This window comes from Canis lupus, chromosome 8 (genome assembly GCF_003254725.2).
Source record: "Canis lupus dingo isolate Sandy chromosome 8, ASM325472v2, whole genome shotgun sequence".
NCBI classification, from domain to species: Eukaryota; Metazoa; Chordata; class Mammalia; order Carnivora; family Canidae; genus Canis; species Canis lupus.
Window position 1 is genome coordinate 13325528 of NC_064250.1, and position 72089 is coordinate 13397616.

Below are 72089 nucleotides of genomic sequence, written 5' to 3' on the forward strand. Positions count from 1 at the left end.
AAAGAGAGGGAGGGAGGGAGGGAGGAAAGAAGGAAGAAAGAAAATCAATTGATCTTGTGGAATACAGAGGGGCAAATCAAGTAGGCCTAATGGAAACGTTAAGGGCTTAGGACATGGTCTCAGATGCAGTAGAAAGCCTTAGTGGGTTTTAGGTAAAAATACTATAATTTAACCTGTTCTTTCATAGATCAGTCTGGGTGCTTTGTGAAGAATGGAAATGTCATGACATAAGAAATACATGTTTGTCTTCATCCTAGGTTCCTGGCACAGAGCTCCTAAAACCCTTATAACTTCCTGAGTGATAGAAGTATTTCTTGTTATTCATAGTAAGTCCCTTTTAGTCATAACTGGGTTTAAGTTAATGAGGGACTCTTAGGGTGCCTGGCTGGCTCAGTCCGAAGAGCATGTGACTCTTGTTCTTAGGGTTAGGAGTTTGAGCCCTGTGAGTGGTGTGGAATTTACTTAAATTTTTTAAAAAGGATGGACCTTAAATAGCCTTAGGATGGGGGCTGGAAGAATCAACCTTATAATTAGTGTTGGAGGGGATCCCTGGGTGGCGCAGCGGTTTGGCGCCTGCCTTTGGTCCAGGGCGTGATCCTGGAGACCCGGGATCGAATCCCACGTCGGGTTCCCGGTGCATGGAGCCTGCTTCTCCCTCTGCCTATGTCTCTGCCTCTCTCTCTGTGTGTGTGTGACTATCATAAATAAATAAAAATTTAAAAAATAATAATAATTAGTGTTGGAACTTTCAGGCCCACCCCACTTCCTCACCTCCAGGGAGAAGCACTAGACACTGAGTTTAATCACCAATGACCAATGACTTATCCAATCATGCTTATATATTGGAATCTCCATAAAAACCTTAAACAACAACAACAACAACAACAAAAACCCTAAACAGGGGATCCCTGGGTGGCTCAGAGGTTTAGCGCCTGCCTTCAGCCCAGGGCGTGATCCTGGAGTCCCAGGATCAAGTCCCACATCAGGATCCCTGCATGGAGCCTGCTTCTCCCTCTGCCTATGTCTCTGCCTCTCTCTCTCTCTCTCTCTCTCTCTCTCTCTCTCTGTCTCTCATGAATAAATAAAATCTTTAAAAAAAAAAAAAAACCTAAACAATGGGATTGGGATTGGGAGAGCTTCTGGGTTGGTGAACACATTGAGGGTGATACATCTAGTGAGGCCATGAAACTCCATGCCTCTTCCCACATACTTTGTCCTACACATCTCCATTTGGCTGTTTCTGACTATTCTTTAAAATAATAAACCAACAGTAGTAAGTAAAGTTTTTTTCCTGTGTCCTGGAAAATTATTGAACCTGAGGAGTGAGTCATGGGAACCCCCGATTTATAGCCAGTAGGTCAGAGTATAGAAGCTCTGGACTTTTCACTGGCAGTCTTGTGGGACTGGGTGCATAACCTATGGCATCTGATGCTAACTCCAGATAGAGAGTGTCAGAATATAAATGAATTATAGGACACCCAGGTGGCATTGGAGAATTGGTTTTGGTGTTGGAGAAATTACTCACATATTTGGTACCGGAAGTGTTGTGAGTACAGGATAAGAGTTCTTTTAAGAATGGATTCAGGGAAGGTAGGAATGGATGGAGCAAGGGCAGTGTATTTAGAAAAATAAAGTGAAGGGTTCAGATCGATTACATAGGAGGTGGAATTAACGAAACGCAATTGATCAGAAATGACAAAGGAGAAAAGGGAAGCAATCAGATAAATCCTAAACTTCTGACTTGGGTAACTGAACTTTAGGTACCATATATTGAGATGGGAGACACTGAAGCAGGATCCGGTCTTAGAAGCCAAGAAGAGGAAATTAGAGTGTCCAGTACATAGCAGGAAATACAAGACAGGCACTCAGAAGCAAGGTCTGGGCTGCATTATCAATTCAGGAGTGGTGGGCCCAGAGATGTACAATCAGCATGGCCCCAGACCCCATATCCTGTAACTCCAAAGTGAGGCTACATCTCCTTGAACACCTAAATTGCTCCATCCCTTCCCAGGGCTCTCTTCCAGAAACACCCAGATACTCTTAGGGCTGCTCATGCTAGCCCAGCTCCCTCAACCTCCATGTGTCTCTTGCTGCCATCACAGGACTCAAGATGTGTCCCCCAAGGCAGGTCTCCACCACCGCTGGCCTCTCTGAGGCCAGACCTACAGGCTGCTGCCAGTAGCTGCTCTCTGGATGCCAGACTCAGAGGCCAGTGTTACCATCAAAGGAAGAATTGCTCCCACTCCCAATTTCCTGGAGGAAAGATTTTTCTTCACTACACTCCTGGCTTCTCTCCACCTGCAGAGGTGAAATGACTTAACCTGCTTGGAAATTTGGGAAGAACTGGGAATGCAAGACTTGTATTCACCTAGCTTCTTGGGAATGAGCTGCCCACAGGGAGCACCAATTTGGATGCTCCTCCAGAGGCTGACTTCCCCTCCACGGCCTGGTCCAGCAGTGCTTGTGACTGAGAGGGTAAGTCTGTCTTATTCTGGCTTTGAGGTAAGCAAGTCCACCTGAATAGCAGACACGAAATACATCGTGTCCTTCATCAGCAAAAAGAAAAAGATGGTTATATAACACTTACCACTTGCCATCTCTCTGTAACAAAAACTAGCTGTGTACCTCATTTTTAAGGCTTAACAGTTCTCCATATAGAGACAACATTACTTAACTATTACTATGGTTAAATGTAGAAACCATTACTATGAACAGCCATTCCTCTTGTTACTTTTCTATTTTATATCTTACCTCAATCAATATGCTTGAACATACAATTTTATACAACTGTCTATAGCCGAAGAGTAGAACTACTTGGTCAAAAGAACAATATATAGTTTGCTTGTTGTGTTTGCTTTTTAAATATTGATACATCTTATTTGAGACAATATGCACTTCTACCACTATGAATGTATTAGTTTTCCATTGCTGTATAATACACTGCCGCAAACCCAGAACATAAAAGTTTCTGTGGTTCAGGAGTGCAAGTACACCCTCGGTGTCCTCCACTCAGGGTTTCACAAGGTTGCAACCAAGGTGTCAAGTGAGCTGTGCTCTCATCTAGACATTCAACTACAGTAGAGTTCTCTTCCTTGGAGCTGTACGGATGAAGCTCTGGCTTTCTATTTGCTCTCAGCTAGAGGCTGGCCACAGCTCTTGGAGGCCACCCATACTTCCCCACCATATGGCTCTCTCCATAAGTTCAAAGCATGGCTCTTTGCTTCTGGGCCAGCAAAAGTATCTGTCTATCCAGTCTTACAAAATGTAGCATAATCATGGAAGTGACATCTCATCCCCATTGTCACAGAAGCAAATCTCATCTCCTATCCCCTCTCATAAGGAGGGAACTCTAGAGAACACAACACCAGGAGCAGAGATGATGAGGCCATCTTAGTATAATGAGGGTGCCCAGCTACCCATGCCAATCCTAGTTTATCAACCTCTGCCAATCTGACGGAAAACAAAAAAAAAAAAAATCTGCCAATGGATGGGTCACAAAAGATACCTTGTTTTTACTACCATTCTTTACTAGTTAAATTAAAAAACTTTTTATGTTTACTAGATATTTCCTATTTCTTATTTTGTGACATGTTTCTCTCTCTCTGCCCAATGTTTTATTGATATGTTAGTACAAATCAATAATCTCTTATCTACAATCCAAAAAAATGTTTTTAAGTTCTGTAAATCTTAAATTGTTTACAATCCATTTCGTGACATAATCTGGATTGATCTGTATTTATTATCAGCAAAACCTTTTCTGGACTAATGCAAGAGATTATTATAGATTTGCTTAAGTCATGTAGTATGATTATTCATATATTTCAATACAGAACTAAAACGTATTTGATTAACCACATACTAACATGGGCATACTAAATAATATATACCATTTACCTTTCTAAAGACCCCCAAAATGAAATATTTATAGTCCCAGGGGTTTTGATAAGGGGTTACAGAACTCTATACCTTACTGATTTCCAAAATATTCTTGTAGATTAGGAAAGTAAACCCTTTTCATAGATTCTATCAGTTTTCCCCTTTTTTGTCATGTTCCAATCTAGCTTACAGTGCCATAGATTTTTTTAATTACTAATTAATTCATGTCCATTTAAAAAAAGTAAATATAGATTATATAACAATGGGGCTTAATCCTTTCAAGTCAATGAAGACTTTGAAAATCTGATTGAAGTAATGGGAAAGCTCCTCAGAAAATTTACATATAATTTTGCATATAATTTCAGGAGCTTTAATAGGCTTACGTACCAGATTATGAACCTCTGCTTTCTATGCTCTTCCTAGGAACTTACCTCCTTTCCTTTTTTTTTTTTTTTAATTATTTTTTTATTGGAGTTCAATTTGCCAACATATAGCACATCACCCAGTGCTCATCCCATCAAGTGCCCCCCTCAATGCCCGTCACCCATTCACCCCTACCCCCCGCCCTCCTCCCCTTCCACTATCCCTTGTTCATTTCCCAGAGTTAGGAGTCTCTCATGTTCTGTCTCCCTCACTGATATTTCCCACTCATTTTCTCTCCTTTCCCCTATAATCCCTTTCACTATTTTTTATATTCCCCAAATGAATGAGACCATATAATGTTTGTCCTCCAATTAACTTGCTTCACTCAGCATAATACCCTCCAGTTCCATCCACGTCGAAGCAAATGGTGGGTATTTGTTGTTTCTAATGGCTCAGTAATATTCCATTGTATACATAGACCACATCTTCTTTATCCATTCATCTTTCAATGGACACCGAGGCTCCTTCCACAGTTTGGTAATTGTGGACATTGCTGCTAGAAACATTGGGGTGCAGGTGTCCAGGCGTTTCACTGCATCTGTATCATTGGGGTAAATCCCCAGCAGTGCAATTGCCGGGTCATAGGGCAGTTCTATTTTTAACTCTTTGAGGAACCTCCACAGTTTTCCAGAGTGGCTGCACCAGTTCACATTCCCACCAACAGTGCAACAGGGTTCCCCTTTCTCCACATCCTCTCCAACATTTATGGTTTCCTGCCTTGTTAATTTTCTCCATTCTCACTGGTATGAGATGGTATCTCATTGTGGTTTTGATTTGTATTTCCCTGATGGCCAGTGATGCGAAGCATTTTCTCATGTGTTTGTTGGCCACGTCTATGTCTTCCTCTGTGAGATTTCTGTTCATATCTTTTGCCCATTTCATGATTGGATTGTTTGTTTCCTTGCTGTTGAGTTGAATAAGTTCTTTATAGATCTTGGAAACTAGCCCTTTATCTGACAGGTCATTTGCAAATATCTTCCCCCATTCTATAGGTTGTCTTTTAGTTTTGTTCACTGTTTCTTTTGCTGTGCAGAAGCTTTTTATTGATGAAGTCCCAATAATTCATTTTTGCTTTTGTTTCCCTTGCCTTCATAGATGTATCTTGCAAGAAGTTGCTGTGGCCAAGTTCAAAAAGGGTGTTGCCTGTGTTCTCCTCTAGGATTTTGGTGGATTCTTGTCCCACATTTAGATCTTTCATCCATTTTGAGTTTATCTTTGTGTATGGTGCAAGAGAGTGGTCTAGTTTCATTCTTCTGCACGTGGCTGTCCAATTTTCCCAGCACCATTTATTGAAGAGACCATCTTTTTTCCAGTGGATAGTCTTTCCTCCTTTATCGAATATTAGTTGGCCATAAAGTTCAGGGTCCACTTCTGGGTTCTCTATTCTGTTCCATTGATCTATGTGTCTGTTTTTGTGCCAGTACCACACTGTCTTGATGATCACAGCTTTGTAGTAAAACCTGAAATCCGGCATTGTGATGCCCCCAGCTCTGGTTTTCTTTTTCAATATTCCCCTGGCTATTCAGGATCTTTTCTGATTCCACACAAATCTTAAGATGATTTGTTCCAACTCTCTGAAGAAAGTCCATGGTATTTTGATAGGGATTGCATTAAATGTGTAAATTGCCCTGGGTAGCATTGACATTTTCTTTTTTTTTTTTTTTTTTTTTTTGCATTGACATTTTCACAATAGTAATTATTCCAATCCATGAGCATGGAATATTTTTCCTTCTCTTTGTGTCTTCCTCAATTTCTTTCAGAAGTGTTTTTAGGGTATAGATCCTTTACCTCTTTGGTTAGCTTTATTCCTAGGTATCTTATGCTTTTGGGTGCAATTGTAAATGGGATTGATCCCTTAATTTCTCTTTCTTCAGTCTCATTGTTAGTGTATAGAAATGTCACTGATTTCTGGGCATTGATTTTTATCCTGCCACACTGCCAAATTGTTGTTTGAGTTCTAGCAATCTTTGGGTGGAGTCTTTTGGGTTTTCTTTTTTTTTTTTTAAGATTTTTATTTATTCATGAGAGACACACAGAGAGAGGCAGAGACACAGGCAGAGGGAGAAGCAGGCTCCATGCAGGGAGCCAGACGCGGGACTTGATCCCAGGGCTCCAGGATCACACCCTGGGCCGAAGGTGGCTCTAAACCACTGAGCCACTGGGGCTGCCCTCTTTTGGGTTTCCTATGTATAGTATCATGTCATCTGCAAAGAGGGAGAGTTTGACTTCTTCTTTGCCAATTTGAATGCCTTTTATTTCTTTTTGTTGCCTGATTCCTGAGGCTAGGGCTTCTAGTACTATGTTGAATAGCAGTGGCGAGAGTGGGCATCCCTGTTGTGTTCCTGATCTTAGGGGAAAGGCTCCTAGTGTTTCCCCAGTGAGAATGATATTTGCTGTGGGCTTTTCATAGATGGCTTTCAAGATGTTGAGGAATGTTCCCTCTATCCCTACACTCTGAAGAGTTTTGATCAGGAATGGATGCTGTATTTTGTCAAATGCTTTCTCTGCATCTATTGAGAGGATCATATGGTTCTTGTTTTTTCCTCTTGATATGATCTATCACATTGATTTCTTTACAAGTGTTGAACCAGCCTTGCATCCCAGGGATAGATCCCACTTGGTCATGGTGAATAATCTTCTTAATGTACTCTGAGATCCTATTGGCCAGTATCTTGTTGAGAAATTTTGCATCTGTGTTCATCAGGGATATTGGTCAATAATTCTTCTTTTTGGTCGGGTCTTTGTCTGGTTTTGGAATTAAGGTGATGCTGGCCTCATAGAACGAGTCTGGAAGTATTCCATCTCTATCTTTCCGAACAGCTTTAGTAGAATAAATATGGTTTCTTCTTTAAACGTTTGATAGAATTCCCCAGTGAAGCCATCTGGCCCTGGACTTTTGTGTCTTGGGAGGTTTTTGATGAGTGCTTCAATTTCCTCCCTGGTTATCGGCCTGTTCAGGTTTTCTATTTCTTCCTGTTCCAGTTTTGGTAGTTTGTGGTTTTCCAGAAATGTGTCCATTTCTTCTAGATTGCCTAATTTATTGGCGTATAGCTGCTTATAATGTTTTTAAAATCATTTGTATTTCCTTGGAATTGGTGGTGATCTCTCCTTTTACATTTGTGATTTTATTAATTTGAGTCTTTTCTCTTTTGTTTTTAATAAGGCTGGCTAATGGTTTATCTATCTTATTAATTCTTTCAAAGAACCAACTCCTGTTTTTTTTTAATCTGTTCCGCAGTTCTTCTGGTCTCTATTTCATTGGGTTCTGCTCAAATATTTATTAACTCTCTTTTTCTGCTGGGTGTAGGTTTTATTTGCTGTTCTTTCTCCAGTCCCTTTAGGTGCAAGGTTAGCTTTTGTATTTGAGTTTTTCTGGTTTTTTGAGGGATGCTTTTATCATGATGTATTTCCCCCTCAGAACTGCCTTTGCTGTATCCCAAAGATTTTGAATGGTTGTATCTTCATTCTCATTAGTTTCCATGAATCTTTTTAATTCTTCTCTAATTTCCTGGTTGACCCATTCATCTTTTAGCAGGATGCTCTTTAACCTCCACATGTTTGAATCTCTTCCAAAATTTCTTCTTGTGATTTAGTTCTAGTTTCAAAGCATTATGGTCTGAAAATATGCAAGGGACAATCCCAATCTTTTGGTATCAGTTAAGACCTGATTTGTGATCCAGTATGTGGTCTATTCTGGAGAAAATTCCATGTGCACTTAAGAAGAATGTGTACTCAGTTGCATTTGGATGTAGAGTTCTGTAAATACCTTTGAAATCCATCTGGTCCAGTGTATCATTTAAAGCTCTTGTTTCTTTGGAGATGTGCTTAGAAGATCTGTCATTTGCAGAAAACACCGTGTTGAAGTCTCCCAGTATAAGTGTATTATTATCTAAGTATGTCTCTTTTTTTTTTAAGATTTTATTTATTTATTCATGAGAGACACAGGGGTGGGGGGGGCAGAGACACAGGCAGAGGGAGAAGCAGGCTCCGTGCAGGGAGCCCAATGTGGGACTTGATTCCGGGTCTCCAGGATCACACCCTGGGCTGAAGGCAGCGCTAAACCACTGAGCCACCCGGGCTGCCCTCTAAGTATGCCGTAACTTTGGTTATTAATTGATTGATATACTTGGCAGCTTCCACATTAGGGGCATACATATTCATGATTGTTAGGTCCTCTTGTTTGATAGATCCTTTAAGTATGATATAGTGCCCTTCTTCATCTCTTACTACAGTCTTTGAGATAAACTTTAATCTATCTGATATGAGGATTGCTACCCCTGCTTTCTTTTGAGAACCATTTTAATGGTAAATGGTTCTCCAACCTTTTATTTTCAGGCTGCAGGTGTCCTTAGGTCCAAAATGAGTCTCTTGGAGACAGCAGATTGATGGGTCTTGCTTTTTTATTCAGTCTGCGCCTTTTGATGGGATCGTTAAGCCCATTCACGTTCAGAGTTACTATTGAAAGATATGAATTTAGTGTCATCATAAAACCTATTCAGTCCCTGTTTTTCTGGATTGTTTCTTTGGGCATCCTCTTTCTTTTACAGAGTCCCTCTTAATATTTCTTGCAGAGCTGGTTTGGTGGTCACATATTCTTTCAGTTTCTGCCTATCTTGGAAGCTCTTTATCTCTCTTCCTCTTCTGAATGAGAGCCTTGCTGGATAGAGTACTCTTGGCTGCAGGTTCTTCTCATTTAGGACTCTGACTATATCCTGCCAGCCCTTTCTGGCCTGCCAGGTCTCTGTGGAGAGGTCTGCTGTTAACCTAATACTTCTCCCCATATAAGTTAGGGATCTCTTGTCTCTTGCTGCTTTAAGGATTTTCTCTTTATCTTTGGAATTTGCAAGTTTCACTATTAAACGTCGGGGTGTTGAACGGTTTTTATTGATTGGGGGGAGGGGGGAATCTCTCAATCTCCTGGATCTGAATGCCTGTTTCCCTCCCCAAGTTAGGGAAGTTCTCAGCTATGACTTGTTCAAATACACTTTCTGGTCCTCTGTCCTTTTCGGTGCCCTCGGGAATCCCAATTAAACATAGAATTTTCCTTCTGAGGCTGTCATTTATTTCCCTTAACCTTTCCTCGTGATCTTTTAATTGTTTTTCTCTTTTTTCCTCAGCTTCCTTCCTTGCCATCAACTTGTCTTCTATGTCACTCACTCGCTCTTCTACCTCATTAACCCTCATCGTTAGGACCTCCAGTTTGGATTGCATCTCATTTAATTGATTTTTAATTTCGGCCTGATTAGATCTAAATTCTGCAGTCATGAAGTCTCTTGAAATCTTTATGCTTTTTTTCCACAGCCACCAGTAGCTTTATAATTGTGCTTCTGAATTGGCTTTCTAACATCAAATTGTAATCCAAATTCTGTAACTCTGTGGGAGAGAGTGGGAGTTTCTGATTCTTTCTTTTGTGGTGAGTTCTTCTTTCTAGTCATTTTGCTCAGTGCAGAGTGGCTAAAAACAAGTTGCACTGGAAAAAGGAAGGAAAAGAAGGGAAAAAACAAACAAAAAAACAAAACAAAGAACAACAACAACAAAAAAAAACGGAGGAGGGGTATCCTCTGGTTCTGTATACTGTAAATCCCTTGACTTCCCCTGGAGCTTTCCAGAGCTGCTGGGTCAAGGACTTGTTCTTCCCCTGTCCTTCCAGCTGGTCTTCTGGGGGAGAGGCCTGCTGGGCTGACCCTCAGGTATGTGTACCTGGGGGAGCTGCTCCCCCCCACCAGGTGCTGGGCTCAGTGGGAGCTGTTGACCCCATTGGGCCCCTGTTCCCTGGTGGCCCCCCTCCCAGGCACAGGGTGACACCAGGAGGAACAACCCCACTGACGGCAGCCAATTCCCCAGCCCTGGAGTCAGCTCCCACAGTAGCTCCCACAGTAACTCCTGGAGCTCCCAGTCCGCACTGGCCTAGATGCTCCAAGGGCAGGGGGGCACTGATCTGCACAGCTCGGGGTGCCCGGCAGCAGGAGCGTCCTCGCTGGCCTGTGCCCACCCCACCTGTCCTGGGGTGGGGGGGGGCACAGGATCCTGGGCTGTGTCCCCCAGCGCCCTGGGATCTGGGGCCTGTGCTGCTGGAATCGCACTCCTGGGGTGCGGCTCCCGAAGGCAGCAGGGTGCAGCCCCCTTCACCTGGAGCCCCCGCCTGACCCACTGGCTTCTCCCCGAGGCCCTGCCAGGTACGTGCCCCAGCCCTTTACCAAGATCAGCCCGCGGGGTGTCGGGCGCTCTCCCCCGGGCGCATCTCCTGTTAGTGACCTCAGGAACCTGGGGGCCCCACTGCCCCTCCTGGGATCCTGCCCGAGCTCCTTTCGAGCACCTTTCTGTCTGGGAAGATTTTTAAAGTTCCTGCTTCTCCAGGGCTGGGCTTTCCTGTCCTGGAGGCTCTCACCACCCCCTTAGCCCAGCTCCTAGCGGGGGCCCCTGCCCCACTGGATGCTTTTTTATTTTATTTTTTCCCACCTTCCTACCTTGTTAGAAGCGCAAACCCTTCTCTCTGTAGCATTCCAGCTGTTCTCTCTTTAAATCTCAGGCCGAATTCATAGTTTTTCAGGATGACTTGAAAGTTATCTAGGTAACTTGCTGGGGACAGGTGACTTGGGGACCCTACTCTTCTGCCATCTTGCCCCGCCCCTCCACTTTCATCCTTTCTGAGGGATGATCCTTTTCAGTCATCTATCCAAGACTGGTGTGTGTGTATATATACATATGACATATATACTGACATATATATGACATATATATATATACTGACATCTCTATTTATATATCTATACCTATATACAGCTTCATCCCAGATCCATTTCCTGATTATATCTCCATATTCATCAGACTAATAAATATCTCAAGTATTTCACTAACATCAAACTCAACATATCAAAAACTAAAATCATTTCCTCCTATGCCAAACTCATTCATCTCTTTAATTTTAAAGAATGAAACCACTAACCATTCAACTGAGTCAGCCAAAAATCTGATCAGCAACCATGATACCCATCTCTCCTCATCTTTAATTTTATCTCTTCTCAGATTGGTATCTTTCAATTTTATCTACTTCTTATCTCCATTACAACAAACTTAGTTTTGGTCACCATGCATTGCATGAATTATTCTAACAGCCTCCTAAATAGCCTTCCTACCAGAGTTGTATCCTTTCCAATCTTTGTTCAACGGCACAACCCTTTTAAAATGTAAATCTGTTAACACTCCATTACTTAAAACTCTTCAAAGACTCCCCACTGCTCCAAGGATAAAGTCCAAACTCCTTAATATGGCTTACAAAGTCCTTTACCATGTACAACTCACCTAATTCTTGCATGATCACCCTATATCTGAACCCTTCCCCCCAGTGGCTGCATTAATGAATGTCACCATTTACCAAATTGCTCAAGACAGAAGCCTGGCCTTTCTCCTTCCCATTGCCTTCTATAATTTGTCACCATATCCTCGTTTCTACCTCCAGCATCATCACCCTGGTTCCAAGTTATCACATTTTTCTCACCGACTACTAACCTAGCCTTCTCTCATTGAGGAGAGAATAAAATAGAAGGTTCTCATGAATAAACTGACCAACCAGGCTTAATCATCTTTCTCCTTAATGAAACTGCAGTCAGGGTAGAAGAGAAGGGAGAAGAGGGCACGGAAAGAGGGAGCAACCAATAACCAAGGCTTTGCGTTCAATTTCAGTGGTCACTCGCTCATGGCTCACCTGAATGAACTTCTAATATTTTCAGATCTTTATTAAATAAAATATCCCTCACTGCTGATGCCATTTATTTGTTTTCAAGATTCTTTTGCTTCCCAGCCACAATCACATTGTCTTTAAAGTTGTCCCATTATCATAAGATTCCTTCTTCCAACTGCCCAGAGGAGAGTGACCAACAACTAAGGCACCTTTTGGGCAGCTTGCTTCAATCCTACTTCTCACTACTCAGCCTCTAATCATTAATTAACAGGTAGGGGACTTATTCCCATAACCCACTCAATATTTGGGAAACAGCATTTACTACTGGATCACAGGCAGCTGTCTCCATCCTCAGTCTGGCCTGTGGGGCCATCACCCTTCCTCTTCCAGAGACCATGTCTCTGTCAACAACTCATCCTCAGCTCCCTAACTGCCAAGAACCATGAAGGGTTTGAGACTTTATCCTACCTGTAAACTAACAAGTTAGTCTGGCACAGTTTTGTGGGTGCTGTCAGGAGACTTGAGATTCTAGGGCTGGACACAAAGGACCTTATTACTCATAGCAATAGCCAAAGTATCATTGTCTTGATCTGGTTCCCAAGCCCCAATTCCAACAGGACAATCAAAGGAAAGTCCAGGTGATATATATAAATGCAGGGAGTGACATTACAGGCAGGAACCCTGAGCCTAGGGAACCCAAATCTTTTATAGTGTCCTTTGCTCCAGAAGGAGACACTCTCTGTCTTCTAGGTCACTAAGTAAACTTGCCCTTTGTTCTAAAGAGAGACATCATTTCTTCTCTATCCTCTCTATCAGAATAAAGGCAATCCGTTACCTCTGTCTGGAAGACATATAGAAACATACAAAACTCATGGAGAACTGGCCAATAAACAACTACTTATAAAAAGATAAAGTAAAATGATTTCCAAATTCATTACTTATTAACAAATAGACCAGACTTGCATCAGGTGGTGGAGAGTACACTTTGCTGATAAGATTCAGATAGTAGACATCCGCTGTCAATGGTTCTGTATGGGGGGAGGGGGAGGTCCCTGGGGCAAAGTCAAATATGAGCATTAATTAAACAAATTCAAAGTTAATTGCTCATATTCATTAATTTGCTTGAATTCTGAACCTAATTACATATTATTTTCACCATCCCTATTTAATAGTGATGATATAAATTGACTCTTTGAAAATACCAAACTTTTATAAATTACTCCATACCTCTAGACTAGAAAACACTTCAAAAAGCTAGTCCTTAAAAGTTAGAGCCAAAAACACTTACATCTTTTAAAATAAACTTACTATGGGAGGCATGTTAAAATATGTCTAGTTTTTTTTAATTAGCAATACTTTTATGTTGAGAGACATGTTAAGATATACTTACTGCTTACTTGTCCACAGCAATCAGTTCAGAAATTTAAATACTAGATCAATATTTAACAATCAAGGAAAAAAAAATATACTGTTACATCAACTGATTTTTCTTTGAATTTAATGAGTTTACGTCAAAAAATCAGGTAGTCATTTTACATTTAAGGAATAAAAATCTTTAAAAAAAAATACAAAGAGTGAAAGGATTTTAACCAAGTTTACATTTCTTTTTGCTATAGTTTTTAACAATTCATCTCATCTTATTGCAATGTGCAAATGCATTTGCAGCACCCATTACAATCATGAAACTAAATTTAAGGAAGTACATTGTTAATAATAACTCAAAGGAAACTGATTTACTTTCTACTAAAAACTCTGTGGCATATAAGCATTACATAATAATGCTATTTAACCACCTCTTGTCATAAGAATCATCACCAAATTTTTCTGGAAATGAGTCCACATAAGAATTAAATATTTAAAAGGTGAAATGTTCCTTATTTTAACTTTAGCAAGATCTTCCTTTTTCATTGTTAAGAAATACTTTAATAGTGATAAGCAAAAGCTGTTAAGAGTAGAGTCTAGATAGCTAAAACTGTACTCCTGAGTTCAAACTTACAGATAAGTCTTTAGTAAATAGTTCTCAATAAAATATCCTCCCTCCCCATCCCCCTGCCCCAAATCTTGTATTGTTTCTTACAAAACTTTGGTCAAGAGTAGAAATATATCCAGGCAGATGTATGTGCCATACAATAGCAAGAACAGTAAAGCCCAACTAATGACTTTGGGTTTTAGAAATAGAAGGCAATTAAAATGTACTCAAAGTTACATTAAGAAAAGCTTTCACAGGGTAATATTGAAACAGTCACAAAGGTTAAGAAAATACTGATATCAAAGTACAAATGACTACAATGTTAAAATAGACAAAAACTACTATACAAGAGCCTCTTTTAAAATTAAAAATAAAGAACACAACACATGAGTCAGGATTATTTTCCTGTTCTACTCATGAATTTTAGTCTGTATATTCATAGGGTTGGTTATGTTGACATCTAGTAGAGTTTCTTATGACATCTGATGAGGTTTCATTCCAACATCAAAGGGTGGTTCTTCCCTAAGGAGCCGCTCAATTCTGGTCACATCTTGGTCATTGTACTATTTCAAAGTAGTGCAGTATTGCCATGATGTGCTGAGGCATGAAGACATATCCTGTGTACAGTGCCATCCCCACGATGGAAACCAGCATGGAATCTGAGTTGTAGTTAAGGAAACAATTTACTTTTTCTTAATTTATTCAAAAGTTAATCCCCACATTTTTTCAACTGCTTTATGTTGAAGTACCCATTCACGTAATACTTTCTCATATATGTCAAGAACTCATCATTATAGCCACTAATATTAACTATGCCTGGCACCTTCCAAGATAGGTACCTGTTTGTTACTTTCCTTATTATACTTCGAAACATCAGACAGCTTAAAATGAAGCATAGAAAGTGACACTGTTCAACCTAAGAAACAGCAATAAAAATAAAATTGTATGTAATGACTTCAAAAGGTCTACTAATTTCAATAATAATGTATGGGGGAAAAAAGAATGCATGATCCAAGAATGTTTAGATTATTTAGATGATTTGGCTAAAAGCACCAGCTTTTAGAATCTGAGCTAAAATCAATCATATACCTAATGACATATAAGCTGACAGTACCTACTACTATTAAACATTTATTACTATTATCACTAAACTTTACAACATCAAATAAAAGTCATCTTGACAACCTAAACAATAAATATTTGTATTGTGTTCCTTTTTCCTCATTCCAAAGGAACTAAAATGGTGTACATGCAAATCAGCAAGGGGCCCACTTCTTGGGCCACACAAAATACTGCTAACGAAAAGTCCATAAAATCTAAGGGCTTTCTGCTTTGCTATTGTGTCGCTATGTTCAAAGGAAGAACTGCTCCTGAACTGGGACCACATTTTATTAATTCATTCATTCATATTCTCTCTCTCTCCCCTGTCCCCCTGCTCCTATCTTTCACACCTTTCAGCTCTACATACTAGTAGTTCTACAATGTGACATTCCTTCACGAGAAGATAGGGTTTAAATAAACAATGTGCTTACTACCAACTAATATTTGTATAACAGTTCAGTTGACAAATCTCTTTTATGCTATCTTGCTTGACTCTAACAGCTTTCCTGTGAAATGTTTATCATGACCATTACTCATCTGAGCCTGACAAACCAGAGTGACTTGACCGGGGCCCTACAAGAAGCTATCTCTGGAGCCAGAGCACAAACTGAAGCCATCTGATTTAAACCTTCAATTCATTCTCCTCATCCAGCAAACATGGATGAAAGTCTCCCATAATCATTTTTTAAATTTACTTTTTAGCCTCCCTTAATCCAGTTCTTTCTAAAACTACCACCTTCTATTTACCTCTTAATTTCTCTAAACACACACACACACGCACACAGGCACGCACACACCACACCACTTACTGTTTCCATATTCTTGCCTATCACCCACACGACCATCTAAATCCTACCCCTGCAGGCTACTGACACTGTTCGCAGGTCATCAACAGCCACCTATCAAAACCAATGGCTGAATTGACAGGTTGAGTCCTTCCTCCTCAAAACTCTTCCCACTCAGAGCTAAGAAGGTACTTTTCTCTATGACTCTCCTCTGATTTCTCTCACCATTTTCCTGTGTCACCAGCTCTTTTTCCCCTCTCTCTGTCCCTCATACATAAGATAATTAGAGTGAATTTTGTACTTTCGTCCCAAACACCCACTCCACCCCTTTTCCTAGTATAGTAGTCATGCTCTTTAGATGGGCCTAACCTAACCCATCTCCAGCCTGGACTGATCTTCACCAATTAGAAAACCCTTCTCTTGGTCACAATGCCCACCCTCAAAACTGATCAATCAGCTCAAAGTTTAGAATTTCTACCAGGAATTAAGGAACACAGACTCTCTCCTAAAAACGCAGCTTGCTGATGAGATCCTGGAATCACAAGATTCACTTTGCCCCCATGAGGAAAGCAAAACTTAGAACGAAGCTGACCCATGAAGGTGATGGAACAAAAATAATCACAGAAAAATGGAGCCAGAAACCTCACCAAAACACCTGAAACCCACCCTACTACTGGATTTTCAGATACAGAAGCCAATAAACTCCCTTTACTCTTAAACTGGTTTTATATTTTGTTATACTTGTAGCTGAAAGCATTATTTAAATAAAATGGAATCCCCAAAGTTTTGTCTTCGGCCCTACAAACTCTTACAGCCTAAACAATCACTTTAATGTTGTTTACCTGAAACCACCTTCTGTACTGCAAACAGGTATTTCCTACAACTTATTAAACATTTTCACCTATGACATTCCTGAGGTACTATAAATTCAAGAGAGCCAAGACCGAACTCATTAACTTCCTCCAAAACTACCTCTTTCTATGAGTCCTATTTTTTTCCACTATTTGAAATAGTTGATATAACTATTAACTATTTGCCTAGTCACTCAAACTAGAAACTTCTTTGATTCCTCCTCCACAGATTCCAATTATCTAAGACTTCTCAGTTCTTCCTAACCCCTACGAATGACTTTTATATCTCATGTTCCCCTACCCTAATCTATGATACATGAGTGAGGTATTTATCATTCCATAATTGTGTCAAAGCTCCCATTGTAGGCCTCTAGCCACTTCCACGCCACTCTTTACTAAGCAATCCTTTTAGGGATCTGGGTGGCTCAGTCAGTTAAGCATCTGTCTTGGGCTCAGGCTGTGATCCCAGAGTTCTGGGATCAAGCTCCACATCAGACTCCCTGCTCAGTGGGGATTCTGCTTCTCCCTCTCCCTCTGCTTGTGCTATCAAATAAATAAATAAAACCTTTTAAAAATAAAATAAAGTGATCCTTTTAAAATACATTAGGAGGGGCACTGGGTGGCTCAGTCAGTTGGGCATCTGCCTTTGGCTCAGGTCATGATCCTGGAGTCCCAGGATCAAGCCCACATCGGGCTCCCTGCTCAGCAGAGATCTTACTTTACCCTCCTTCTCTGCTCCCCTTCCACCCCCGCCCCCCACCTCTGCTCATGCTCTCTCTCACTCTTGCTCACCCTCTCTCTCTCAAATAAATAAAATCTTTTAAAATAATAAAATAAAATAAAATACATTAGGCTTCCCAATGCTACAGGATAGCACTTTGAATTCTAAGCCAAACATCCAAGAACCTTTTTTTTTTTTTTAAGATTTTATTTATTTATTCATGATAGTCACAGAGAGAGAGAGAGAGAGAGAGAGGCAGAGACACAGGCAGAGGGAGAAGCGGGCTCCATGCAGGGAGCCCGATGTGGGATTCAATCCCGGGTCTCCAGGATCGCGCCCTGGGCCAAAGGCAGGCGCCAAACTGCTGCGCCACCCAGGGATCCCCATCCAAGAACCCTTCTAATCTAGTCCAAAGTACCGGTCTTGGGTTGGAGTCCCTAGAAATAGACCGAAATTGAGAGACTGGGGCAGGGATTCTTGTACAAGTTATTCTTGAGATAGTTTTAGCAGAAGAGGAGTAAGTAGAGCAGAACTGAGCAAGGAGGAAAAGCTAAGTAGGTTGAGGGGCTCAGCTCCCACAGGATTCTCTGGAGCATAAATCATACCACATGTTGGTTTTGCTTTGAAGCAAGAGGCCTGACTTTCTATATCTCTTTATCTGTCAATCATTGGCTGTAGAAGTGAGTGAGAAAAACCCACCTGGGTAAGACAGCTGCCCTGGCCAAGGCTAATACTCTGAAGAAGGCGACAGCTAGAAGGGATTAGCAGACAACAGCTGAGGGAGAGATATATCAGCTAGTATAAGGGGTTGAGGTGGAGACCAAGAACATCACCTACTATGCTACTTTCCCCTAACATTCCAAACAATTCCAAATAATTCCATCCCCTGACAAACACATCCTACTCACAGCCATAATATGTCTCAGAAAACAAGGCTTTATATTTTCATACTGCTCTGCTTTTGCTTATGGCTTAATAATAATATGAATAACAGTAGTAATAGCAATTTTCATTCTGTGAATGTCCACTGTGTTAAATCCTTCAGCAAGTTCAAGTAATCTTGAATCTCAAAATCAGAGTAAGCAATGGAGCCAATTCCAAATCAAATCAATCATATCAATCACACCAAAAATCTGTGTTCTTAACCATTATGCATATAATGCCTTTCTATATGTGAAAAATCTTATTCCATCTAATAAAATCCAATCATTCTTAGAGCCTGGTTTGTAGTTATCCTCTCTCATCTGAGGCCTTTCCTAGCTTTCATATTTTTCCCATTCTTACTCCCAGCTTCCTGGCCCTACTGCACATAAAGCTCTTCTTCATATAATTTGGCACTTATCACCTGACATTGCCTATTCTTTTATATATTTATCTCATCCAGATTTTCAACTTGTTGAGTATGGGAACAATGTCTTCTACAATCTCCAACATCTAACATAACACATGCTTAACATTTGATGAATAATGAAATTCCTCAAGAAACATTATTTGATTCTAGATTCACTGTGGCACTTTCTGCACATTTCACACACATTACTGTGATGAAAAGCTTCATAGTGACTACAGAAAAGAAAAATAAGATCTATTTCTAGGCAATATTGTATTTTCAGAATGTTTATGTTTTTTACACTTTTATTTTCAAGTCTTACAAATGTACACACTAGGGCGTCTGGGTGGCTCAGTGAGTTGAACATCTGACTCTTGATTTCAGCTCAGGTCATGATCTCTGGGTCGTGGAATTGAGCCCCAAGTCTGGCTCTGTGCTCAGCTGGGAATCTGTTAGAGATTCTTTCTCTCCTCTCCCTCAGCCCCTCCCCCATTGCTCTACCAAGTAAATAAATAAATCTTTAAAAAATAAGCAAATGAAATGGTAAAGATTTTCAAATCATTGGCTCAAATTCAACTCAACTAGGAAGTGATTAGTAAAAACAGCCATTTGAATGATATTATGTACTCTTTATGGCACTATAATTCTTTAATTTAGTATAGAGAATATATCAGTTAAGAAACATGTATAAATTACCTTAACAGGTTACTCTACTGTAAGACAAGAAACTGAAACTTAAGCTCTATTTTGTGAATATTAAACTGTCAAAATTTTAAATTCTTGTATGCACATAAAATTATGTTTTGCAAGTGAAACAAGAATTTACCAAATTTGAAAGGTGCTTTCCCTGATTAAAACATAAGGTAATAGAGGGGCACCTGGGTGGTTGGTTAAGCATCTGCCTTTGGCTCAGGTCATGATTCCCAGGTCCTGAGACTGAGCCCCGCACTGGGCTCCCCGTTCAGCGGGGAGTCTGCTCTTCCCCCTGCCCCTTCTCCTGCTTGTGCTCTCTCTTGCTCACTCTCAGATAAATAAATAAAATCTTATTTAAAAATCATAAGGTACTAGAGTTCATAACTTTTTTTAAATTTTTATTTATTTATTTATTTATGACAGTCACACACAGAGAGAGAGAGAGAGGGGCAGAGACACAGGCAGAGGGAGAAGCAGGCTCCATGCACCGGGAGCCCGACGTGGGACTCGATCCCGGGTCTCCAGGATCGCGCCCTGGGCCAAAGGCAGGCGCCAAACCACTGCACCACCCAGGGATCCCCGAGTTCATAACTTTTTACAACACTATGCTATGATGCATATATATGTGGAATAAAAGCAGTAGGAAATAAGTTATAATCATATATATTAAATTCAGGATGGTTATTTGGTGAGGTGAAATGGGGAAGAGGAAGAAAGGAGTAACTGAGAAAGGGCATAAATGGAACTTCAAATGTATTAGTAATGCTGTTCTTCACCTAGTTGGTAGTATATGCTCATTCACTATATTACCCTTTAAGGAGTTTTTGTATGCCTAAAAAGTCTATAACTTTTTTAGATCCCCTATAAAGGAAGGGGATCCCTGGGCGGCTCAGCAGTTTGGTGTCTGCCGTCAGCCCAGGGCGAGATCCTGGAGTCCCGGGATCGAGTCCCACATCGGGCTCCCTGCATGGAGCCTGCTTCTCCTCTGTCTGTGTCTCTGCCTGTGTGTGTGTGTGTGTGTGTGTGTGTGTGTCATGAGTAAATAAATAAAATCTTAAAAAAAAAAAAGAACTGTAAAGGAAAATGAAACTACATACAGTACTAGACTAATAATTGTCTTGTGTGAAGGATTTTTCCCCTTCATAAAATTTGAGTTAGAGACCATTGAGTCTAATTTGTTACCAGGAAATAAATAGAAAATCTCAGCTCTCAGAAATAGAATAAACAATTCTTTTTTTAATTTTTTTTTATTATTTATTTATGATAGTCACACAGAGAGAGAGAGAGAGGCAGAGACATAGGCAGAGGGAGAAGCAGGCTCCATGCACCGGGAGCCTGACATGGGATTCGATCCCGGGTCTCTAGGATCGCGCCCTGGGCCAAAGGCAGGCGCTAAACCGCTGCGCCACCCAGGGATCCCAGAATAAACAATTCTGATTCTGGCCAAGACAAACAGAAAATTATTGAAAGTCACTTGAACCTAGATGCAAAAATGCCAATTTATAAGCTTCCCAAAAAGTGCCCAGAGCCACTTATTAAATTTAGCTTTTATCCTGTGTATCTCCAAGAAATGTTTCTATATTCTGATCCCATTTCTCAAAATTATTTCCAGAATCACAATAATTAAATAAACCTCTAACAGTAAATTTTCTGGATAATTAAATGTCAAAATTATTCCAAAAAAAATATCTTAAAGCTCTGAAACATAAGAAAATATTTAAAAGCAACTTGTACAGTGACACTCATACTAGGTAAATAAACAATGGGACCATGAGGAACATCTACTCGTCTTAATAATCACCTTTTTAAAAAACATAAAAAGAAGGCACCTGTTCTAAATAGCTTTCTAGGGGCGCCTGGGTGGCTCAGTTGGTTAAGTGTGTCTTCGGCTCAGGTCATGGTCCCAGGGTCCTGGTATTGAGCCTCACATTGGGCTTCCTACTTGGCAGAGTCTGCTTCTCCTTCACCTCCCTGACTGTGCTGTCACTATCTCTGTCTCTCTCAGATAAATGAATAAAATCTTTAAAAAAAAAAATTGCTGGGGCAGCCCGGGTGACTCAGTGGTTTAGCACTGCCTTCAGCCTGGAGACCAGAGATCGAGTCCCACATCAGGCTCCCTGCATGGAGCCTGCTTATTATCTCTCTTCTCTGTGTCTCTGTCTCTTTCTGCCTCTCTCTCTCTCTGTGTCTCTCATGAATAAATAAATAAAATCTTTAAAAAAAAATTGCCTAAAAGTAGCTTTCTACAATTTCTTCAATGCAATTTAAGCAATGTAGTTGGAATAGCTCCCACGTAACTGAGTTGAATATTCCCTGAGAATATGCTTGACATCACTTAAAATGGTAGTTTTATTGACATTCTTAGACACTGGTTTTACTGTGACATTTGCAAGATTAGGGAACATGTGACATTCATCTCCTTAGAAGTATTCTCACAAACTGAACTAAACATATACCACTTGGAGTATACTACCTATAATTTGCTATCTGGTACCTGAGTGGATTTCTCAATCCATTGCATTCTTTAACACACCTCTCAAAGTTTCAAGAATCCTTCACACACTATGAAGTACAAGTAATAGGTACTGGAAACATTACGGCCCTGGAGGAGACCTGGGTCTGAGCTGTGACTCTGTGATCCCCTGATTGTGTCAAAAAATCTCCGATCACTAGTCTCCTTACCCATAAAAAAAGGACACACATGACCTACCTTTCAGGGCTGATGTGAGAATTTTGGACAAATCCATTGGGCAACAAAAGGCAATACAGTCCTTATTAAAACTATTGTTTGAGGGCTCAGGCATTTAACATCATGACTTAGACAATGCTTGGGAATTGCCTAAGGTCACTCCACTACTAATTTATTATTAATTTATAGTGCAATTCTGGGACATCACAGCCCCTCTGGAACCAAGTTTTTTCTCCATAAAATGAGGCCACTTCCTACATTAACATTTTAGGATCCTACTTGCATGGGGAGGGCACTTAGGCACCACCTCTCAATCACTCTTAATGTAATTTTCTGTTTCACACACGCAGAAAAAAATGTAAACAAATCAATGTTTTATAACACATACATTGGAAGGTAATATACAATATACCTTTTAGTAGCTGTACACAAATTAACCTGGTTGACATTCTAGAGAGGGCTACATGATTTGCGAAGTATAGAATAAAGTTAGTGAAATCTAGAGTATAACAACAACAACAAAACTCAAAAAATTAAAAAATTGTCTCGTATGTTTATAACTGTCTCTACCACTGAATTTTAAGTGCTTAAGAGTGAGAGAGCCTTGGCTCAGCTGCTCCTTTGCTTCCAGCTGTGGTGCATTGCTAGATAAAGCAGGTACTTCATAAATCATTCAAAAACTGAGGAGATAATGTGCCAGGATATGTGCAGGCACTAAAGATAAACGTTTGTTCAAGGACTGAATGAACAATCAGAGGTTATTTATAACCTGGATGTAACATAAATATTTTATGGCTTCAGTGGATTTAAGAGCAAATGAATTTGAAAGCAAATGTGAAACCATATTTCTGCATGTTGTTTGCTGTTTCTTTAACAGGGATCCCCAACTAATCATAAGCTGATAAGTTTCTAGCTAAATAGGAAAAAATAAAGATTTCTTTTACTCATACAAGGACCATCCCCCAACCCTTTTCCCAGCAACTTAAAAAAAAAAAATCCTGATAACAAAGAGAGGAAATGCTTTAAAGATAAGTACAATACATCAGAAGCAAGACCACAGTAACTTAACACTTTCCAACCCAACCAGTAACTGCACTATCACTGCCTACTTTAGTAACCTAGTAAACTCCAAGACTTTGGGGAAATCAAAAGTAGTTTCTCAATGGGAAAAGGCCACGGACCTTTGTTCCAGCAGGTATGACCTACACCTCTTCACTAATCTAAATAATTCCAATGCTTTAAGTCTCTGATTGCACTGGTCACTCAGAAGACAAAGCTAAACAATCCAGTCTTCTATCAGTCAAATTCCTTTTATAAAGTCAATTCTGAATGCTACTTTTATCCTTAGAAATACTCAAGAGGGGATCCCTGGGTGGTGCAGCGGTTTGGCGCCTGCCTTTGGCCCAGGGCGCAATCCTGGAGACCTGGGATCGAGTCCCACGTCGGGCTCCTGGTGCATGGAGCCTGCTTCTCCCTCTGCCTATGTCTCTGCCTCTGTGTGTGTGTGTGTGTGTGTGTGTGTGTGTGTGTGTGTGTGACTATCATAAATAAATAAAAAAAAAATTTTTTAAATCCTTTCTTTAAAAAAAAAAAAAGAAATACTCAAGAGTTCTATAAATCTAATTTAAGGAACCATTATATAAAAAAAGGAAAATCATTTAATAAAGTATTATTGTAGGTTGTTTTGTGAAAAGCAATCAAAACTCCAAGTGAGGGATGCCTGGGTGGCTCACTTGGTTGAGCCTCTGCCTTTGGCTCTGGTCGTGATCTCGGGGTGCTGGGATCGAGCCCCACATAGGGCTCCTTGCTCAGTAGGGAGCCTTCTTTTCCCTCTCCCTGCTTGTGCGTGCTCTCTCTCTCTCTCTGTCAGATAAATGAATAGGATCTTTAAAAACAAAACCCTAAGTGAAAACAATTGTCGACACTGAGTAATGCTCTAAAAAGGAAATCTTCCTTACTACTCTTGGGGTTTTTTAACCTTGACCTCAAAAAACTGGGGATCACCTTATATAACTCAACACCCAAAAAACAGGTAATGCAATTTAAAAATGGGCAGACGACATGCAGACATTTCTCCAAAAAAGACATACAGATGGCCAACAGACATATGAAAAGGTGCTCAACACCATTCATCATTGGGGAAATACATATCAAAACTACAAAGAGATATCACTTCACACCTGTCAGAATGGCTAAAATCAATAACACAAGAAACAAGTGTTGGTGAGGATGTGGAGAAATGAACCCTTGTGCACTGTTAATGGGAGTGCAAACTGGTACAGTCACTATGGAAAAAAGTATGGAGAATCCTCAAAAAATTAAAAATAGAACTACCTTACAATACAGTAATTGCACTACTGCAAATTTACCCAAAAAATACAAAAACACTAATTCAAAGGGATACATGCACTCCTATAATTATTGCAGTATTATTTACAATGGCCAAATTATTGAAGCAGCCCAAGTGTCCATCGACAGATGAACAGATAAAGAAGGGGTGTGCGTGTGTGTGTCTAAATATGTATTTATACACATACACACATATATATAATGGAATATTATTCAGCCATAAAAATAGAATGAAATCTTGCCATATGCTACATGGAGAGTATAATGATAAGTGAAAAAAGCCTATCAGAAAAAGACAAATACTGTATGATTTCACTCATATGTAGAATTTAAGAAATCAAATGAGCAAAGGAGAGAAACAAAAAAAGGGGAGAGAGATAAACCAAAAAAAGCAAACTCTTAACTACAGAGAACAAACTGATGGTTACCAGAGGGCAGGTGGGGGGGATGGGTAAAATAGATGATGGGAATTAACAAGTATTTATCCTGCACTGGGCGGCTCAGTCGATTGGCTGTCTCTTGGTTTCAGCTCAGGTCTGGTCTCAGGTCATGGGATCAAGCCCTGTGTCCAGCTCTGTGCTCAGAGCAGACTCTACTTGGGATTCTCTCTCCCTATCTATCAATCCCCACTTGCGCTCACACATATGCTCTCTCTCTCTCAATAAATAAATATATAAACAAAATCTTTTTTTTTTAAAGATTTAGTTGTTTCTTTTTAATATTTTATTTATTTATTCATGAGAGAGAGAGACAGAGACATAGGCAGAGGGAGAAGCAGGCTTGGAACTCAATCCCAGGAACCCGGGATCATGCCCTGAGCAGAAGGGAGATGCTCAACTGCTGAAACACCCAGGCATCCCTATTTAGTTATTTGAGAGAGAAACAGAAAAAGGCACAAGCAGGGGGAGGGGGTAGAGGGAAAGAGAGAAACAGACTCCTTGCTGAGCAGGGAGTCTGGACCCTGAGATCAGGACATGAACTGAAAGCAGATGCATAACTGACTAAGCCACCTAGTCCCCCCCTAAATAAACAAAATCTTAAAAAAACAAAAGAGTACATTTATTATGAGCACTGAATAGTGTATAGACCTATTGAGGTACTCTACTGTACATCTGAAACGAATATAACTGTATGTTAATTATACTCAAATCTAAATAAAAAACTTAGTTAAAGGGGCACCTGGGTGGCTCAGGGGTTGAGCATCTGCTTCGGATCAGGGCATGATCCCAGGTCTGGGGATCGAGTCCCACATTGGGCTCCCTGTGAGGAGCCTGCTTCTTCCTCTCCCTATGTCTCTGCCTCTCTGTGTGTCTCTCATGAATAAATAAACAAAATCTAAAAAATAAAAAAAATTAAAAAACTCAGTTTAAAAAAATAAAAACTGGAGGTCATCATCAAGAGAAGTGTTAAGGAAGTGTATTTTTTTAAGGAAGTGTACTGTTACCAAACATACCAAGTATCTCTTGATACTTTTCTGATTACCTTAAATGAAACCAAGTGGAAGATACTGATACTGTTACAGTCATGTATGTTAGCCAATTTGATATTTGTGGGTCATATTAAAGGACATCAGCATCAGAAGTTAATATTTAGCAAGCAAAATACATTCTCTGACCTTTCTGTAGTGTGTGGATTATACCAAAGCATAGAAATTGATTTTAGAAGCTACAACTTGATGACAAACTCTTTTAAAACTAAACAAAAAAAGCATGCTGCTGAAACCAGCAATGATCATGTTCAACTCTGAATGGAAGTCCTAGAAACGGTTTCCAGCTCTGAGCCCAGAGACACCAAGGCTATGCATCACTGTGCACCTTTATAATTAAAGCGTCTTTTAATTTCATGCAGATCTGAAGTCCAAAGGTCAAAGGGGAAATATAATCTGTTCTGCTGTCATACATTTCCGGAACATCAGCTAGCTCACATCTGACCAGTATAGCTTAAGAGCCACATTGTTTCATATGGTATTTTTCATAAATTAGGGGAGCCAGATTAGTGGGAGAAGAATTATAACCTTCTTCAAGAAACATCCTTTAGCTCAGTTGATGCTCAGGCAGGAATCCTCTGAGCTCCATCGTAAGAAAATTAAAAGTAAGCATCTGTACCCAGGCTCCCTCTCCAGAAAGGCATACCTCCAGGCCAACACAACTGTCAGCGGGTGGCAGGTTGCCCTGCCTCCTGCACCTCCTCAATGGCAGCCCACACCATCTGCACTGCTAAGCATTTCCAGTCAATTCTGTCCATGCATTTTTAATGTCCCCTGAGGCAGCCTCCAGACTGCTGGCCTTGGCTATCCAAGTTATCCTCCAAGATGCCAATTATTGTTTTGGTTAGTGCTTGATTACTAAGTTGCATAGGTTTTGAGTGGTCTGCTCTACTGCTATTTTCCCATGAACCCCATTATTTGGGGATTTTTCAGGAACACATGGTGACCAAAATTCTTGTTTTAGTACTAATTCTACTTTTCATAGCTATTGATCATAAGTAATACCTTTCATCATTTCATAACTACTATTTTTAAGCATTCCATTTATGAAAAGTATATATGCTCTATTACATAGATCTTCAGGGACAGGGATCCCTGGGTGGCGCAGCGGTTTGGCGCCTGCCTTTGGCCCAGGGCGCGATCCTGGAGACCCGGGATCGAATCCCACGTCGGGCTCCCGGTGCATGGAGCCTGCTTCTCCCTCTGCCTGTGTCTCTGCCTCTCTCTCGCTCTCTGATGACTATCATAAATAAATAAGTTAATTAAAAAATTTAAAAAAAAAAAAAAAAAAAAAAAAAAAAAAAAAAGATCTTCAGGGACATATAGTTTTAATTATTAAATTTGAACACTGGAGTTTTGTTGTTTTTTTTTTTAAGTAAAAGAATCAATCTTTTATCTTTGCTCCTAACTACCATAAATGTTACAACACTCAAAGCCTAGGGGTAGGTCACAAAGTCTTTAAGAATATGAAGTAGTTAATGGGACAACTGGCTGGCTCAGTCTGTAGAGCATGGGACTCGATCTCAGGGTCACACGTTCAAGCCCCATACTGGGCACAGAGCTTACTTAAAAAATAAATATATACATATATATAGGACCCACAGTCCTTCTACTGACACATCACTGGTACCACATGCCAAAACACTGAGAATATCTATATGTGTTCTGTCCCCACTGCCAACCTGTTGCGACCTTCTCTGCCCATCCTGGTACAGACCACTCAGTTCTTGTGTAGCAGTTTTATTCCTCTACCATCTTTCTTGAGAGCTATTAAAGAAAAACTTATAGTATCTTTTAAGAGTATAGATAGGGATAGTCTAACATTTTCACTTAGCCAACCAAGTAAAACAGGCTAGAGCAGCTGCCTTTGAACTAAAAGCACAGGAGCCTCAGACAGACAAGACTTTCCAGACAGTTAGGATGGGTTGAGGGGAAGGGCTTACACATTATCAGCTGCCACTGTACTCCCTCCTACAACTGATCTGAGAATTATGGTGACCTGCTAGTTCCCCTTCCCCTACTGCTTACAACTCCATTTCTCCCACTCTACTTCCTGAGTCTTACAATTATGCATTTCCTCAGGGTGTGAAGTAACTTCTGCATCAGCAAACAAAGGAATAATAACTAACTTAAGTTGTACTTTATTTCATTCAGGTAAGAAACTCCTGGCACAGCTACCAGCCTCACCATCTACCCATCTAGTAATCTGAATTCAGAAGTGAAACACCTTTCCAGTCTGGGCCTCACAGAATGACTCCCAACAAAAAAGGGTGGTGAGAAGAAGGGCCTTTCTGCCATCAGTGGGGTAGTGGCCAGAGAATACACTATAACATTTACAAGTGCACCCATGGTGTGGGCTTTAAGAATCATGTCCTTCAGGCACTCAAAAAAAAAAAAAAAAAAAAATCTAGAAATTTGCCTAACGAAGATGGAACTCCAGATATGCACATTGACATCAGGCTCAACAAAGCTGTGTGAGTCAAAGGAATGAGATATGTCCCAGAGCACACCCATGTGTGGTTGTCCAGAAAACGTAATGGGGATGAAGATGCACCAAACAAGCTTAATACATTGTTTATCTATGTACCTGTTACCACTTACAAAAATCTACAGCCAATATGGAGGAGAACTAACCAATGATTGTCAAAGTCATAAATTCGAGGAAAAAAAAGAGGTAAAATGAGTAAAAGTGTTTATGTAACATTTATTTGAGCAGAAAAATGGCACTGAGCTTTTTCTTGCAGAAATTATGATTGATTTTGCCTATTTGACTTCATGATGAGAACTCGCTTTGCCAGTTAGGTTATGTGACAAATATTGTTCAGAGAAAACATTGTTTTAAGGTTTCAATACAAATATACAATAATAAAATACACATAAGAAAACTAAGGAAATTGGGGATCCCTGGGTGGCTCGGCTATTTGGCGCCTGCCTTCCGCCCAGGGCGTGATCCTTGGAGCCCCAGGATGGAGTCCCGCATCAGGCTCCCTGCATGGAGCCTGCTTCTCCCTCTGCCTGTGTCTCTGCCTCTCTCTCTCTCCCTCTGTGTGTCTCTCATGAATAAATAAAATCTTAAAAAAAAAAAAAAAAAAAAAACCTAAGGAAATTAAATCTTTGTAACTATCTAAATTTACTCTGAAATATTCCAGATGTTAACTTAAAGGAACAAGATGATATCTAGTAGAGTATGATTTTTGTTCTTCTAGGGGCTACAAACAAAAAGTCTGAATACCTCTGGGGTGGAGACTTGGAAGTATTAATTTATCAGTTAAAATTATTCTGACCTCTGCTTCCCCTCCCTTCAGCCTTCCCTTGTAACAGAGACTGCTTTCATTTCTACAAAAGGAAGTTCAAAAGGAAATGACACAAAATATAAAAGACTGAAGATTATTAAGAAGAAATTCTTTTTTTATTTTTCCATAAGTTTGAAGGCAATGTTTAGGTTATTCCAACATTATTCTGAAATCATATTTTGTTTGAAGGTACCTTGAGAAATCTTTCTAAAAGGCATTAAGCTGATTTGCTGTGAATATTTTTCTAGAAGTAACTTTCTCTGATGTTAAGAATTTTGCCTAATCATCAAACCACATGCTGATTTTTACTGGAACTCTATTTAAAGTGTCAAAGAATTCTGTGCGCACATTTTCTTCAAAAGGCACTCATTAAGAAGAAAGTTATAGTAGAAGACTCTGGTGAATTAGGGTTTTTATGATAATTTCTTCTATTGAATAGCTCAGAGGAAGCTCTGCCAAAGACAGAGAAAGTGATCTAAAGTCCCCCCCTGGCCAAAATATAGGGTTTTTCTTGATCAACTTTGTTTTGTTTGTTGTATTTATTTACAAAAATATGTTACATAGGAAATACACAGAAAGAAATACTAACTTAATTATTGCTACCTCCAAAAGTTGCATGGCAAAATTTATTCCTCAAACAACTCTCCACTGGCTTATAAAAGCTCTGATTTCGCCCAACCAGGCACTATTAAACACAGATATAGAGCATTCTCCAAGTTTTCACAGAATATTTCAGGAGAGATGCACAGAAAACTAGTGACACTGGTTGTCCTGATGTGGCTGGGGTGGAAAGAAGACTTTTACCATCTACCTTTTTGGCATCTTTTGAGTTTTGGACCATGAGAATGTATAATGTATTTTTATTTACAATTTAAGAATTCATTTATTCTAAATTCTCAAGTACTTTTTTATGTTAAGATGCAAAGAAAAATTCACAGTTCTAGCTGTAAACACTTGAGGACATGGCAAAAATCTAAGAAAATAAATTAGCTTAGCTGCTACTGAAATAGCACATACCATTAATTTTTTAATGCTGTTTTTCCATTATCATGCAAAGCCTACCGCAATCCAAAATACCTTCTACCCTTGCCTCCTCTCACCACCCTTAATCTATCCCGAACCCTGCAGCCAAAGTAAACCTTTTCAACTAAAAGTCAGATCGGATCACTCCTCTTTCAAAATCTTCTAAGAACATCCTTTTCAACTAAGATTAAAAGCCAAAGGGTGCCTGGGTGGCTTAGCAGGTTAAGTATGTGCCTTTGGCTCAGGTCATGATTTCAGAGTCCTGGGATGGAGCCCCTCATTCGGCTCCCGGCTCAGCGCAGAGTCTTCTTCCCTCTCCTGCCTCCTGCCCACCCCCGACCCCGTCAAATAAATAAAATCTCTAAACAACAACAACATCAGAAACAGCCAACTTCCAAACCTACCCTAAAAGTGTTTTAAAATCAGGTCTCTTGGGGCACCTCGGTGGATCAGTTGGTTGAGTGTCTGCCTTAGGCTCAAGTCATGATCTCAGGGTCCTAGGATAAAGCCCCACATCCGGCTTCCTGCTCAACGGGGAGTCTGCTACTCCCTCTCCTCCCAGCTTGTGCTTTGTCACTATCTGTCTCGCTCTCTCTCAAATAAATAAAATCTTTTTAAAAAATAAAAATAATAAAATAGAATCAGGTCTGATGAAGAGAATTCAGGGTTTTTTTTAAGATTTTATTTATTTATTCATGAGAGACACACACAGAGAGAGGCAGAGACACAGGCACCCATAGCCAACCATTTCTTAAATGTGTACTACTGGTCACATGATGTATCATATAAGGAGAGTGAATGAGTTGAGAAATGAGTGGTAAGACTTATTACTCCTTTGGTCATATTATGTTTTTTGCCTTTTTAGAGAAACCACTTACTGAGTGCAAGAATGGTGGCTTTGCGTGTTTAATCATGACAACTCAGTGAGATATGTACTATTATCCCTACTTTACATATAAGCAAACCAAGAGAGGTCAAGGATTTGTCCAAGATCAAATAACTCCTGAGTAGCAGGACTGGAAATCAGTGGTACAGCTGTGGATCTACCAAAGTTTGGACCTTGAATGGGCATCCTATATTTTATTCTATGATATAGGTTTATTATTCAAAGTTGTAAGGAAATCACATTTTTAAATACCATATAATAACTTAAATTCACCAAAAGAGCTTCTTTTGTATAAGAATTCTTTCTTTAAAAGATTTTATTTATTTATTCATGAGAGACAAAGAGTACGAGAGAGAGAGAGACAGAGACACAAGCAGAGGGAGAAGCAGGCTCCACGCAGGGAGCCCGACGTGGGACTCGATCCCGGGACTCCAGGATCACACCCCAGGCTGCAGGTAACGCTAAACCGCTGAACCACCCCGGCTGCCGCAGAATTCAGTTCTTGGAGAGAATCGGGTCTCTTTACCATTCCCAAATACTTCTGTGATTCCTTTGAAATGACAAAATAATATATAAACATGTTTCTCAAGCACTAGTTGTGTGTGCAGTACTGTGGTTTAAAAAAATTATTTTCTTGGGTGCCTGAGTGGTTCAGTCAGTTAACATCCAACACTTGATTTCAGCTCAGGTCATGATCCCAGGGTCATGAGATCAAGTCCCCCATGGGGTTCCCTTGTCAGTGCACAGTCTGTCTACTTGAGATTCTCTTCCTCTATCTTGGCCTCTGCCCCTACCCACACCCCCTAACTTGTGCCTGCTTGCTCTCGCGCTCTCAAAAAAAAAAAAAAAAAAAAAATTTCCTTGAAGAAATACAGACTGTCTTTCAGGGGTAATCTAATTCCTAACACAAACCAAAAAAACTGCCCACAGTTTACTTAAAATAAATAGAAGTATAAAATGCCATGGAAACATAAGAAGACAGAGAAAGATAACAAATATAGCTCAGTGATTACAGAATAAAGCCTTTTTTAATTAAAAAAAAAAAGACTAACTTTTACTTATGCTTCAAATAATTTTAACAAGGTATTTTTAATTTTCCACACCTCTCCTCAACAGCATGGTTACAATGTTATTCCGTGAGGCACCACAGGGAGTGTCTCACTGGTTACAAAACCTGGGCTTCTCCTTTCCCACTGAGGCTACCTGTAGGGAAAGGGAGCTTTAGAAACATGTTAAAACTACTCTGGAGAAGGAGCTCAGTGGATTTCAGTCAGCTGCGGTATTCATTATTACTCTGCACTCATTTGATTCATTTTATTGTTACCTTCTGTTTTAATCAGGAGTCCATCTCTTTTTCCTGCATGATAGAAACTATGTCTGCACAGGGAAAAAGTTCAAATACTGGCTGACAAACCAAAGCTAATGTATCATTTCAAATGTGATTAACAGCAGGCAGATAATAAGAGAAAATTTGGGATATGAGCCCTAGCATGGAAGGATTTACAAAATGGATTTTTAAATCTTATTGTTTCAAGAACCATTTACAGTGTGCCTGACTTGACACAGATGCATTTCCTTAAAAACATACTTAAAATTATTTTTTGCAACTCACAATTTCCTTACCTAGATAATTTCAAAAACCCTCATATTCAACTAGGATTGACCTTTCAATTGACAACAACTATCAAATTAACTTCTAGCTATTTGATATGGAGAAAGAGAAATAAATTCAGATGTTCAAGGACGTCCCTCTAGAAAATGTGCAGAAGTAGTTAGTAGCAGGCTTCAGTGTTCTCTAAAACAGACAATTTATTAAAGGAGTTATAGCAGTGACATGTTAACTAACGCAATTACCTTCTTCTGGAGTCTCGATCTAGGACTTCTACCTCAGAGACCATTTCTCAGACAGCCAGACAAATTTCTCTTATATGAAATTTTAAGATGCTAGCAGTGATAAATGGATTCAATGTATTTTTTTAAGATTTTTATTTATTTATTTATTCATAAGATACACAGAGAGGCAGAGACATACGCAGAAGGAGAAGTGGGCTCCCCACAGATAGCCTGATGCAGGACTCAATCCCAGGACCCCAGGATCACACCCTGAGCTGAAGGCAGATGCTCAACCACTGAGCCACCCAGGCGTCCCTCAATTCATTTTTTTTTTTGTATTTTTAAGAAAGTATGTCTCTTTCTAAAACCATGTAACTAGCCACAAAATGGTTCTATATGAAGCTTACAATTAATGAATTTATGAAATTCAAACTACACAGTAATTAAATCTCCTAACGAGTGGGGAAAAATCCAACTTTCTCATTCAGTTCCTTCCTCCAACCTAGAATGAAGGTTCATCTCAAATCAATGTTCCAAACTATACAATAATTAAATGCCTGACTTTAACTCCAGAAGTTCAATTAGAATAATATAACAGCTGATAGTAATTTAAGATTGGCTTACATCAAAAGGATTACATTTCTACCTTGGGTTAATTCAATCATGCAAGCTTTGATGTAAGATTTTTTTTTTTTTTAATCTTAGGTATAAAACCATAGCATTGAGCAGCCCAGGTGACTCAGCGGTTTAGCGCCACCTTCAGCCCAGGGCCTGATCCCGGAGACCAGGGATCGAGTCCCGCATCAGGCTCCCTGCAAGAAACCTGCTTCTCCCTCTGCCTCTGCCTCTGTCTCTGACTCTGTGTGTGTGTGTGTGTGTGTGTGTGTGTGTGTGTGTCTCATGAATAAATAAATTAAAAATCTTAAAAAAAATTAAAACCATAGCATTCTATAGGACCCAACGCCAGTTGGTTGCAGTTCTATTTTTTTTTTTTAAGATTTTATTTACTTATTCATGAGAGACATAAAAAGAGAGGCAGAGACATATGCAGAGAGAGAAGCAGACTCCCTGCAGGGAACCCTATGCAGGACTCTATCCCAGGACCCCTGAGCCGAAGGCAGATGCTCAACCACTGAGCCACCCAGGTGCCCCCTCATTAGTTTCTTAAAAACACAAATCACTTGGTTACATAAACCAATGAGAAGTTAAAAACTTCAAAGGGAAAAATCTACAAAAGCACTACATTTCAGTTCGTAATTTATTCCTCCATTCCCCCCAAAAGCCATTATCTAGGTTATTGACAGGATACTATTATTAATTAAAATATCATACTGAAAAACCTTAATATCATTGACACTGTAGCATGTATCCACATGCAAACAAAAGCTTTTTTTTTAAGATTTTATTTATTTATTTGACAGAGAGCACAAGCACAGGGAGCAGCAGGAGAGGGAGAAGCAGGTTCCCTGCTGAGCACAACATGGGGCTTAATCTCAAAACCCTGGAGTCATGTCCTGAGCTCAAGGCAGGTGCTTAACCAACTGAGCCACCCAGGCACCCCTAAACAAAAGCTTTTAAGTGTGAAATCTGTAATAGACTCTGACAGAGGCTATACACTCAACTTCTGACTTAAAGAGTGTCAATTTAGCACATTATTTAAATTCACTTTTAAGGGGCGCCTATGTGGCTCAGATGGTTAAGCATCTGCCTTGGCTCAGGTCATGATCTCCATCCTGGGATCCAGCCCCATGTTGAGACCCACATCAGGTTTCTGGCTCAGCAGGGAGACTGCTTCTCCCTCTCCTTCTGCCTTTTCCACCCTGCTCGAACTTGCTCTCTGTGTCAAATAAATAAAATCTTTTTTTTTTTTAATTCATTTTTAAGATTGTTTTAACTGAAAAACACCTGGCTGGCTCAGTTGGAAGAGCACATGGCTCTTGATCTCAGGTTTGTGTGTTCGAGCCCCACATTCAGTTTAGATTGCTTAAGTAAATAAATACATAAACTTTCAAGGAAAAAAAAAAAAAAAGATGGGGCTCCTGGGTGGCTCAGTCTGTTAAGCATCCAACTCCTGATTTCAGCTCAGGTCATGATCTCAGGTTCTGCGATGGGCATGGAGCCTACTTAAGATTCTCTCTCCCTCTCCTTTTGCCCATTCCTCCCTCGTCCCTTAAAAAGATGATTTTAACTGAGTTAAGAAGTTTGTTGTTTTTCTTCTTTTAAAGATTTTATTTATTTATTCATGAGAGACAGAGAGACAGAGGCAGAGACTCAGGCAGAGGGAGAAGCAGGCTCCATGCAGGGAGCCTGATGTGGGACTCAATCCCTGGACTCCAGGATCACGCCCCGGGCCAAAGGCAGGCACTAAACCTCTGAGCCACCCAGAGATCCCAAGTTTGTGCTTCCATATTTTAGTATACATTTTACAAGGATGACTTCATGAGCTCTGACCTATAGAACTTAGAATAAAACTAAACTGCAGCTACAAATAAATGGAGCCGGAAATCAGAACGCATTTTACTTTCGGACTTTAAATCCAAAATATAAATTATGGTTCTTAAAAAGTTCTGGAAAGCTTTGGAACAAACAATAATAAAAAATAAATTTCCTCATAAGCAGCTTAAGATTCCTCCAAAGTACTGAAACAAAAGACAGCTTTGAGTGCAATCTCAGGCTAGTTCAATACAAATAAACACATTTATTAATGCCTGGAATGAAACCATCTCAGTCACTCTACCTGAATGCAACAATGCATTTGCAAAGCTGTTCTGAACTACTCCAAACTAAACCACGTTGACAAGGAGGCGGTATAACATATAGAGTTGTCAAATCGCTGTTGCATACCTAAAACTAAAGTAACACTCTGTTAACTGTACTTCATTGTAAGAAAAGGAGATCTTGTATGAAGTAAGCATGTTATGTGAAATATATTTCATATTGGTCCCCAAATTAAAAAAAAAAAAGAAGAAGAAGAAGAAAGAAAGTTACAGCTCATTATCAGTATGTATCCTGCAAGAACAGTATCAAGGGATGTCAACACAGACAAATGAAGACACAAACATCACAGACTTCAGAAAGCCTACTTTCACGACCTTGCGTATTAAGTGAGGTTGTTACGAAGTTAGAGGAGTTAAGATACAGATAAAGCACTCAGCACAGCTGCTTGGCTCGTAGGGAACATTCAATAGTCCTTAGCAAGTATCCATCAGCTATCTGTTAAAACACAGTTTTCTACAACTAACCACAAATTCCTTTCTGGGCTCGACTTCTACGGACTCTAAACACAGCACTTAATGAATAAAACACACTTTTTAAACTCCCCGTCCCTGCAAACCAGAAAGGTACAACAGTTTTCAGAAACGATATTGGGATGTAACAAACACAAGTTCACATGATTAAAAGTCTGGTAAACCGGTTAGCAGTCTCGTGAGGACCAAAGTCAGCTCACTCGGGGACAGGTAAAGGTCAGAGGCGTCCCAGCCGGGAGCGGTCTGCTCCACTTACAAGGTCCCTGCCTCCCAAAGGCAGGCGCGGCCGCAGCGCAGGCAGGCGAGGACGTACCTGGTTAGACATCGCCCCGGGGGATTTCCTCCAACGGTGGAGCCGCTTCCACGTCGGCTCCAGCGACTCCCAGGCCCCCGCCCCTCCCGAGCCGCGCGGGAGCCGCTCGCCCCCCGACCTCCGCCCCGCGCCCCGCGCCCCCCGCCCCCCGCCCCCGGCGCCTGGGCCCGGAGGATGCGGCCCGGGCTCCAGCTCCGCCGCCCCCGCCCCGGCCCGGCCCGGCCCGGCCCGGCCCCGGCCCCCGCGCCCGCGCCCGCGCCCGCGGCCTGGGCAGGATACTGAACACAGTCCGCTCCCAGGGCTCCAGCATGTAGAGCGCCGTGACCAGCAGATACTGGTAGTAGAACCAGGACATTTGCTTCCAGGCCCGCGCCAGCGCCATCCCCGCCACGCGCTTCCCTCGTTGAGGCGGAACGTCAGTCTGTCCGGCCGGCCTCCGGGGAGCGTCCTCCAGCCCCGGCCGCGAGGCCCGCCCTCGCCCGCGCGCGCCTATTGGCGGCTCCGGCCCGGCGCGTCACCCGTGGGCACGCCCAGCCCCGCGCGCGCCCCGGCGGTCGGCCCCGAGCCCCGCCCGCCCGACGCTCATTGGCGGGTCCGCGGCCACGCGTCGCGCCCGCCCCTGCCCGCTTGCCCCCGCCCCGGGCCGCGCCCACGCGAGCCGCAGCCCTGTCCGCGCGAGAGCGCCCCGCCCGCCCCCGCCGCCCGCCTGGCCCGGCCCTCGCCCGGCGGGGAGCTAGTCCGCCCGGGGGTGGTCGGTACCTGCAATCGGGGCCAGAAACGCTGGTCGGGGCCTCCTGGTGCCAATCTGGCACCCTACCGGGAGCGGAGTGCAGGGGCGGACGGGGCGAACGCATTAGGTTCCTTACCTCGAGCGGTTTACGGTCCAGCGCGGGCACTAACCACACGAAAGCGGGTAAAGCTGTGATGGGTGCACAGAGGGAGAATAAGGTGCTCTGACTGTGGGGAGACCAACGTCACCCAGTCAACGAGGTCAGAGAAGGCGGCTCTGAAGAAGTGATGCGCACATTGCCTCCTTCCTTCCTCCCCCATCCATCGCGCGCGCACACACACACACCCGCATGCACCAACATGCCCCTTGCACTCCTTAACCTAAAGACGAAAGAGATTACCTTAAATATGTCTATCCGCATACCTCTTTGAGTGCCTAGAGGTACCCTACAGGTCAAGTCCAGGAAAAGGACTCTGATCTGGTGGGTTCTGTAGCCAACAGGCTGCTTAAGATCTGTCTGTGGGCTGACGGTACCTCCGGAAGATGCACTTTTAGATGTCCAGGTCTTCCCACTGGCAAATAGGCCAGCTTTACGGTACTCACCTTCAGGAACGAGATAAACAGCATGTGAAATGGTAATTAAACGGACTGCTGTTTAAATGTTTAAATACCCGGGTGGCTCAGTGGTTTAGCGCCGCCTTCAGCCCAGGGAGTGATCCTGGAAACCCGGGATCGAGTCCCACATCAGGCTCCCTGCATGGAGCCTGCTTCTCCCTCTGCCTGTGTCTCTCGTGAATAAATAAAATCTTTAAAAAATAAATAAATGTTTAAATATCCTACTGCTTAAACCTTAAAACTTCCATGATTGATGCCTTTTATTTATTCATTTAGAAATATCAGCTGCTGTTTATGAGCTAAATATTGGGGATAGAAAGCCAGCTACTCTGAGATCTGCCTTCATAAAGTACCCAGTCTACTAAGGAAGAGAGACAAGTTAACTGATTACAGTGAGATCTGGTAAAGGGTATCTTTATGTTATGTGTAAGCTGCCATGAAAGCCCAGAGAAAATCAGATTGGGGTTGTCAAAGGCTTCTGGGAAATGGTACTTGAGCTTAGTCTTGAAGGAAAGGTAGAAATGACAGAATGGATGACTTTAGAGAGGAAAGAGTGAGAGGATATTCCAAGCACAGGTGCATGGAACCCTATAGGAAGGTGTGATGCTCTCAAAGGGCTGGAAGGACTTTCATGTGGCTGAAGCAAAAAGAATGTGTAGTCAGTAGCAGGAGATGGAGCTGGATAGTAAAGAGAGACCACATCCCGCAGGACCTTGTGTAAGAAACCAATGACTTTTTACCTGGACATACAAACAATGAAAGAGCCAATGGAAAAAAAGAAAAAGAAAAAAGAAAGAGCCAATGGCTTAATACGATTAAACAAGACTTGGGGGTGAGCAAGTTGCCTAGAGGATACTAAGAAGAGGATTAGGGACACCTGGGTGGCTCGGCGGTTGGGCATCTGCCTTCGGCTCAGGAGCATGATCCTGGAGTCCTGGGATCGAGTCCCACGGCAGGCTCCCTGCATGGAGCCTGCTTCTCCCCCTGCCTGTGTCCCTGCCTCTCTCTCTGTCTCTCATGAATAAATAAATAAAATAAAATAAAATAAAATAAAATAAAATAAAATAAAATAAAATAAAATAAAGAGGATTGGGTTGGAGACATTACAGAGGTAGATCCTGTAAATAGAGCATCTATAACCCACACTCACTATCTTCACCCTTGAGAGATCTAAGTACACCTGACCCCCCATTTCCGAATCTTACTGCGTTAGGCTTCTCTCTGTCCCCATTCCTCTCTGAAGTATTTCTTTTTAGATCTGTTTGGGTGTATTCAAGCTTCATTCCTTTTTCTTCAAGACCTCCAAATACCTCAGCATGTGGTGATGCTCTGTTAAGTTTATCCAGGATTGGGAGCATCACCCAGAGATACCCTTCCCTCACTGGACCAGCTCCCTAAATGCCATTCCTACCACGTGGTTCTCCCCAATGTATGTAACTCCTCAATATCTCTGGGAATACAGCCCTACTAAGCCATTCTGCATCCCTCAACTTCCTGAGTATCTAGGGAACAAAAATTTCTTCATCTTGCTATTATTGACAACCGACTAGAATGAGGGAAAAGAGACTGGGATCCTGGATGATGACAATATTCACAAAGAATCCAGGGGAAGACGCTTGGCTGAAAAGACATGAATTCTGTTGGGATGAGGGTGAGTCTGAGGTACCTGAGGGAGGTGGAGGTGTCCAGTGGGCAGTTGGGCCTATAGGCCTAGAACTCCAAAGAGAAGCCTGAACAGGAGCTAGAGGCATGTGAATTTTCAGTAAGCCCCTAGTAAGTATGATTGCAGATAAGGTCACCCAGGGAAAGCACACAGCATGGGAAGAACAGTACAGAATAAACCCAGCCACTCGAGATTTAGGGGATGAGAGCCCAAAGGGAGCCAATAAATGGGCTGAGAGGAGCTGAGATTTGATAACAAAGAGGAGAGACCTAGGGGAGAAGCCAAGAAAAGAAGGGACAGCCAGGAGAACAAGTGGCTCAGGGAGGACAAGCCAAAGGAGGAAGGGAAGTACCAGTTTGTTTTGTCCACTTGGGGCCCAACTGATGACTCATTCATTGTGGAATGATAAGGGGCACAAACTGGATTAGAGAGGGAACTGGGAAATCAGAAGAGAAGTGAGCTCATCAGCTTTATCTCCGCAGGAAGCTTGCCTGTGAAGAGAAAAAGATAGGATGGCAGCAAGGGCTTTTGTTTGGTTTGATTTTCAGATGGGAGAGGCGTGAGCAAGTTTATGGGCTTAAAGATACAGGTGAAGATGGTGAGCTGGGGGATCAGATCTAAAGCCTTAATAAACTGGAGCCAGTAGTTCTTTTCCTAAGAGGAGGGAAACTGAGGAGTCAGAGGGCCATGAACATGAAAGAGTAAGTTAAGGAATTCCCTACCTTACAGCTTTAGTTTTCTTAGAGAAAAAGAAAGGCCTTTTCTAAAGTATGACTTCTGTTGTGAGCAAGTTGTCGAGGTGGAGGCTTTGAAAAAGAAAAAGGGGAGTGGGCAAAGCTCTCTAAAGCTTCTTAGGAATTGGCAAGCAAAAAAAATCGAATCATTTTCACCAGCAATCCACAAGGACCCCTATATAGAATTGGAGAGGATGAATGAGGAGACTCACTCCAAGGTGGAGTGTTGCTGGCCGAGTACAAAAGAGAAAGAAGCGAGAAGGTTAGTGGGGAGGGGAACAACTGAAATACCTGCTATGAGAACTGGATGAGAGTTCCTCTTAGCTTCAGTAGAGTTATACCAAATCTGTAAAATTACTCCGTCCACTTAGACTTTGAATGTCACTCTTCGTCACAGCTCCCCAAGAATCTCCTCTCTCTCCATATCCCCAGCTTCCCTGTACCCTCCATATGTTCTTCCCCTATTTTTCCCTTCAAGTCCTTTTTGGAATAATAGTATAAAATTTATCAAGCTATCTTCCCTTTGCTGTTAAGTAACTCCAGCTGTGGTGATACCCTAGGCCATCACTTCCTCTCTTCCAGTACCTTTACACCTATTCTCACCCACCCCTCCAAAATACAGAGCCTGGGTTCTACCTCCACCCCCCACCAAAACCAGTTACTCAAGCTTACCAAATCTGATGCAAATTAATGATTTCTCTTCTTACCCAGCCTCTCTTTCTGTAGCATTTGATGATGCTGAACATCCCCAGCTTCTAAAACCCCTCCAGTCTTGGTTTCTACCTTACCCAGCCTTCTCGTGGGAGTTCTCACAGAGTACTCTTTGATAAACCCTATTTTCTCTCTCAACCATAAAGACTTGCTGACCTGTCTTGCTGACCATTGATGCCTGCTTCCTCAGTTGTTTCATTCCCTTAGATCCCAAATGTCACTTTAAGTCTTTATTCTAACTCCTGGCAGAAAATATCTAATTAAAACAACCATAAAGGTTATCATTAATATAATTATCTAGTCCTTTCCTTTTCAAATTTCAAAGTGCTTTCACATCATCTCATTTCCTCAGAAAGAGCAAGCACAACCCATATTTAATAATTATGGATGCTGGAATCAGAGGCCTATTCAAGTCCAAACTAATCTTCTTTCTTATCTCACTTTCTTATCGCTGTTAATGGCAAAATGTACCTTAATCTCCAGGGCAGAAACCTTGTACCAGGTTTAATTCCCTTCCCTTCTCCCCACTGCTGATTTCCGTCCCTGAGTAATATGGGATCATTCTCCCAAATATCTCAGGTTTGCCTTCTGTGGTAGGAGATCCACAGATTCTGTGCCATTTTAGAGGTCCACACACAATTTCACTCTATCAAGATAACAAGCTGACTATTGCCATCCCAACTGGCTTACCAGCTACCACTGGCTCCTGCTTTGTTAACCGTGTACTTGAGTTCCAAGAAAACTTTCATATTGAAAATACTCCTATAAGAAAAGAATGACAGGTTTTCAAGAAACTATGCCATTTTTTTTTTTTTTAACCTCCTGAATGTTTTTACTTAAATCGTCTCTTCAGGGGCACCCTGAAGAAGTGGTTCAGGGTGGCTCAGTGGGTTGAGCATCTGCTTTTGGCTCAGATCATGATTCCAGAGTCCTGGGATCGAGTCCTGCGTCAGGTGCCCTGCTCAGCTGGGAGTCTGCTTCTCCCTCTGCCCCATCCCTTGCTGGTGCTTTCTCTTTCTCTCTGTCTCTGTCTCTCTAGCTCTCTCAAAATGTTTTTTAAAAATTATCTCTTCAGGGGCAACCTGGGTGGCTCAGCAGTTTAGTGCTGCCTTCAGCCCACGGCATGATCTTGGAGACACAGGATCAAGTTACACGTCGGTTCCCTGCATGGAGCCTGCTTCTCCCTCTGACTGTATCTCTGCCTCTCTCTGTGTATGTCTCTCATGCCTAAATAAATAAAATATTTTTTAAAAATAAAAATAAAAATAGGGATCCCTGGGTGGCACAGCAGTTTAGCGCCTGCCTTTGTCCCAGGGCGCGATCCTGGAGACCTGGGATCGAATCCCACGTTGGGCTTCCGGTGCATGGAGCCTGCTTCTCCCTCTGCCTATGTCTCTGCCTCTCTCTCTCTCTCTCTCTCTCTCTCTCTCTGTGACTATCATAAATAAAAATTAAAAATAATAAAAATAATAAAAATAATAAAAATAAAAATTATCTCTTCAGTTAAAAATGAGCCAGTCATTCACCACCAACCATTCACTTACCTCTCACTACTATATGCCCACGATTGGCTGGCTATGCTAGTGCTGGGTTACAAAAAGACCAATGCAACATGACCTCTGCCCTCAGAGTTTATGGTCTAATAAGAAACATATCCACACATCCCTCTGAAAGAATGTCATAATTAAGTTTAACTATAGTGAGTACCTCCCTTTGCCAGGGGCCATGGGAGTGGGTAGGGTGGGTGACACAGAGTCAGCACTTAAGGAGTTCATGGCTCAGGCAAAGGCCAGGAAAACACATAATGGCATTGAAAAATAGATCTGTCCTGCCCACTAGGTTTTCATGACATTCCTGGGCCACAGCCACAGTAACCTCAGGGTTCTTGGCCCAAGTCTCTCCTACCGGGGCTGGGCAGAGCCTCTGAAGGCTAGCTATTCCAGGAGCAATGGGGGAAACATTTGTGGGTAAAGGAGAAAGAAAAGAAGGTGAAAAGTAGATGGGCTCTGAGGACAACAGGGGTGAGAGTTGGTCCACAGGGTAGAGAAAGTGCTGGGATGGTGGCTTGGAATGGGAGGAAAGAGTTCAACCAAAGGTAATCAATTTGAGTACATAAACTAAGGAAAACCCTCCAAACATGTCGCACACAGCCTCAAAACAGTATATGCTTGCTAAAACTTTTGTGCACTTTTATTGTAGTAAATACAAAAAGATACAAAGAACATAAACATTTATGATAGAATGACTATAACATTTCCCCCCAATAATTTATTCAAATAGGTTGTTTCTTGTGGAATAAGAGAGTTCAGCAAATGGATGTGCTTCATGATGGGATAGAATAAACTAATGAATTTTGGAATTTCCCTCAGCAATGATATGTGTAAAAGTAGCCAACCTTAAAAGTAAATTTTATCAGCAAAAAGGGTTTATTTGGGACTAACAGAGGAATTTTTTTTAATTTTTATTTATTATTTATGATAGTCACACACAGAGAGAGAGAGGCAGAGACACAGACAGAGGGAGAAGCAGGCTCCATGCACCGGGAGCCCGATGTGGGATTCGATCCTGGGTCTCCAGGATCGCGCCCTGGGCCAAAGGCAGGCGCCAAACCGCTGCACCACCCAGGGATCCCCTAACAGAGGAATTACAAAAACAAAAACACTTCGCTGTTCAGTAAATCATTTTGATAGGTAATCAACAGTTTTAGGATGCTGTGTTTTTTTTAAAAAGACTTTGAAACAGAGAGAGAGGAAGAGAGGGAGAGAAATCACAGGGCGGGGAGGTTAGGGGGAGGGGCAGATGGTGAGGGTGAAGCAGACTCCCCACTGAGCAGGTAGTCCAGTGGGGCTCAATCCCAGGACCCTAAGATCATGACCTGAGCTAAAGGCAGGCACTTAACCCACTGACCCAGGTATCCCTAGGACTCTGTACTTCTCAAGTCTAGAATTCATATGCAGGAGATTTGACTACTTGGGAAGAAATTTGAACAGTTAACCTATGAGACTAGATTCTACAAAAAATCATTTGATAAAGTAAAATAACTTCCCTTCTATGACTCTGAAAATTATATCAAATAAGCTTTGGACTGTCTATTTAATCTAGACATAATTAACTTAAGGTCCTGGAAGAGCTTCTCCAAAACTTAAGGTGGAGGTGGGTTTCCAACTGTTTGCTCAAAATGCACATCTGCTCATTAAAGCTAATTGGTGTTTTCTGTCGTTAATGCTAGAATGCTGAGTTTCCTACTGCTGAATTTCAACCCCGTTTGGAACATATATTACCAGGCCAGGGATTTAAGAGCAGCTGCCTTGAATTATTATGTCATTTCATCATAATATTATAAATTATTTGTATAATAAAAGCTGGGTTATCTGATATTGCCCTAAGAAGTTCTAGGAATCTTCTTTATCTCTGATGTGCTACCAAAATAAATCTTGATGCTAGTTGACTATTAATACTGAAATTCAATCAGTATTACACATTCTGAAGACATGTCAGAGTCATCTCAGTCTTTAGGTAAACAGAGGAAGGAAAAAATCTTTCTCTCAAAATTCAAAAATAAGAGAAGCTTAAGAGATTCATAAGATATTCCTTTTTTTAAAGAAATAAAATGTGATTTAGGATACAGGGCTGCTGGATTTTTTTTCAGGTGATGTGTTCCCAAATACTTTATATAATTTAAAACATTAATTCAAGACAGAGCCTGACAAAGGGTGGCCTTTGTTTTTGCTTATCTTCTAAAGAAGAAATGTCATGTAGCAATATTTAAATTTTTTTTTTAATTTTTATTTATTTATGATAGTCACACAGAGAGAGAGAGAGAGAGGCAGAGACACAGGCAGAGGGAGAAGCAGGCTCCATGCACCGAGAGCCCGATGTGGGATTCGATCCCGGGTCTCCAGGATCGCGCCCTGGGCCAAAGGCAGGCGCCAAACCGCTGCGCCACCCAGGGATCCCCAATGTAGCAATATTTAAATGGCATTTACTAAGCCAACTTCTTTTAGAATATATGATTTTTGATTTTTTAATTTGGGAGGATTTTCATTGTTTCAAACTTTGCGTATTAAGTATGACTTAATATCTTTATAATGCTCTATTTCAAATATAATGAAAAATACATTAAACATTATTACACTACAGAAGAAACTGGAAAGAATAGGAGAAGAAACTGAAGAATATTCATTAAAATAATCTGGTTGGGATGCGGGGCAGCCCGGGTGGCTCAGCGGTTTAGCACCACCTTCAGCCCACGGCCTGATCCTGGAGTCCTGGAATCAAGTCCCACGATGGGCTCCCTGCATGGAGCCTGCTTCTCCCTCTGCCTGTGTCTCTGCCTGTGTCTCTGCCTGTGTCTCTGCCTCTCTCTGACTCTCATGAATAAATAAATTAAAATATTTTTAAAAAATAAAATAAAATAATCTGGTTTAGTTTAGCAACTATAATTTTTCCTTCATAATATTTGCAGCATATATGACAAAGAACCAATGTGCCTAATAATATACAAAGAATTCTTACAAGTCAACAATAAACAAGATAAGCTATTAAAATAAATCCTTCTCTCTACAGAATCTTCAGTAAAATCCACTTTACTCCTTAAAAAAGAAAAAAGATAAACTATATTTTTTAAAAGGACAAAAGAAATGAAAAAGTGTTTCACAGAAGAAATATAACCTGTAAACATTAAAAGATGCTTGATATCAACAACAATTAAAGAAATTCAAATTAAAGAATGATTACATGCCATTTTCACCCTCTCAGAATGACAAAAGTCAAAAAGACTGATAAATAGCCACTCTTATTATAGGTGGGGGTTGGAGGGGAGAAGGACTGTAATCACTGTTCATGAGGGTATAAATTGTTACAACCTCCAAAAGAGGGTGACAACCTGTGTGAAAACCAGAAATTTCACTCGTGGGAATTGGCCCCAAGAAAATAAAGCCATAAGGGGGACAAATGTCCATAAGCATTGTTGCCAGGATGCAGGATGTGGCTGCCAGCCTCATGCATGACGCCTGACCCAGGTTTCACTGGTGTCAACTAGCACACATTACCTGGCCCTCCAGCGGCTTCCACCAGGAATCCAGGCATACAGAAAACACAGGTACTTCAGCAGCTGCTGTGAGGTGGGCAGGAACGCAGGGTGGATGGGACACCTCTCAGTGGCATTTCACTGAAAAATCCTCCAAGGAACTGCCTTTTCACTTGGGCCTCTGGCCAACCCTGTGGCTCCTCCCAGGTCACTATTATTCAGGAAATCCCGTTGGCCCTTCTTAAAAAGCCAGGCACAGGGGCTGGCCTTCAACCTTAGTCACAGTTTACCAGACTATCAGTGCCAAGGAGGCAGGATTGCTTGCAATAGCTGCTAAGAACATGAAAATGCCCCCGTTATTATGTTTGTAACAGTGAAAAACTAGACCACAAGCACAAACATGTTCATATGAAAAAAAAAAAAAAAAAACATGTTCATATAGGGGATTAGGCAAATTATGATACATTCAGCCAATGGACTCATTTTTGAAAGGATGAGTGGGGTCCATTTCAGACTAAAAATGGAACAATGTCTATGAGGCACAACTAAAGAGAAAAGACTTGCAGAGCAGGATACATGCCTGTTTGTACGTGGAGGTACCCCAATGCCTGGAACAATGTCTTGAACAAATATTTGTTGACTGGATTTGCAAAGAGAAAAATCTAGAAGACCTACACCCTGGTCTACTCTGTTCCCTACAGTCTCCCAGAAGCTAGAAAATCATCTGGTAGCTCAGGTAATCACATAGTATGTCTTTAAAAAAATACAACTAACCCTGACAGGAGGAAGACTGCAGGAAGAAGGAAAAGAGGCCTCTTTTTACTTTACGGGATCCTATATTCTTTAGCTTTTCTTACAAGCATGCCATACTACGGTGATCATTTATATAGTGGAGGAAGAGGGCAGAAAGCTCAAAGTTTTGAGAAAAATATAGGTAAAATAAAGTGTGTCCCACAAACTGTTATCCTTCAAATGATTCTCATTTTAACTATTTCATTCCTGCCATTGTGTTCGAAGTCTCTAAGTGGTCTAGGAAAAACTTAAAGTTAAAAAGTATACAACTAATTGACTATGTCTGTTTCCAGGAATATTTCTTTCCACATCTACTTTAGGTCCACAAGTATAAGTCTTGAATAATAGGAATTTTGGAGACCTAAAAACCCCCATTCCTCCAACACAGAAAGTAGCTAAAGCTTTTAATGTGGCATAAAGTAATATTCAGGTGTGGTATGAAAACAACACTCACGGGTGGTGTCAAAATTGGAGAGTTTCGTGTCCTTGCTTTCAGTGGTGTGCTCCTGACCCAGGGACGGTGGGAGGAAAGCTGACACAAAATAGAGAGGGAATCCCGGCCCCACTGCGCTAGTAGGTGCCAGCCACGGACCTTAGGGCACCCGCTGTCACTAGTCTGTGAGTGTCCTGACCTCTCCCAGCACCCCTCGGAGAACATCTCCTCGGCCTTCTCCACCTGTTACCACTGAGATGCCCCATAGCCAGGGCAGTGAGTTCTCCCTTGAGGCAAGGGAGGGGCCAGCCAGAATTTCTGGCCCAACATTTATTTGAAATCTTATTTTAATATATGTTTTAAATACTTTATTTATTTATTTATTTATTTATTTATTTATTTATTTAACAGAGAGAGCACCCCTGAAATCTCATTCTAAATGTGCATTCTTCTCGAAACTGTGTATCTGCATTTGCTCCAATATAAAAGTATAAAAGTATTTCCCCAAAATCTCCCAAATAAATCCTCTGTTCCAGGAAGGTGGGAGCTGTGTATATGGTGGTTTCAAGTATCCCCAGCACACACAGCAGCTGAGATTTGAGTTGAAAGACTACGGCAGAACCTGTCCGACCTCACCTTCAGCTCAGGTTTGATGATCAAAGTCTCCTGGCACCTCCAGGACTCCAGGATTCCCAGGCTCCAATCAACCACTCTATCTCCCCAGCATATGACTGTCCTTACCACTCTTCTTTCCACTCAGAAAACATAGGGGACTTCTTACTTCCTTCTGCATTCAGCACAAACTCCTTCATCATGTTTTCCGGAATCTTCCACTCCCCCAACCTCATGCCAAATCCCTGTCTACCTTGTCTGTCCAAGCCTCCCAATGATCCTGGCCCTGAGCCCCAGCCCTATCCTGCTTTCATGTCGGTCCTCCCTAATGCTCACCTATTGCTGCTACCAGGTAGCAAGGGGTCCTGCCCCCTGGCTGGGCACCCTCATGTAGCCTCCTTATGGTGGGCTCTGGGTGCCAACCTTCCTAGGCAGACAAAACACTGGTTACTACATTTCTATGTACACCTCAACCAAATCAATTCAACTTATGCTGTATCCAGGTATGTGAATAACGGCCTTTCAAGATGGGCACATGGAGCTTCTGTTAAAAGAGGACACAGTCTGGGCAGTCCTGGTGGCTCAGCGGTTTAGCGCCGCCTTCGGCCTGGGGTGTGATCCTGGAGACCGGGGATTGAGTCCCACGTGGGGCTCCCTGCATGGAGCCTGCTTCTCCCTCTGCCTGTGTCTCTGCCCCCACCACCCTCTGTGTGTGTGTTTGTGTGTGTGTGTGCCTCTCATGAATAAATAAATAAAATCTTAAAAAAAAAAAAGAGAGAGAGAGACACAGTCTACTGGAGAAAGCAGTCCAGGAGAGGCAATGATTTTTCCTGCCTACAATGTGAAGATGTCAAGAAGGCAGAAGGGGCAATATTCAGCCTGGGCCTCAAAGAGTGTGTTATGCTTCCCCAGCCCGAAGTTGGAAATGGGGCATGAGGTTGGCATGTGGAGACATCCCAAACAGAAGAAACTGCCTGAGCCAGAGGCATTGAAGACATGAAAGGCCCAAGCCTCTTCAAAATACCAAACACACTAGCTCAGTTCAAGACTGAGTTTTCGGGCAGCCCGGGTGGCTCAGCGGTTTAGCGCCGCCTTCGGCCCAGGGCCTGATCCTGGAGACCCGGGACTGAGTCCCACGTCAGTTTCCCTGCATGGAGCCTGCTTGTGTCTCTGTCTCTGTCTCTCTCTGTCATGAATAAATAAATAAAATCTTAAAAAAAAAAAAAAAGAAGACTGAGTTTTCACTAAATCTTCCCAGTCATGATATGCTTTCCCAGTTCCAGATAAAAGAAAACATTTTCAAGAATAGAGCAAAGCTTGGGCATGTTCTCTTGCAAATCCTTACTAGGGGGTAAACCTTATCCTTTGAAAGTAGATCCTTCTTTGTAAATATCCCGAAGCCAATTAAAGGATAACCTAATGATTCATGTGGGTTACCAAACTGGTTCATGCACTATGGAATGAGTAAAAAAGGAAAACTAAATGAGTCATCTTTATGCTCTAGAAACTGAGTAAAAAAGGAAGGACACTGATCTTGGCCTATGAAAGCTCTCAGAAGGCAATGTTTTTTTTAAGATTTATTCATTTATTTTAGAGAGAATGCATGTGATAGGGGTGAGGAGAGAAGCAGAGGGAGAGAGAATCTCAAGCAGACTTCCCGCTGAGCACAGAGCCCAACGATGCAGGGTTTGATCCCAAGACCCCGAGATCACGACCTGAGCCAAAACCAAGAGTAGGATGCTCAGCCAACCCCTCAGACACTCCTCAGAAGGCAATTTTAAAACTTAGTGACAAAGCAAGAAATATAGGAATAATCCTAGGTACTCCCTCTGCTTCTACCTCCACCTTAAATTACTGACCAAGATCTATAATCTTTTCCCTGACCAGTGAAAGACTCCATTGTCCTGGCTACCTCATTCCTTTCCTTCGAGTCCCTAACTTAGGTTAGCCATTGATTCTCATCTGGATAAACGAAAGATGCAACATGACTAACATGTTTTTTGGTTTTGTGGATGGTGAGGGAAGCCAGGTTATCATTAACTATCTTGAAAAATGTTGGGGTGGATGGCTGGCTCAGTCAGTGGAGAATGAGACTCTTGATCTCCGAGTTGTGAGTTCAAGCCCCATGCTGCATTTAGAAACTACTTTAAAATTTTTCTTAAATCTGGGCAGCCCCAGTGGCTCAGCAGTTTAGTGCAGCCTTGAGCCCAGCGCCTGATCCTGGGGTCCCAGGATCAAGTCCCGCATCGGGCTCCCTGCATGGAGCTTGCTTCTCCCTCTGCCTGTGTCTCTACCTCTCTCTCTCTGTGTCTCTCTGTCTTTCATGAATAAATAAATAAAATCTTTTTTTAAAAATGTTTTTCTTAAATCTTTAAAAAAGTGTTTAGGGGGGCACCTGGGTGGCTCAGTCAGTTAACTGTCTGCCTTCAGCTCAGATCATGATCCCAGGGTCCTGGGATCGAATCTCACATTGAGCTCCCTGTTCAGCAGGGAGTCTTTTCCCTCTGCCCCTCCGCTCCACTCATGCTCTCTATCAAGTTCTCTGTCCCTGTCTAAAATAAATAAATAAAATATTTTTAAAATAAAAAATTTTAAATGTTTAGGGGTGCCTGGGTAGCACAGTCAGTTAAGTGACTGACTCTTGGTTTCCTCTAGGGTCGTAATCTTGGGGTCATGAGATCGAGCACTGAGTCAGGCTCTGCTCTCAGTGTGAAGTTGGCTTGAAATTCTCTCTCCTCTCCCTCTGCCCCCTGGCTTGTGCTCTCCCTCTGTCAAATAAATAAATAAATCTTTAAAAAAAAAGTTTAACTGTTAGGTTCTTGAAAGACACATGAAACTGTGGCTACATTTCACCATGCACATAAACTGTTCTTTTTTTATTTTTTTTTTTAGATTTTATTTATTTACTCATGAGAGACACAGAGAGAGAGGCAGAGACACTGGAGAGGGAGTAGCAGTCCCCCCACAAGGAGCCCAATGTGGGACTCGATCCCGGATCCCAGGATTACACCCTGAGCTGAAGGCAGCCACTCAACACCTGAGCCACCCAGGCATCCCGCATGTAAACTGTTCTTATACTGGATAGTTCTAACGTGTTTCTCAGCATTTCAAAAGTATTTTACCTCCTTCTAGGAATTTGGGGGGCAGTACATATTCCCTTGGTCACCACACACAGAGTGCCACCCAATTTTGTGTAGATGAGCAGCAGTAGCCTCCATACCTCATTTTCCTGTCTTGTCTCCAAACCCAGTCATTTCTTCTGACCACTGCAGGAGGGAACTTTCCAAGAATCTTTCCATGATTCTTTATTATCTCAGCATGGCAGGCAAGGTGCTGCTCTATCTTGTCTCCCACCACACACATTGAATGATTACAACTCTCTGTGGGACATATTCTCTCATTCCCTTGTGCCTACTACATAAAAAAACTGTTATTCCTTCTGCCAGGAAGCACCTGAGTCCCCACTCCTGTGCACCCCGGTAGAACTCCAGTTCACCTTTCAAGGGTCAGCCCCAAAGTCTCCTCCTTCATGTTGCCTCTCTATATCCTTCAGACCCCACACAGCCCTCCCCACCCCTCACCCTCACCCACCACAATGACACAGCACCTAGCTCGCCCCTCCCCTGGAGTACCTTAACTACCTATATTGTCACTGTCACTGCACTGTCGCGGTTGCCCCATCATTCAGTGAGCTCCTGAAGAACAATCCCTAGGCCTTTTCATCTTTTTTTTTTCTCATATTGTATTTATTTATTTGAGAGGGTGACAGAGCACAGGTAGTGGGGGTGAGAGGCAGGGAGGGAGAAGCAGATTCTCTCCTAAGCAGGGAGCCCAATGGGGGGGCTCAGTCCCAGCACCCTGAGATCATGACCTGAGCTGAAGGCAGATGCTTAACCAACTGAGCCACCCAGGCGTCCCCCACAGGCCTTTTCATCCTTATGTTCCCAGCAATACCTGGGACAAAACACATTCTCAACAAATTTTTGTTGAAGGAATAAACGAAAGAATGAAGAGCTCTTAGAATATTTTACCAACAATAGCATCAGGAAAATATGCACAGTTTCACAAAGTCACTGCTATTAAGAATAAAATTAGGGTGCCTGGGTGGCTCAGTGGTTGAGCATCTGCCTTTGGCTCAGATCATGACCCAGGGGTCCTGGGGTCAAGTCCCACATCAGGCTCCCTGCAGGCAGCCTGCTTCTCCTTCTGCCTATGTCTCTCTCTGCCTCTCTCTCTCTGTCTCTCATGAATAAATAAATAGAATTTTTTTAAAAGAATAAAATTAAATATTAAAAGTAGTGGCATATTATATTTACATTGGATCTTGCAGGGGAAAAGCCATTTTTTTTTTAATTCAAAGGTTTCAGTGATACCATCCCCTGACTTAGAAAATATTTAAAATGTCACACTTAAACACCTAATAGCCATGACTAATCAAGCTAGAAATTATCACCTTCTCTTTCCTGTTCCAACCTAGGATAAAGATAGAAATCAGAAGGCATGAAAATCTGATGACTAGCAAGGAGTTCTTTGGAAGAAAAAAAAAGTAAGTGTCTGATTTACTGATATCATTCTAAGTACTTAATAGAATATGAACCAAACCAACAAACTGGAAGATTTTTGCCTTCTCTGTCAGTTTTTTCCTTCATCCTTCTTAGATCAGCCCAGCCAAGAGCTCATTTATTGAACTTCGTCAATGTGCTGGGCAGACACTATGCTAGTAAGACTTGCCAGCCCCTACAGGGCTCTTAGTCCTGTCTGAAGGATGCTTCCTGGATGTAAACACTCTCTGATACAAGGTTACTTGGGAGCCACACGGAGCCTCAATGGGAGGCACCCAGCCCAGCAAGGAGCACCACCCATTCCCCAAGGAGCTCATTTTGTTGCTTTATTTCATCAGCAGGCTGCCCTTGACTTTCATACTTACTGCTTCCACAGAACTTGCATTTTTCAAACATATACTGAGGCCCCAAAATAATCTTGTATGAACAGAATTCAGCTCTTTTTCGCCAGCTTGGCCAACATTCTATCTTCCATCCTAGCACTTCCCATTCTAACCAAGAGGATCTTGCCATTTCCCAGGCACAACTTGCTCATTCCCAAATTAGTGCCTCTATAAAATGCTATTCTCTAGAAAGCTTCTCCCTCAGGCAATCCAATTTGTTCTCCTCCTGTAAGTCAGTGGTTCTCATCCAGGGTGATTTTGCCCACCCACCCCTGGCAATATTGGATAATATCTGGAGACATTTTTTGGTTGTCAGAACTAAGTGCTGCTACTGGCATGTGGTTCCTATTCAGTAGAAGCCAAGGATGCTACAAAACATCCTACAGGACAGCCCCCCCACACACACAAAGAATCATCTGGCCCCAAGGTACCAGTAGTACCCAGATTGAGAACTCTTACTTTAAGTTAGTCTATTTCAATTAGTAAATATTCCCAGATTAACCATATCCAACTCTGATTATGCCTTTGCTCTGCATTACCTCAGAACGTATAGAGTGCTCTATAGTAACTCAGATATGATAAGAATCAAAGAGTCTCAAGATCTCAGACAGGACTTTAAAAGTCACATAGTCTAACCACATTCTTACTGACTTTCCTTCATAAGCATCTGTTGCATGTAAAAAACTTGTCTTTCTTCAACTAGATGATAAGCAGTTCCATTAAATCCTTCTACGTTCATGCATTCTGCAAACATTTATTGAGCACCTACTTGGTACCAAGCACTATCTTAGCGCTGGGGATGCAGTGATTTATAGACATTATTTCTACCCTTGTGATCTTAAGTGTAGTGGGGTAGAAATATTTTTTAAAAACATGTAACTTCAGGGCACCTAGACGGCTCAGTCAGTTAAGCGTCTGCCTTTGGCTCAGGTCGTGATCCAGGCATCCTGGGATCCAGCTCTACTTTCAGCTCCCTGCTCAGCCCCTCCTCCTGCTTGGTCACTCTCTCTCTGTCTCTCTCTCTCTCTCTCTCTCTCTCTCTCTCTCTCTCTCCCTCTCTCTCTCTCATAGATAAACAAAATCTTTTTAAAAATTAAAAATAAAATCATGTAACTTCTACAGTAATAAGTGCTTATCTAATAGAAAGAACATGGTTTGGGGCACCTCGGTGGCTCAGTGGTTGAGAATCTTCCTTTGGCTCAGGTTGTGATCCCAGGACTCTGGGATCCCAGGATTCCCTGTAGGGAGCCTGCTTCTCCCTCTGCCAATGTCTCTGCCTCTCTCTGTGTGTGTCTCTCATGAATAAATAAGTAAAATCTTTAAAAGAAAAAAAACAAACAAAACAAACATGGTTTGCCTGATAGATAACAGAGGCACCTAACCTGATCTGGCCATCAAAGCTTCTCTGAGGATGGGACTTTAAACACATATTAGGCATTCACTTAGTATTCGTTAGATAAATAAAGGGGAAGCCTGAAGTATAAATAGAGATTATCCAGCTAAAAGTGTGCGAGGCAGGAAGGAGACAGCAGGGGAGCTGAGAGGCCATGATGGGTTTGAAATGTCTATGAGATCTCAAGGTAGAGAAACCACTTGGGCCATTAGATGTTGATGTCTGGAGCCCAGAGAGGGAGGCTGAGACCACACCCAGGAAATTCTAACTTCAGCATGTTAAGTCAAGAGGGATGGAAGAGGGATGCCTGGCTGGCTCAACGGTTGAGCATCTGCCTTTGGCTCAGGTTGTGATCCTGGGGTCCTGGGATTAAGTCCCACGTTGGGCTCCCTGCAGGGAGCCTGCTTCTCCCTCTGCCTGTGTCTCTGTCTCTCTCTGTGTGTCTCTCTTGAATGAATAAAATCTTTTTTAAAAAATCAACTCTATTAATAAAAAAAGAAGAAGAAGGGATGGAAGAATCAATAAGAAACAGAAGGGGAGGCCAGAGACACAGAAAACCAAGAAAGCTTTTCAGGAAGAGGATGGCCAATTTGCAAGACTGACCAGGAGGCCCATCCTCTTGCTGCTCACATTTCCTCAGCACTAGGAAGTGAAGAGCCTGAGCTAATCATACAGGCATCCTATAGGATGAACAAACTACTGTTTTTATATTTTGGATTAGCATAAAATCTTTTCCTGATAAATTTTCTACTTCAGAGTTAACCACATTGATCTCAGCATTAATCAGAATTATATTTTGTGGGTGTTTTCATTTATGACACTCAAATTTATCATGCTTATTTAAAAAGAGAAAGTCTACCTAATTTTAAATTCCTTTTAGGCTAGTGTCACAGTGTTCTACCAAGTTAGGGCATCATTGAGAAAGAGTTTGAGGCTAGCATCTCAGTAGCTTAATAAATAAAAGATGCATCTGGCAACATGCATTTAGATCTTGATAATTTGTGCTAGTGAGGGATAGGAATTCATGAATAAAACTAATGGAATTGGGGTACCTAAGCAGCTCAGGAGGTTAAGCATCTGCCTTCAGCTCAAGTCATGATCCCAGCTCAAGTCCAGCCCCAGGTCATCCAGCTCCCTGCTCAGTGGTGAGCCTGCTTCTCCCTCTGCCTCTCCCTCTGCCACTCCCCCTGCTTGTGCTCTCTTGCTCTCAATCTTAAATAAATAAATAAATAAATAAATAAATAAATAAATAAATAAATAAAATCTTAAAAAAAAAAACCTAATAGAATCTAAACCCCAAGCTCAACCTTTTTTCCAATTAAATACTTACATTTTTTAAAAGATTTTATTCATTTATTCATGAGACACAGAGAGAGAGAGAGGGAAGAGGCAGAGGCAGGCAGAGGGAGAAGCAGGTTCCATGCAGGGACTCGATCCCAGGACTCCAGGATCATGCCCTGGGCTGAAGGCAGATGCCAAATGGCTGAGCCACCCAGGGATCCCAAATACTTACATTTTTAAAAATTGCTAAACAGCAGCAGATCTGATGGCAATCTCATTCGTGGTTCCCTTTCACCTGATCTGGAAGGGATGAAGCTGCTAAAAAGCCATTGACAAACACCTGGGTGGCTCAGTGGTTTAGCACCTGCCTTTGGGCCAGGGCATGATCCTAGAGTCCTGGGATCAAGTCCCAGGATCAAGTCCCACCTCGGGCTCCCTGCGTGGAGCCTGTTTCTCCCTCTGTCTCACCCTCTGTGTGTGTGTGTGTGTGTGTCTCTCATGAATAAATAAATAAAATCTTTTTTAAAAAAGCCATTGAGATGGGGAAAATTAATAAGGTGCCCAGACAACCTAGAAATTGAGAAATCAACGTCTCAATTACGTTAAGTATAGCAACTTCTTATTGCATAACTTTAGATCCCCAAAGAGTGCTTTCATTTCTAATTCTTTTCATTTACTTGGAGACACTGGATGGCTCAGCGGTTGAATATCTGCCTTGGCTCAGGTTGTGATCCTGAGGTCCTGGGATCAAGTCCCATCTCAGGCTCCCTGGAGGGAGCTGGCTTCTCCCTCTGCCTATGTCTCTGCCCCCCTCTCTCTCTGTGTGTCTCTCATGAATAAATAAATAAAATCTTTTTTAAATTTTTTAATTTATTTGAAAGAGAGAGAGCATGAGTGGGGGGAGGGGCCGAGAGGGAGGGATAAGCAGAATTTGCTTAGTAGGGGGGCCAAATCAGGTTTCCACCCCAGGACCCTGAGATCATGACCTGAGCCAAAGGCAGATACTTAACTAAGCCATCCAGGCTCCCCTCCATTTCTAATTCTTTTAGAATGAGTTTTCATGAGTACCCAATACAAGATATGCTAGAATTATGAGAGGAGAAAGGAAGTGTCTTGCCCTGAGAGGTCTTAGACTCATCAGAGAGGCAACAAGCTGAATGGCTAAATGTGATAGGTCTAACAGAATCATGAACAAAATGGTAGAAGCACAAAGAAGGCAGTAAGCCGTTCTAGCACGTGGGGTAAATGGAAAGTATATCAGAGAGGGCTTCATGGAAGATAGTTGGAGGTAAGGCAAGAGCATTCTGTGTAAAGGAAGAGCAGGAGCCTGACCTTCCAGTTACTCTGTGAGCCTGAGGTAAAACTCATGATTAATTTGGCTGAAATGTGCAGATGCATAAGGTAAATGGTGGAAGACTGGGTGGAAAGAAACTGCTAGAGTCAAAACACAGAAAGTCTTGAACATCTTGAGTATGGACTGTATTTTTCACAAAAATAGGGAAGCTTTCTGAGAACTGAAGTCCCATGATTGGGTTTGAATTAGAAATAAAAATGTGGCAACAATGTAAATCATGGATTTAGGATAAGAGAGATGGAGACAAGGAAAAAATCCCATTAGGAAGTTATTGAAATGGCCAAGTTCAGGATTGCCCAACGTGTTCCAAGGAATACTGGTATTCTCAAAAGAAAGGGTCAGGGGTCCTTCTTGGAGAGTTATAATGCATATTAGCATATTAGCTGCTCTTAGAGGTCCTTTGCTCAACCCAGTGTGTCCCAAACTTAGATCAAGGCATCTCTGTTGTTACGATGGTGGTTGTTACAGAATACCTATTAACACTAGGCAAGACACTAAGGCTAAATGGGGTATAATTTGTGAAATGCAGTTCAGGTAGGAGATGATGAGATTCTTAACTAGGATATTATTATAAGATACAGCAATCAGTCCTATATTTGGTATTTAAATCTTGAAATCTTTCCAATATAATGCTTTCCTTATTTCAGTCATTTTTCTTTATATCCTATGCATAGGAAAAGCCAAAGTTAAGAATTTGGGGCCTCTCAGGAATTGGAAGTACTGGGCTCTGCTAAAGAGGTAGGGAGTGAAATGAGAGGCTGAGGACAAGAGTATTGATTGAAAGGCTGTATAAGGAGCTATTTGACATCAGGTCTTATCACTACCCTGAAAAGCCAAACAACCTTCCTTTTCCCCAAACCCAGCAGCAAACAGGAAATTTACTCGCTGGAGATACTGAAGCAGAGAGGCTCTAGGCTTGGGATACTAGACAAAGCAGAGAGTAAGGGTACCAACTGAAAATGGAGGGATTAAACTTCTGATCCTAAATAGCAGACTTTTAAGCCCCTCAAGTATAGTAAAATTCACCAACCCACAAGCTGCACCCAGCCACACCGAATATCCAGTTGGCTTAGCACTTCATCCATCAGTGTAAATAGTCAAGAATCACTGGACATATGTGGGATACTTGCTCCACAAAAGATGGACATCAAAACAAATAAACAGAAAGAACTAAAAGCATGAGAAAATTTCAAACCAATATCTTCAGAATCATAAAAGAAATATTCCTAAATCAAGAAGAGGATGTCATTTTTTTCTTTCTTTTTTTTTTAAGATTTTATTTATTTCTTCATGAGAGACACAGAGAGAAAGGCAGAGACACAGGCAGAGACACAGGCAGAGGGAGAAGCAGGTTCCCTGCAGGAAGCCTGATGAGGGACTCAATCCTGGCACCCTGGGATCACAACCTGAAACAAAGGCAGATGCTCAACCACTGAGCCAGGTGCCCCTCTCACCAAAATTTTTAATTTTAAAATTTTAAAATTTTAAAATTTTAATTTTAATTTTTTTTAATTTTTTTATTTATTCATTTAGAAAGAGTGAATGGGAGAGAGAGAGAGACAGAGAGCTCATGAGTTGGGAAGAAGGAATGCAGAGAGAGAAGCAAACTCCCTGCTGAGCAGGGAGCTGGACCTGGGGCTCGATCTCAGGACTCTGGGTTCATGAACTTAACCAAAGGCAGATACTTAACTGAAAATTCTTTTTTTTTTTTTTAAGATTTTATTTATTTATTCATGAAAGACACAGAAAGAGAGGCAGAGACATAGGCAGAGGGAGAAGCAGGCTCCTTGTGGAGAGCCAGAGCAGAAATCAATCCCAGGACCCTGGGATCATGACCTGAACCTAAGGCAGACAGTCAACCTCTGAGCCACCTGGGCGCCCTTAACTTAAAATTCTTAACTGACCAAACTTTCTTATGCATTAGATCGCATATACCCTTACTCAGGTATTGGAAGATATGCTCTAGCAAAAAAATGAGGGATTAACCCAAAAATGATTAAGACATAGAATTCCAAAAGCAAGATCCGACAAAGGAGAAAAAGAGAATTCCTCATATTATGGCAAAAGAGAAGTCCCAGAATGGCAAGTGTATGGCAGAGCTAGAGGGAGGTAGAGTAAAATCAAGGATTCCAGGAGGGTGATTTCTAGGAAAACATGGAAGGGATAGATTATCTGACAGGTTTGATCACATGGAATGATTCATTGAAAAGTACTTAAAGATGTGGGAAGACTTACTTAGATGTTCAAGAAAATTAAGCAAATGAATAAAGGTAATTTTTTTTAAAGATTTTATCCTTAGGGGTGCCTAGGTGGTTCAGTGGGTTAAGCTGACTCTTGATTTCCGTTCAGGTCATGATCTCAAGACCTGTATATGGCCCCATGCCCAGCTTAGGATTCTCTCTCTCCCTAGTCTTCTATCCCTCCCCCTTAAAAAAATACATTATAAGACTTTATTATTTATTTATTTATTTTAGAGAAGAGTGTGCGTGCATGTACACACAAGCGGGGCGTGGGGGGGATGTCCTTTGTTGCTCTAGATCTTTATTGACCAGACAGAGTAAACACTATTATCTAAAGTTGATGAATCAAGAATCTATGGTATAAGCATATCATTTAGATAGGAGAAGTAAATTCCAGAAAAAAATTACTAAATTGGAAGGAGATGCCTCTGGGTAGCAGCATCATAGCTAGAGGAAAGAAACATTGCTTTTCTGTGTACATTAGTATTATTCTTAAAAGTCTATATATTAACTTGATAAAAACCATAATTTTAAAATTCTAAAAAAAACTAAAATTCCACGATTTACCATGATAAAGAGCCATATTTTATGCATTATCTGAAGATGAAGATCATTCTTTTATTCAAGACACATTGGCAAAAAAAAAAAAAAAAAAAAGACACATTGGCAAAGGACACTTTTTATGCAAGTCTAGATCATCTGTATAAACCTCTCCTGAGATCTCCAGGTAAAAGCTAACAAAGGCACAAAGTATATTTTGACAGACTACGATCCTCCCTATGAATTATTTATCATGTTATTATACAGCAGTAAACTGCCCTGGCAACTGGTATATTACGGTTACATTGTGGATGCACATGATTAATAAGCAGGGACCATGATATTTAATTTGATAAAATCATTCTGAACCAAATGCTGAAACTTAAAAGCTGAAGTTACTTCATAAAGCAGCTTGTTATGGTAAAAAGAAAAAGATCCCTCTGGTCTTAGTACCCAGAGCCCTGAGAAAGCTGGCATTTCTGCATGAGCCCTAGAGGAGCTTTGGGTTAAGTACACCCTATCTGGCAATTTAAAAGCCCAAGAAGTGATTTGGTTTGAGGGCCAATAAAGTGATTCATGTTACAGGTACCTGGCTGGCTCAGTCGGAGGAGCACGTGAGTTTGAGCCCCACACTGGTATAGAGATTATTGAAAAAAAAAAAAAAAAAGTTTTTTTTAAGTGACTTATGTTGACTGCTCCTACAACAATACAGACAGATTATACACCCAGTGAAGGTGGTTTAAGAGGCTAAGAGTTCATCTAAATATGATACCACTTCTTTTAAACTCTGTGAGATAAAAAATCTATAACCGTTGCTTACCTATCCACATTTTATTTAAGGATGTTCCAGGAAAGCATCACACTTCCCCAGGGCAGCTCATACCAGGAGGGAATGCTAGGGCCCCACCTCCACAGCTAAAGGAGAGGAGGTGTTCCTAAAGGCCGGGCCAGAGGTTCTGCAAGAAGCTCAGAATATGACTTAAAGCCCTGCATGAGGACTCTGGGTTAGCTGATTTTGACACATACGCAAAGGACTCCCCTACTCTCCTTCACTGATTAAGCAACACGAGGAGTCAAAAGAACTTTTACAGTCCTTGGGAATCTGGGGACACACAACTTGGGAGAGACGTAGCACTTGTTACCTCCACCTTGGATATGTTGAAAGAGTGACAGATTGGTAAAACTTGGAGGTGAGCAATCTTGATGACTCACTTGTGAATTCACTCAACGTCATGTGCCAGGAACTGGCAGTACAAAGGGAATCTTTGAAAGGCTCAGCTCTCAAGAAGCTCACAGCCCAGAAACATAACAGGTGATTATATGCAATTCCTTACGACCAACCGCAGAGGTAAGCAGCTGATGCCAGGAGCAGTAGCCACCAACCACAGGCCTCACGGAGGAGCACCTGCCCTCATCAGACTTCTCTGCCTTTTGTCTACAGATCCTGCTTTATTGTAATGTGAGCACTGAAAAAGCCAAAATTCAGCAAGACTGTGAAAATTAAAAATCTGCTTTGCCATTGCCCAGGCTAGGATGGGCAGCCACAAAATAGAGAAGTATCTCTACAGAGGACACATTATAGCTCTAAAGCATCAAAACCCATTCTTTGGGTGACTACTGCTTTCTACCCCTCTGAAAGCTTTTGTTCCCTTTGGAGATTAGATTATCAGAGTCATAACAGATTATCGGAATTTTTGCTATTTAAAATTAAATCAGTAAAAAGGAAACATTCCACTCCTGGACACAGAGAAGCAGCCCTGATTTACAACTTAGGTGGAAAGCTTCAGAAAAGGGGCTGTGGACACAGCATTCCACAACTAAACTCTAGTTTCTAAGGAAACAACACTCAACAGTTTAGACCTAACATTGATCCCTTTAATATGAGTCTGTTTTGCTCCTAACCCATCCAAACACTGCTTTATTTAAATTTTATTTCCTCCCTCCCCCCAAAGCTTGTATTAACTCTTATCTTTTGTTTGGTCCTCTGGCGTAGCCTCCCCCATTGGAATGGGTTAATAAATCTGATTTTTGTCAGATTATAGGTCTGTAGATGGGCTAGGACAGCATCAAGTCTATGAGAACCTTGTTGATCTCCAAAATGCCATCATAATTCTCTAGATAACATAATACCTGGGGTATGACAGGGGGGATAATTAGCAAATTTATACCTGAAGTTTAGTTTCTTAGTAAATATAGTCATTTTGTAGCTTGAAATTTGGTCATGTATTTGAATTACAATGATTGAAACCTGAAAATAGCATTTTAAGAATCTTAAAGTCTCCTGGGTGGCTCAGCGGTTGAGCGTCTGCCTTTAGCTCAGGGTGTGATATCAGTTTGGGGATCAAGTCCCACAACAGGCTCCCTCTGCCTTGTCTCCGCCTCTCTCTCTCTCTCTCTCTCTCTCTCTCTCTCTCATGAATAAATAAATAAAATCTTAAAAATAATAATAATAAAATAAAGTCTCCTATTTAAAAAAAAAAAAAAGAGAGAGAGAGAAGAGGGATGCCTGGATGGCTTTTGCTTAGGTCGTGTTGCCAGGGTCCTGGGATCGAGTCCCCCATGGGGCTCCCCACAGGCAGCCTGCTTCTCCTTCTGCTTATGTCTCTGCCTCTCTCTGTGTGTCTCTCATGAATAAAAATTTTAAAAATCTTTAACAAAAAGAAGAAGGAGGAGGAGGAGAAGAAAAAGAAGAAGAAATATGGAAAATATGCATTCGGAGAAAAATATTTCCCAAAGAAGAGTCTGGTCAAACAAAGAGTTAACAACCTCAGAGGGGCTGCATTCCTGACCAATTCATACTAATCCCCTAAGATTCAGCTCAAACTTGATCTCCTTTCGTGGAGCTGTCCCTAGTCCTTCTTCTTTTATACTCTGGTGGCATCTGGCGTTACACTGGTGCCATGGCACCTATCACACAATACTGTGATTGTTGGGCTATCTGCTTCCCTGACTCATCTCAACTCATTGATGACAGGCCCCTGTCACTGACTGGCAAATACCTAACACATGGCATAATCCCTGGCACATCGGAGGAGCTCAATTACTGTTGAATAGACAAACCAATGAAGGAAAGAGAAATAGGAAGAAAGAAAACCAGTTGGCAGGCAGTTGTAATGTTCCACAGGGGATGAAAATGATCTGGACTCAGTGTGACTAGAAAGCAAAGATAGATGAAAATGGGCCATTTGAGGATGAGAAGGAAAAAAAAGACTCTTTGGGGTACCTGGATGTCTCAGTTGGTTAAGGTACTGCTTTTGGCTCAGGGGTCCTGGGATGGAGCCTCAGGTCCTGCTCTCTGCTTCTCCTTCTCCTTCTGCCACTCCTCTGCTTGTAATTTCTCTCTTTCAAATAAAGAAATAAAATCTTAAAAAAAAAAAAACTGATTAACTAAGGGCAAGTGTGAAGCAAAGAGAAAGGAATCACCATGAGAATTTTTAAATTTTAAACCTACACAAGTAGGAGGTGAACACTACAACTGGCATAAAGGAATCCTAGAGTTGTTCAGCTTTATTGAAGCAGATTTTGTGAGGTCCTCAAAAAATACAATATGCTTTTGCACATTCAGAATGAAAATCAAGGCCCAAAACAGACTTGGGAGCCACTGGCATTGAGGCTGAAACTTTTTTTAAATGCAAATGAGGGCAGCCCAGGTGGCTCAGCGGTTTAGCGCCACCCTCAGCCCAGGGTATGATCCTGGAGACACGGGACTGAGTCCCACATCAGACTCCCTACATGGAGTCTGCTTCGACCTCTGCCTGGGTCTCTGCCTCTCTCTCTCTCTCTCTCTCTCTCTCTCTGTGTCTCATGAATAAATAAATAAAATCTTTTAAAAATAAATAAATGCAGATGAATTCTCTAAGGAAGAGTAGTAGAAGGACTGCAATCTCAAGAATGCAAAGTCCTCGAGGAAAGGAAGAAGAAAAAGGGTAGGAGAGTATGTTGTGAAGGAGTGGGGCTGTGCAATATCCCAGACACCAATGGAGAAGTACTGCCTGAGGACGACAGGCAGAAAACCCAAGAGGATAACCTGAAAAACTATTAGAACTCGAAGTTCAGCAAGGTGGTAGTTACAGAATACAGCAGGCAATTGCTTACAACAATCAATGGCTTTCCTCCAAATACAATCTGTTAGAAAATATAATGGACAAAAGATCCCATTTGCAATAGCAAAAACAAAAAACAAAAATAGGGATAAACGTTGGAAATGTGTGGACTTCTATGAATTTACAAAAACTGAAAGAAAGTTTTAACAACAAGAAGTCCTGGTAAATTGAAAACATGAAATGTCAGTGTCCTGACACTGTATACACTCAATGTATACACTTAATATATTTAATGTATACATTTATTATTTTATATGTATACATTTAATACAATTTCAAGCCAAAATAAATTCCAGGTGGAACAGTGAAATATTTGAAAAACAAAAACAGATAAAACAGGGATCCCTGGGTGGTGCAGTGGTTTGGCACCTGCCTTTGGCCCAGGGCACGATGCTGGAGACCTGGGATCGAATCCCACATCGGGCTCCCGGTGCATGGAGCCTGCTTCTCCCTCTGCCTATGTCTCTGCCTCTCTCTCTCTCTCTCTCTATCATAAATAAATAAAAATTAAAAAAAAACAGATAAAACAAGTATAAAAGAGAAAAAAGGGGGAGGGCATTTTTCTAGTCATAATCCCAAAACAAGACTAAAGAATATCAGGGTTTCTGCTTGCCAGATAGGATTTTGAACAAACCATGATTCCTAGAGCCCAAGCATCTCAGCCTTTAAAATGTCCTTCTCAGTCCTTGGATCTGTGATAAGGCCATTGCAATTTTTCTCCCCCTTTGCTCAAAATATTTCCATCCACCCAAAAAAAAATTTCCATCCCTTGTGCAGATGAATCATCTGTATTTATCAATGAGCTCCACAGTCTTGCTGTGAGCAAATCCATACTGCACATTCTCACATTCCACAACCTCTCTCAAAGCCTTGTAATATAGCAAACACTTAGCCCTGGCTAAGAAGTGAGATCAAGAGAAAAAAACAACCAGGCCATGTTTGGCACTGATAAGCCAAACACCAAAATTCCACACCAGGAGTATGTTTGGGGCTAGAGTTTTTCTAGCCCTAAAAGTAGAAGCAACACACTTCCACCTGACCAGAAGCAGAGGGAAAATAGTAGTAGGTGTCTGCATTTGGATGAATGTTTGAATGTTATTGGGCTTGCTTTTTCCTTGACATGTTTTTCTTTTTTTCATCAACATAAGTGTACTCTTTAACTCACATCCATCCCCTATTTCTATCATCCCCCCACCTACCTCCTCTCTGGTAACCATCAGTTTCTCAGTTCATCTCTCTTTTTTTTCCTTTGCTCATATGTTTTGCTTCTTAAATTCCACATATGAGTAGATTATATGGTATTTGTCTTTCTCTGGCTTATTTCACTTAGCATTTTACTCTCTAGCTCTATCCATGTTACTGCAATTGGCAAGATTTCATTCTTTTTATGGCTGAATAATATTCCATTGTGTGTGTGTATCCGTATATATAGATATATAGATACACACACACACACTATATATATATATATATATATATATATATATATATATATATACACACACCACCTCTTCTTTACCCATTCATCTATCAATGGACACTTGACCTGCCTCCATAGTTTGGTTACTCTATAAATAATGTGGCCATAAACACAGGGGTGCAAAAAAAGAAAAAAAAAACACAGGGGTGCAATGTATCCTTTTGAATTAGTATTTTTGCATTTTGGGGGTAAACACGCCAGGGTGTGCTTGCTGGATCATAGGGTAGTTCCATTTTTAATTTTTTTTTTAAGATTTTATTTATTTATTCATGAGAGAAACTGAGAGAGAGGCAGAGACATAGGCAGAGGGAGAAGCAGGCTGGCTGTTCCCTAATTAAAAGAAATTAATCAGGGATCCCTGGGTGGCGCAGCGGTTTGGCGCCTGCCTTTGGCCCAGGGCGCGATCCTGGAGACCCGGGATCGAATCCCACGTCGGGCTCCCGGTGCATGGAGCCTGCTTCTCCCTCTGCCTGTGTCTCTGCCTCTCTCTCTCTCTCTCTCTCTCTCTGTGACTATCATAAAAAAATAAAAAATAAAAAAAAAGAAATTAATCATTTCAATAAACAGAGAACATACTTGATAAAATTCAATATGCATTAATTATAAAAACTTTTAGCCAATCATAAATTAATCTGATAAAATATATCCACCAAAAAAATCTACATCAAACATTATTTCTTAAAACATTAGAAGCAGGGGTGCCTGGGTGGCTCAGTCCATTGAGTGGCCAACTCTTGGTTTCTGCTTAGATCATGATCTTGAGGTCATAAGATTGGGCCCCATGACTGGCTCTGTGCTCCACACAGAGCCTACTTCAGATTCTCTCTCCCTCTCTCTCAAACTCACTCTCTCTCTCTCTCTCTCTCTCTAATAAATAAAATAAAATAAAGTAAAATAAAATAAAAAACATTAGAAGCATACTCTTTAAGTCAGGAACAAAGAAGAATGCCTGCAATCAATGCTTCTATTCAACATTTTACTGGAGATCCTCACCAGTCCAGTAAAATAAAGAACTTTTATTTTATTATACCTTTTATGTATAATGATTGGAAAGGAAAAAAGAAATTCCATCATTCATAGATGATAGAGTTGTCTACTCAAAAAAAAAAAAAGCCAAGACAAAAGTTTAGGAACACAAAAATCTTGCAAGATGACTGAATATAAGATTGATTTATGAAATCAACTGGCTTTGGGGATCCCTGGGTGGCTCAGTGGTTTGGCACCTGCCTTTGGCCCAGGGTGCAATCCTGAAGTCCCCGAATCGAGTCCCGCGTCAGGCTCCTGGCATGGAGCCTGCTTCTCCCTCTTCCTGTGTCTCTGCCCCTCCCTCTCTCTCTCTCTATGTCTATCATGAATAAATAAATCTTTAAAAAAAAAAAAAAAAAAAGAGGGACACCTGGGTGGCTCAGCGGTTGGGCATCTGCTTTTGGCCCAAGGCGTGATCCTGGAGTCCCAGGATCGAGTCCCACATCGGGCTCCCTGCATGGAGCCTGCCTCTCTCTCTGCCTATGTCTCTGCCGATCTCTCTCTCTCTGTGTCTCTCATGAGTAAATAAATAAAAAAATTTTTTTAAATAATAAAAATTAAAATTAAAATTAAAAAAAATCAACTGGCTTTAAATGGACAAATTATACAGTATACGAATTGTATCTCAATACAGCCATTATGTTTTTTTTAAATCAACGAGGGCCAGTGAGTGTAGAGCTTTGGTGAATGGAGACTGAGTGACTGAGCGTTTATAGTTTGTGCAAACAAAAGGAATGACTTCGAGTCTCATCCAAAAGCAAATACCAGATTTTTTAAAATATAGCAGCTGGGATCCCTGGGTGGCTCAGCAGTTTAGCGCCTGCCTTTGGGCCAGGGTGTGATCCTGGAGTCCTGGGATTGAGTCCCACATCAGGCTCCCTGCATGGAGCCTGCTTCTCCCTCTGCCTGTGTCTCTGCCTCTCTCTCTCTCTCTCTCTCTCTCTGTGTCTCTCATGAATAAATAAAATCTTTTAAAAAATAAAAAATAAAATAAAATATAGCAGCTCTACTAAGGTATAATTCATATACCATACAACTCACCCATTTAAAGCCAAATGAGATATACATATGCATATATATACATATATGAGATATATATATGCATATGTATGTATAAATATATATCATATTCAGTCATTTTGGTAAACTCCCATATTCCTGAAAACTTGGCATGCCAAATCACTATGTTGTACACTTGAAACTAATATAATAACATATGGTAATTATACTTCAAGTAAAAATAGAAAAAATTTTAAAATAATCTAGGCCAGACGTTTACTAAAGTTAAGGCACTCTAACAGAGACCATGATAGTGATATTGTTGTTTTGTTTTTTTAAAGATTTTACCCATTTATGCATGAGAGACACAGAGAGAGAGAGAGGCAGAGACACAGGCAAAAGGAGAAGCAGGCTCCATGCAGGGAGCCTGATGTGGGACTTGATCCCGGGACTCTAGGATCACATCCCGGGCTGAAGGCAGGCGCCAAACCACTGAGCCACCCAGGGATCCCCTGATAGTAATATTGTTTAACTATACTTTAAAAATCCAAAACAAAAAATAAAATAAAATAAAATAAAATAAATAAAAATTAAAAAAAAAAAATCCAAAACTAGGGATGCCTGGGTGGCTTACCAGTTGAGTATCTGCCTTCGGCTCAGGGCGTGATCCCAGGGGCGGGTAGTGAGTCACACATCAGGCTCCTTGCAGGGAGCCTGCTTCTCCCTCTGCCTATTTCTCTGCCTCTCTTTCACTGTGTCTTTATGAATGAATGAATGAATGAATGAATGAATGAATGAATGAATACCCAAAAGTAGGGGCACGTGGTTGGCTCAGTCAGTTAAGCATCTGCCTTGGGCTTAGGTCATGATCCCAGAGTCCTGGGATCAAGCCCCTGGTTGGGCTCTCTGCTCAGCAGGAACTCTACTTCTCCTTCTCCTCCCCATTTGTGCTCTCTCTCATTATCTCGGTCTCTTTCTCAAAAAAATAATAAATAAAATCTTCTTTTAAGAATCCAAAAGTAATCTGGAATTAGAAACAAACACAAGTTCAAAATTGAAAAATTTGAGGATGCTCCACTTCAAGAGAAAACTGCATCCTTAAATGACAAGCTCTACAAGAGAAATCTAAGTTAATCAGAAAACTAATATAACATTGCATGTTAACTAAGTGGAATTAAAATAAAGACTTAAATTAAAAACAAAAAGAAGTTAATCGGCATTATCAGAAGGAACCATCAATTTTCCACTAGTGTGCAGGGACTCCAGGTTAAAGGAATTGAAACATACCACAGTACTAAAAAAAAAAAGGAATGAATGAATGAGCCTTCCCATTTGTCTAATTGCAGCACAATTAGTGATTATTTAAATTTGAGTAAAATAACAGAGGACATGATTTTCATGATACTTAATGCTTGGATAGGACAGAGGATGAGTCTTTCATGTGGACACATTAGACCCTGTATTAGTGATCGGACTTCAGTGAAAGTGAAGAAAATAATGAACTTACTATGAGTAAAAATGGAAGTTTTTTGGTTTTTGTGAAAGGAAAAACAAAAGCCCCAGTAAAAATGGGAGAAGAATCCACCTAAATAAAAATATAGTACTTTGGGGACCCCAGGAGATGCTGCTGCTATAGCAGCCAATAAATTAATCAGCTCATACCAAAAAGGGTTTCTCTCACTTCAAAGCCCATAAACAAATATTAAGGGCAGCCTGAGTGGCTCAGTGGTTTAGCGCCGCCTTCAGCCCAGGGCGTGATCCTGGAGTCCCAGTATCGAGTCCCACATGGGGTTCCCTGCATGGAGCCTACTTCTCCCTCTGCCTGTGTCTCTGCCTCTCTCTCTCTCTCTCTCTCTCTCTCTGTTTCTCTCATGAATAAATAAAATCTTTAAAAAACAAAAAAACAAATATTAAGTCCTGCAGCTAAAAGTGACAGGTCTACATAGATTCCACAAGCAGCATTAGGAAGTAGTGGGAAAAGCAGCAGCCGGCTCTTTGGACTGAGACAGCCAGGCACCCTGAAAGCAGGAACAATTTTGAAGAATTTCTCAATATATTTCAGATCCTCTCCCTAAATACTTTTTTTTTTTAAATTGTCTTTCTCTAGTCCTTTCTCAAACCAAGAGCATAGCTTCCAGGTACAGAGTGGCTCCATTTCACGGGGCTTCTATAAGTTGGCTCCCATTTCTTTTGTATGAGATCTCAGTGAACTCTCCTTCATCTGCCTTGCCCTTCCCACTCTTGTGATTCTCTCCCTCCTTCCTTTAGTTTTCAATGTTACCATGTGCTAAGGCCTAGAGAAACAAAGTAAGAAGAGGCAATATACTTCTTTTCATAGAGTTTCCTGTATCTTAGAGAGAAGACAGACCTCAAATAAATGCACGGATTTCAGATAGTAACTGATAGTTGTGTCTGGTTGTAAATGTAGCTGCTAGAAGACAGTGACCGAGTGTAGGTGTGTGTTCTGAATTTAAAGAAAGCTCAGAGAAGGCCTACTGAAGTGGCATTTGAGCTGAAACTTGCCTATTGAGAAGGGTTATTTTCCTGCTGGTTGATTTTTGGGTTGCTTATTATTGTAGATTTAGTGGAGCCAACATGGGGCTTGAACTCAGGACTGACCCTGAGATCAAGAGTTGGAGCTTAACTGACTGAGCCCCCCAGACAGCCCGTTTATCTTGCTATTATAAACATCGGTATTATCAACATTCTTATCCATATTTCTTTATGCATGTTTGTCAGAATTTCTTAAGGTATAAATTTAGGAGTGGTAATCATAGGTTGTAGTGTATTTGCATGTTCCGTTTCCAAGATAATGCCGAATTGTTTTCCACAATAGATGTGCCAATTTATACGCCTATGAGGAAATAGAAGTAATCCCAGTTAAAGATCTCCCAGCCTTTATTCTAGAATAAAGAATCTTTATTCTTGCCAGTACTTACCAGATTTATTTTTTACCACTCTAAAAAATACGAAACAATTTTTTAAACATTTATTATTTTTTTATTTTAGAGAGAGACTGTACACTCGTGCATGAGCAAGGGGAGAGCAGAGGCAAGGAGAATCTCAAATTGATTCCTTGACAAGTGCAGAGATTACTGCGGGACTTGATGTGATGACCCTGAGATCATGACCTGGGCCGAAATCAAGAGTTGGTCACTTAACCAACTAAGCCACCCAGGTACCCCTCCATTTTACTTCTTTTAAAACATTTAAAACATAAGTACATTTTGAGTAGCAATCTTTTGTTAGTAATAGGCATTGCAAATACATTTTCTTATTTGTGGCTTATCATTTTACCTTTCACTGTTTCTTTTCCTTTTTTTTTTTTTTTTTTTAAAGATTATTTGAGGGATCCCTGGGTGGCTCAGCGGTTTGGTGCCTGCCTTTGGCCCAGGGCGTGATCCTGGAGTCCAGGGATCAAATCCTGCATCGGGCTCCCTGCATGGATCCTGCTTCTCCCTCCGCCTGTGTCTCTGCCTCTCTCTGTGTGTGTGTCTATCGTGAATAAATAAATAAAATCTTTTAAAAATAATAAAAAATAAAAAAAATAAAGATTATTTGAGAGAGTGCGTATGCATGAGGATGTGTGAGGCCCAAAGGGAGAGGGAGAGAGAATCCCAGTCAGACTCCATGCTGAGCACAGAATCCAACTGGGGGCTCAATCCCACAACCCCAAGATTAGGACCTGAGCTGAAAATAAGAGTCTGATGCTTAATCGACTAAGTCACCCAAACACACCAAGATGCAATTGCTTTTATTTTATTTTTAAAGATTTTATTTATTTATTCATGAAAGACACACAGAGAGAGGCAGAGACATAAGCAGAAGGAGAAGCAGGCTCCCTGCAGGGAGCCTGATGCAGGACTTAATCCCAGGACCTCAGGATCACAACCTGAGCCAAAGGCAGGCGCTCAATCAGAGCCACCCAGGCATCCTAGCATGTGACTCTTGATCTCAGGATTGTGAGTTTGAGCCCTAGAGTATAGGGTATAGAGATTACCTAAAAATAAAACTTAAAAAAAATCTTTAAAAATTTGTTCCTGCTTTGTAGTTTACACTCTTACTCCCCCTATTGATATGCTTTATCAGTGGTGGCAGGATGGGAGGCTGTCCTAACTGGAAGACGTTGGGAAATAATAAGACTCACCTTCATTGAAATGTGCTTTATCGTCAACTTTGCTCATCTCATAAAATGAAGGATGACGATTCTTATGGGCTTAATTGCATCCTCCCAAAATTCATATGCTTAAGTCCTAACTGTGGTGTCTAAACGAGGGGTTAGTCCAATCAGATGGGGGCCCACAAATGTGGGGTGATGTTTTGGTGGAAACAGGTGGCTTGGGCAGGGAAAGAATTCACCCCAGGCCCTAATTCACTGTGACTGGTTCCTATCAAGAGGAAATTAGAACACACACTTGTGAACAGAGGAACCATCATGTGAAGACACAGCAAGCAGGCACCCTTCTGCAAGGCAAAGCCAGGGACCTCAGAAGAAACAAAATTTGCTGACACCTTGATTTTGAACTTCTAGCCTCCAGACCTATCAGGAAATAAACTTGTATTAAGCCACTCAACCTGTGGTATCATGGAAGCCCTAGCAAACTAAAGCACTGATTTAAACGAAAAGTATTCTGCCTAGAATTGCTTTAGTATGAAGAAAATTTTTCCGGTGCTCCCCTAAGTCCCATAAACTAACACCTATTAAGTGAAAGTAAAATCTATCATTCTATTAAGAATTATTGAAATTGCTTAATTTTCTTAGTACGGGATAGTGGTAAACTGCTGCCAACCCTACTGATCCACAGGAAGAGTCAAACAAAACCAATTTATCCATTTGGCACTGCAGGCAAGGAAACAGG

General features: G+C 41.3%; 1 protein-coding gene across 1 annotated transcript; it reads right to left on the reverse strand.

The window, feature by feature from the left end:
* Positions 1-13461: 13461 nt before the first annotated feature.
* SPTSSA (serine palmitoyltransferase small subunit A) lies at positions 13462-46463 on the reverse strand. Its single transcript, XM_025442650.3, has 5 exons — positions 46055-46463; positions 37704-37883; positions 37152-37469; positions 36830-37066; positions 13462-14608 (listed from the first exon to the last, which is right to left on the reverse strand). The coding sequence occupies exons 1-5, from the start codon at positions 46089-46091 to the stop codon at positions 14505-14507; spliced, it is 876 nt and encodes a 291-aa protein (XP_025298435.2). The 5' UTR covers positions 46092-46463; the 3' UTR covers positions 13462-14504.
* Positions 46464-72089: the final 25626 nt, after the last annotated feature.

Bases quoted from the DNA above. Each gene is read 5' to 3' on its own strand.
- SPTSSA (XM_025442650.3), bottom strand. From the start codon at position 46,091: ATGCCTGGATTCCTGGTGGAAGCCGCTGGAGGGCCAG. The intron at 37,470-37,703 runs GTATGCGGATAG...CACCCATCACAG, and splicing joins ACCTCTAGGCACTCAAAGAG to CTTTACCCGCTTTCGTGTGG. The intron at 37,067-37,151 runs GCCGCGGACCCG...GTGCCCACGGGT, and splicing joins AGGGGCGGGCGCGACGCGTG to GACGCGCCGGGCCGGAGCCG.